This window comes from Eptesicus fuscus, chromosome 6 (assembly GCF_027574615.1).
Source record: "Eptesicus fuscus isolate TK198812 chromosome 6, DD_ASM_mEF_20220401, whole genome shotgun sequence".
Classification (NCBI taxonomy): domain Eukaryota; kingdom Metazoa; phylum Chordata; class Mammalia; order Chiroptera; family Vespertilionidae; genus Eptesicus; species Eptesicus fuscus.
Genome location: NC_072478.1, coordinates 12,475,604 through 12,546,296, shown reverse-complemented (window position 1 = coordinate 12,546,296; position 70,693 = coordinate 12,475,604). Strand labels below are relative to the sequence as shown.

The window sequence follows — 70,693 nt, the reverse complement described above, 5'->3', positions numbered from 1 at the left end:
TTACAGAAGCTTCTAGAGTTCATCATCTCCCCTGTGAGGTTTGTTCTCTCACAGGGAAAACCGCCTAAAGTGTTTTCTTGACAGCAAGGCCAACCAGCTCAAGCTGGAATCTGTTATCTCTGATGATGTGAATGTAACCTCAGGTGGAAGTACCAAGGAAGGAATGAGGTTCTTCCAATTGACTGCACAGGTTAGATGGAATTTGGATAATTATCTTACCTTCTGGGTTTCACTTTTCAAAGAAATGTTGGCTGTTTTGCTGCATTTCCAGAGGAGAAAGCTAGAGCATGTCCTAAAAGGACTGGTTTGAGGAATCAGGAATGACAAGCCTGAGAAAGATAAAGTTGAAGGGGGACCTGAGAGCCACCTTCAAGGCAGCAAGGGCCCATGTTTGCTCCAAAAGGCAGAATCAGGGGTGGGAGTGGGGGTGGGGGAAGTCCTGGGAGACAGATTTTGACTTTATAGCCACAAGTACCTTCTAATAATTAGGCTATTTAAACATGGAAAGAGCTCAGTGAGGTAATGAGTCAGGGCCTGGCCAGCAGCAGCCAAGCAGAGTCTGCAACGCCACTCCTGCAGGTGCTGCAGGCCATTCCTGCCATGGGCAGAGCTTGACTCTACACTCCCCGGAAGGCACGGCACACACATCCTACGTTAGATAAGGGATACACTGAACACTGTCAGTGTCTTCTTAAAAACATTTAGCCTTTTTAAAAAATATGTTTATTGATTTCAGAGAGGAGGGGAGTGAGAAAGAGAGAGAAACATAAATGATGAGAGAGAATCATTGATTGGCTGCCTCCTGCATGCCCCACATTGGGGATCGAGCCCACAACCTGGGCATGTGCCCTGACTGGGAATGGAACCATGACCTCCTGGTTCATTGGTTGACGTTCAACTACTGAGCCACACCAGCCAGGCTAGCCTTTTTGTTTACAGAAAATGAAAAATGAATGAAAGTGAGCAAATGAAAACCTTGGATATATTTTTTTTAAATTTGACTTTCAGTGCTTTGATTTCATGTATCTTTGTGTTCCTTCTGATTTCAGATTTTATTTTCTTTCTTTTACTTCTACCTATATGTCATTATATTCTCTCTCCCTATCTATCCATTTACACAGGTTTGCATTCATGCCTCCGATGGTATGGATTTGGTGGAGTTTAAGGTCTGGTTAGTTGTGATATGATTAGAGCAAAACATTGATGACTTGCCTTGTCTGGTGTTTCTTTTTTCTCTCTTCTCCAACCACACCTTCTGGTCAAGACCATATGTGGGTTTAAGAAAAATCATGAATGGAGAACCTTGACAGCTCTTGAGCTCTCTTAGGGCACCCTCTGTTAGTTTCCGTCTGTTCATCACTGATTGTGAGTTGCTTAATTTTTATTCACTTTTGTATCCCCTCTTACTTTTCAGCCAGATATGGTACAAGGGATGCTCTCGGTTATAGTGCAAATACATTAACGAATGAATAATAAAGGAATTAGAAAAACCATTCATGCTCACAATGCTGCAAGTAAAGAAACAAAGTAGAGTTGTGAGAATGATTCTGGAGGAACACAAGTACAACTAAAGTAATGTTGAAACAAAAAAAGAAAAGAAAGGAATAATGAGGACTTTCCATAATCCGAGAAATGACATATACCATAATTACAATAATTAACATAAAGCTGGCAAAAGAATACACATCAATTAAAACAGAAGAAAGTCTAGAAACAGACTCAATTCAATATATAATTAAAGTCCCATTTAAATTCAGTAAGAAAAAGATGACTTATTTATGAAATGACTAACTTTGGGGGGGAGGAGAAGAGTCCCATCTCAGCCTTCAGACTAGGAAAAAAACCAAAACAAAACAGAAATAAAACCAGGGAAATATTGGAGGAAAATACTAGTATAGGTGAACATTTATATAGATTTTGAGAAAGAACACCAAAGACAGAATCTGAAGTGATAAATATTAATATATTTAAATAAAAATATCTGTACATCAAAACCCAATAAATAAAATGTAAAGGCAAATGGCAAAACAAAAAAGAAAGTATTAACAATGGAAATGAAAATGAGTTAATCCTATATAATAAAAGCCTAATACGCAAATCGACCGAACGGTGGAATGACTGGTCACTATGACGCACACTGACCACCAGGGGGCAGATGCTCAATGCAGGAGCTGCCCCCAACCTGCAGGCCCCAGGCCAGCCAAGGCAGGTGCCAACAGGGGCCCCTGATCACCCCGCCGGTTGCCCCACAGATTGGCCCTGATCACTGGCCAGGCCTAAGGACCCTACCCATGCATGAATTTCGTGCACCAGGCCTCTAGTATCATAATAAAAAAGAAGCTCTTACTAAGCAATAAGAAAAAGAGGAATGCCTCAGTAGGAGACCAAGAAGAAACAGAAATGTCCAATGAATGTGTGGCAAGTGAGCTCTGTGACTGATGGCAAATCAAAACGATAAGACTCCATTTTTTTCTGTAGCCAACGAGCAACATATTTTTGTTTAATGTAAACTCTTAAAGTTGACTTCAGTTTTGGGAAGGAGACTCTCAAATACTAATGTGTGCATGAACTGATGCAACTTTTTTGGAGGTATATTTGCCAATATATCTCAAAAGCCTTGAAAATGTTCAGACTCTTTGACAAAGGAAATTTCCACTTAGAGGAATTTTTTTTTTTCCCTAAAGAAATAACTTGTATGCCAGGGCTTGGCTGGAGGAATTCTCGTTCCAGTATTGAGCAGAAACTGGAACCAGTCTAACTGTCTAACAATAGTGATTGGTTGACTGAATTTTGACATGTCCTCTGTAGCCATTATAAATGTTGTAGAAGAATACTTAATCACCTGGAAAGATGTGTATACTTCTGTTGAAATAACTCTCATTTATTTATTTTGTTCTAGTTGGTTTGTTTAAAAAAGCTTGGTCTTGTTTGCTCATCTGTTTTGTTTTTTTAGATGGTTGCTAGAGGGGTGAGGGGTTGGGGGACTGAGTGAAAAAAGGTGCAAGGATTAAGAAGTACAAATTGGCAGATACAGAATAGCCATGGGGATGTAAAGTACAGCACAGAGAATACAGTCAAAACTAGTTGTAATAACTATGTATGGTGCCAGGTAGGTACTAGACTTATTGGGGGATCACTTTGTAAATTATAGAAATGTCTAACCACTAAGCTACACACACAAAACAAACATGATATTGAATGTTAACTATAACTGAAAAAAAGTAAAATTAAGAACAATTGGTATAATCTTTGAGTAGAGGAAGCGAGATTTTAGTCTGGAAGCTCAACGAAGTGGAGCAGAATTGCGGCTCCACGGTGCCTCAGTGTCTCAAACCATCCTCCCGGACACAGCCCCAAAGCACCCAGCCTCTGGCCTGCAGACGTCTCCACCGTCTCCGTGTTGTGCAGGCTGTGTCAGTGCAAATGGCACACTGGGCCCGAAGAATGGGCAGTGGAGCAGCGGGCAGCACTCCTGGGAACCCATCGCTGTCATGTGGCTCCTGTTACATCTCCTCCACGCCTGGAGCTGTGCAAGGCACTGGAGTGTAACTCAGGACAAATCTAATCCCTGCCCCACCTTCAGGCACAAGTGCTTCAGAGCTGGTCACTGTGCCAGGGCAGGCAGAGGAGCCAGCAGTCTTTTGGGAGAGACTCTTGGTTTTCTCTTTTCTCCCTGTTCCTCCCCTGCCCTCCCCTCTCCTCTTCACCTTCCTCCCCTCTCTCCCTCTCCTCCTATCCCCTTCCCTCTGTGTTTGTCACCAGATCCTCTTTAGGGTGAAGCTGAGCCTGAGGGTTGGTTCCCATTCTAGGAGATTAGGAGCACCCCCAGCCTTGGGAGGGCATTGTGGGTGCGCCTAGCTTCTGGAATACTGGTCTGCAACGGGCCTGAAGGAGCAGTTCCCTCACTCTAGAGATACAGAAATGGAGGCCCAGAGAGGTGAGGGGCCTTCTCCAAAGTCACACAGCTACTCCCAGGACTAGGCCTTCAGTTGAGAAGCCCAGTGCCCTTTCCCCAGACTTTCTCAAAGAGGGGTCCTCTGCTAAGGCAGGCCCAAATCACCCGGCATGTGTTTGGGGTACAGGGAGATGGTGGCTATGGTGAGGAGAGCTGCTAAAAGGCAGAGTCCTAGGTCCTAGCCCAGACCTACGCAATCAGCCTCTCTGGGCGTGGTACCTGGGAGTCTGTATTTTAGCATCAAGCAAGTCTTATGCAGCCCTCCTTATGTCAACTGCACCTTCAAGTGTTGTTCTAAATGATCTATGTAGAGTAGCTACCATTTATAAACTGTCACCTAGCGAACATAAAAGAACATATGCTAGCCCTAACCGGTTTGGCTCAGTGGATAGAGCGTTGGCCTGCGGACTGAAAGGTCCCAGGTTGGATTCTGGTCAAGGGCATGTACCTTTGGTTGTGGGCACATCCCCAATAGGAGGTGTGCAGGAGGCAGCTGATCGATGTTTCTCTCTCATCGATGTTTCTAACTCTCTATCCCTCTCTCTTCTTCCTCTCTGTAAAAAAATCAATAAAATATATTTTAAAAAAAAGAATATTTTTAAAAAAAGAAAAGAACATATGCTGTTAGTTGCCACTGGATAATGCCATGCTTTCAGTTAGCTACAATGTATGACCATTAGCTCCTGTCCTGTAAGCCACAATCATGCAGTTAAATATTCTGAACAGTCAAAGCAGATGGGAAACAAACGACCTGTGTGGCCCCTTTAAGAGCCTTTATTTGCCTGGGTTCTGGGATGGGTGTGCTCGCTTTGGCTGGTCACTGCCGGCTTATCTCACCATACCTGCCACTTTGCTGAGACATCTTGCTTCATACATGTGCCTCTGGCCTGAGGGCAGATAGTTCCTGACGTAAGCCAAACCCACCCTTCCCCTAATCAGCCCAAAGGACCTGCAAGCCCATGGCAGATAAACACAGCTGGGATCTCCCTGCCCAGGAGTGTGTTGGGGGTTAAATACGATACGTGGACGAGTGATGGGCAGGCCAGCAGCTTCCACCTAATAACGCCTCCTGAGGGCCCTTTGCACACCTTCATCAGCTGTGCTGGACCGGCGCTTCCAAACAGGATTAAAGTGAAAGAGAAAACATCTGAACGCAGCTGGATCCCTGGGGACTCCATATGGCTGGAACCCTGGGGAGGGCTTGTCTCGTGGGTGCCCATGCATCTGATTGCTCCCCGCCTGCCTCCAGCAGGTCCTCACTGGCTTCAGGCCGCCTCGGCAGCTCTCTCCTGGGGGTCTTGTCCAGGTAGCACACAGCAAAGACAGGGCTCGGCTTCCCCAACGGCCCCACTAGGAAACCACTCCTTCAGAGACAACCTGCATGTCAGCAAGCCCCGGGGCAGGCAGGACAGGACTACAGGAATTTCCTTCAGCCTGCATTTATTTGATTTTTTTTTAAAGGTGGCTTTTTTTTTTTTTTTTTGGCCTGAGAAAAGATGGGAAGAGGCTATTATTTTAATTTCTCTGAAAATTGCCGTAGTAAACAAAGCCAGAGTCTCCAAAAAAGCAGGAGAATGGTGTCCCCCAAACCCAGCTCAGTGTCCCGTAGGAGCAAGGGGCCTCAGAAGGAAGTGTCAGTGGATAAGCCACTAGCTGGCGTGGCCATCGGGGGAAGGCCCCTTCCTGCTGGGGGCATTCATGAGACTCCCAGAGGAGAGACCCACTGGTGTTGGTGCCCCGAGGGCACACAAGATTAATACGTGGGGCTAGAATGCCAAGGTACCTGAGGGTGTGCAGTGACAACGTGCCGAGCCCCACATGTTCTCCCTCTGCAGGCAATCCTCGCGGGAACAGAAGGGTGGCCCAGACGGTGACCTGGTGACACAGCCAGATGCAGGGGAACTAGATGAACGAGATTCTTGACAGCAAGATACCCAAGGGGGCTTCATATAATCACCGGCAAAGGCAGCAGGATGCTGGCACGCCAGGGGCCCCGTGGCCCGTGTGACTTGGCATCGCAGAGGCTGCCAAAGGCTGGGCCTCGAGGTCTTGCCTCTTCCTTCATCTCAGCACCAGCAGGTGCCGCTGAGGTTTCTGTCTGTGACTCTCCTTTTCTTCCTAGACTTCGTAACCCTTTCTGATGAACTTTATAGCCGTCAGATACGAATGACATACGACACTGTATTGGTTCAAGTACACAGCATAATGTCTTGATTTGCATATACTGTGAAATGATTCCCACAATAAGCTTAGTTACTATCCACCACCTCCTATAGTTGCAAAAAACCTTTTCCTTATGATGAAAGCTTTTAGGATTCAGTCTCTTTAACACTTTCAAGTTATACCATCCAGCAGTGTTAACTAGTCACTGTGTCGTACATTACATCCCCAGGACTTACCTTTTTAAAAATATATATATATTTTATTGATTTTTTACAGAGAGGAAGGGAGAAGGATAGAGAGTTAGAAACATCGATGAGAGAGAAACATCAATTAGCTGCCTCCTACACACACCCCACTGGGGATGTGCCCGCAACCAAGATACATGCCCTTGACTGGAATCGAACCCGGGACCCTTCAGTCTGCAGGCCGATGCTCTATCCACTGAGCCATACCTGTTAGGACAGGACTTACTTATCTTGTGACCAGAAGTTTGTGCCTTTGAACCACCTTCATCCAATTTCCCTGCCTCTGGTAACCACAAATCTAATCTCTTTTTCTATAAGTTTGTTTTTTAGATTCCATATATAATAGCACAGTACCCCCAAGTACTAACTGACAGCAGTTACACACCAGGCTCTAGACAGATCAGTTGAGGGATTTTTGTTTGACTTCTCCCCCTCCCGCCACCGTCCAAGCTGTGGTGCATACGTAGTGCAAAGAGCTTAGGTGGATGCTGGTCAGAACCTCCAGGGCCAGCTCAGGGGGCCACGGTACTGAGGAAACCCCTCTCAGTGTGGCGCTGCACGGAGATGTGTAGTGGGCACAGCGTTGGCCCACCCTGTTGGTGACCTCTTTCTCTCCTCCCTGTTTCTGTCTCTAGCAAGGATGTTTTAACCTGGCTGAGGGGCCTCTGGCTTCCTTTGGGAATAGAAATTTTCAGCCTGTGACATGCAGCACAGGGCAACAGAGAAAGCACCACCCGGAAGTTGTGAGGAACGCAAAACAGAAGCAGAGGAAGTGACAATCAGCACCTAGAACAGTGGCCAGGGCTCACTACATATTCCATACCGACTGCGTGACTGACTGACTGGATGAATGAATATCTGAGTAGCCCAACTGCCTCTTTCACAAAGGAGGAAACCGAAGCCACAGGGGACGTTGATTTGTTCCAAGTCACACAGTTGAGCGAAGGCACCTGGGACAGACTTGTAGGGGACTTGAGTCTCAGCTCAAGGAGACCAGGAGAGGAGAGGAGGAAATAAGGGTGAAAATCAAGACTCACAAAAAGTGAAATGATTTTAAATAATTATAGAAGAACACAACCAGCATCAACCTCAAAGTTGGGTCCTTGATCCCACCACCCCTCACTCTCTCCTCTGTCTCCTCTTCTATCCAGTATCTCCCGGGATGAGGTGCCATTATTTATTATCCTCGCTTTCATCTTTGGTTTCTCCTCTCTTTATCCCCTGTAGTCTAGATATGTGATCATGCATCTCATCTACACTAATAAAAGAGGAAGATGCAAATTGACCATACCTTTGCGACGCCCACCAGCCAATCAGGAGCAAGTATGCAAATTAACCCAACAAAGATGGCAAGTTAATTTGCATACACAGGCACAGACCAGTGCGGGGAGAGACGCTGGGCCTCTGGGCAGCATGGGAAGGCGGAAAGGCAGCTCCAGGCCGGAGCAAAGGCCAAAAGGTGGCTCTGGGCCGGAGCAAAGGCGGTGCTGGCAGCCAGGGGAAGGAAGGCCCATTCTTGCACGAATCTTTGTGCATCCGGCCACTAGTATTAAATAAAACTCTCACAAGATCCAGCTCCCCTCAAAACACGGCCTTATTCCTCTGTGACTCTTCGCACCAAACTCTTTGAAAAAGGGGCCTGGGCCTGTGCTGCTCTCTGTGCTAGTCCCTAGCTCCCTGGGGCTGCTAAGCACTTGAAGGTTGGCTAGTCTGAACTGAGATGTGCTGGGAGTATAAAATATACACCGATTTCAAAGACACGAAAAAGGAGCGTAAAATATCTCATTAATAATTATTTTGGATACATTGAGATAAAGAAACCATATTGCTAAACATTAATGTTATCTGTTTCCTTTTACATTGTTAATGTGGCTACCAGAAAATTGAAACTCACGCATGTGGTATGCATTGTATTTCTGTTGGGCGGTGCTGGTCTAGACTCTGCCTCAAAGCCTTTAAAGACCATATCATATATTAAGAAAGCACAATGCTCATAAAATTCAAATGGGCTTTGAGTCTATGAAGAGCTTGTGTTCTCCAACCATCATTTACAACCACCTTTAAAGTCAGGGAACACAGAGGCTGTGATGTGGGAAATCGTGATGGAAATAACAAGGTCACTTGCTTATTAACCAGTAAAATTGGCCCTGAGAATACACTAATGGTACAGCCAATGCTGGTGCAGGCTAATATCACTCACCAGACAGCCTAGCCATCATCACAACCTCAGAGGCGGTGTGAGGGTGTGCTTCCTGAGGCCAGCTTAGGGCCCCCTTAAGGGGCTGCCCATGTGGGGGGCAGGGGGAAGGCAGCACAGAGTTTCTGGAGGAGCCCCAGGCAGCTCTGAAGACCTGACCCTGGCAGTCACAAACCCGGCAGGTCCCCTCCTGCGTGCAGGCTGTGCTCTGCAGCAGTGAGGTCTCTGGACCATTCTTCTTCCTTAGGCCGACTGAGCACCTGGGGCCTGGAGTAGGTTATGTGAGATCGCTAAGCTTCGGTTTCCTTGTTTGTAAGATGGGGCTATGATAGTGTTGTCTTATGGAGTGGTGGAGAGTCAATGAGATAATGAGATAACCCAGGCATAAACGTCAAAACAAACAAAAACGTAAGAACTGAAAGAGCGCTAGCCGGTTTGGCTCAGTGGACAGAGCGTTGGCCTGTGGACTCAAGGGTCCTGGATTCGATTCTTCTCAAGGGCACATGCCTGGGTTGGGGGCTCGATCCCCAGTAGGGGGTGTGCAGGAGGCAGCCAATCAATGGTTCTCTCTCATCATTGATGTTTCTATCTCTCTCTCCCTCTCCCTTCCTCTCTGAAATCAATAAAAACATATTAAAAAAAAAAAAATAACTGAAAGGAACCCTAAGGGCCATCCATTCCAACTCTCACCCAAACTCAGAAATGCCTGTACATTTCCCCTATACCCAGCCCCACGTGTTTACTGCCTGCCAGTGGTGGGTGGGAAGTTTATCATCTCACAGGGCAGACCCTTGAGTGTCTTCAATTGTATTTATTTTTATTGTGGTAAAATATACATAACATAACAGTTACTGTTTTAACCATTTTAAGTTTACTATTCAGTGGCATTAAGTACGTCCCACCATCCGTCTCCAGAACTGTTGCATCATCCAAATGAAAACCATGCTCATTAAACACAGACTCCCTGTTCCCCTGTCTCCCCAGGCCCTGGTAACGATGCTCTTCCTGTCTCTATGGGTTTGACAACTCCAGGTGTCTTGAGTAATTGGAACCCTATAGTATTTGTCCTTTTGTGAATGGATCATTTCACTTAAAATCATGTCTTCAAGATTCATCCACATTGTAGCATGTGTCAGAATGTCCTCCCTTTTTAAGGCAGAGTAATATTCCATTGTATGTGTTGACCACGTTTTGTTTACCTGTTCATCCGTTGATGGACCCTCAGTTTTTGCATGTTTCTAACTGATAGTTCCTCCACACAGTGAGCTGAAACCTGCCTTCCTGTGACCTACACCAGATTGCCCAGCTCTGCCCTTGGGACCCACAGTATCTGACTGGCCCCCTTCCCACAGGAATCCCCGGATTCAAAGAGAGATCCTGAGTCCATAATTTCCAGACTCTTTGCCATTACGGTGTAGGTTTTTAGACCTACTTTAATTTACTGATCTCCTTTTAAATATGAATTATTCTAACCTGAACTGACCTCAAGTCCACTCTGGGACTACACCCTGTCTTATCTCAACCCTTCACTAACACAGCCTAAGAACACGTTGCCTGCTTTTTGGCAACCATACTTCATTGATTCATTTATTGAACACGTTTTATTGGGTTCAGTGTAAAGGTGAGGCAATTCAGTGTAGTAGCTTAGAGCTTGACCTCTGGAGCCAGACCTCCTAGGTCAGATTCCAACCTCCATCCCTCAGTAGGTGCCATTGGGCACGTACCCTAACTCCTCAGAGCCTCAGTTTCCTCATCTATAAAACAGAAATAATGCTAGAGCCCGCCTCCTTGGGTTGTGGGAGGATGAAATGAGTGAGTGCATGAGGAAGCATTAGCAGAGCGCCTGGCACTCCACCAGCATGCTACTCTCTGTGCAGGACGCCGTGCCAGGCGGACCAGCTACGGGGCTTTGTGGTTTACAGTCTAGTGAAAGGGCTGTAAGTAAACCATTACATGACAACCAGAATGTATTCATGAGCAGACATATAATTAAAGCATAGCTCTTTAAGCAGAAATAAATCCCAATTACACTACAGTGTATTAAGTCTTATGATGAGAGATTTACAGCGTGATAGGGGAACTCGAAAGGGGGGCCTCTAACTCACCCTCATTTATTCACTCATTCATTCATGAAAAATGAAGACTTATTAGGTTCCTACCATGTGTTAGTTGCTGTTATAGATTCTGGGAAGTAGCAGTGGAAAAAGCAAAGATCTCTCTTCAAAAGCTGACATTCTTTTGAAGGGAGATAAAGGCATAAATAAAACTATGCATAATAAAATTAATAAATAAAATTAAAATTAATAAATAATAAATGCAACTATATTTATCATCCTCCTGGGTGGTAGAGGTGACATTGTGTGTTTTTTTAAAATTATTAATCCTCACTCGAGGATATTTTTCCATTGAATTTTAGGGAGAGTGGGAGAGAGAGGGAAAGACAGAGAGAAATATCTGTCTGGGGACACAGCTATGAGAGAAACACACCGATTGGTTGCCTCCTGCACGAGCTCTGACAGGGCCTGGGCTGGAGAGGAGTCGTGCCCTTGCCCGGGACCCTTTGGTCCTCAGGCCAATGCTCTGTCCACTGAGCCAAACCGGTTGGGGCGAGGTGACATGATTTTTGAGATAGTCCATGTTCTATGTGAATGACAATGAGGATGTCGGGATGACTCCAGGGCTTGTGGCTTGAACAACAGAAAGCAAACATGTGAGTCAGGATGGCTGCCCAGAGCGGGTGCACCTAAATGGGGCCTGGAAGGACAATAGCCGCTCCCCAGGGAAGAAGGCCTGGGGCTGGAGCTTATGCTAAGCTTAGGGGCAACGCCAGTGTCCTGTGAGGTCTTCCCAGCTCAGGAGGGCTCTCCCCTGTTTAGCACATCCAGCATGTAAGGGTAAGATTTTGTCTTTAGAGATTTAAAAAAACACACAACAACAACAACAAACCTTGACTTTTAGCATTCCAAGGAGCTGCTTCTCCTAGTATTTTGTCTTCTAAGAGGTTGATAAATCTGCATTCCATGGTTTTTCCCAGTAGCTGATAAAAAACATATAGTTGACGTGAACCTGGTCAAGGACAGAGTCCTGTGTCACACCTCCTTTCCTGCTGATATTGGCCCCATTAATCAACCTTGGGGCACAGCTACCAATCAGGCCAACTGTACGATAATATCACACAGCCGGCGTTGCTCCATCTTACTCACGAATAACAGCCCTAAGGATCGGGCGAGATAAGATTGTGACGGTGCTTGAACCTTCTCCAGAGTTACACAACTGTCATTCACTATGACTTGGCCACCAACTTTGGGAACGGAGCGACACAGGGACTAAGCAGGCACGCTGTGGCCAGGGAACAGAGGAGCTATACCATCTTTCTACCCGAATAAATGGGCTAAATAGTAGTAGCCTGCATGCGTGCCAAACTCATCCATTTTGAGGATTGCTATCGCTCTCGAAGTTGCTTTTGTGGGTGTGAAACTAATGGTGAGAATTTGAATAGGTCCTTTTTACTATAACATTGAAATTAAATCGAGCAAGTTGTGTTTGTGCCCTGATTTTATATACATACTTGCATTTTTTTTCTGGGGGTGGGAGGTGGATAAACAGAACACTTGAAAAAGCAGAATTAACTGCTCCTTAAGAGGCAGAAATCTTTGGTGAATATAAACATGCTATGAAATATGTCCATGGCTATAGTAAGAGGTGACAAACGTTTGTCAAACACTAAGGGGAACGGATATTTAAAACACATACACGCGCGCACACACACACACACACACACACACACACACACACACACAGCTTTTACAACTTCTCTTTTAATCCTGTGAAGAATTCCTGTGGCCATTTTATAACTGAGAAACTCAACTCAGAGGTTCTAAGTAATTTTTAGCCAGGTAGGAAGTAGTAAGTCAGGACTTCTGACTTCAAAGTTCATCTTTTCTCCTATGCTCTGCTTCCTCCTCAATCGATTGAGCACAGGTTTATTGCTCTCCTGCCAAGTGCAGGAACCTGTGCTAGGTTCCGGGGATAGCAAGGAGTAAAATCCAGGGACACTGTTATCTAGGGATTTAAGACCTAGAAAGGGGACCAGAGCATGTACTGAAACTAACCACAGCACATGGTAGTACATGACAACTGTCATGTGGGTGATGCAGCACACACAACCTAGAGAAGTTCAGTGGAGAGAGATGTGTGTGCACTGTTGGGATCAGGGAAGGCTTCCTGGAAGAAGTGACAGTTTATTTATTCTTTTGTATCTCTTTTGTGACTGCCAACTCTGTACCAGGCATGGTCCTAGGCACTGGGGACACAGCTATGAAGATATGATACCCAATGCCTATTCTCTAGACGTTTACAGTGTGGTTGTGCTTGTGTGTGTGTGTGTGTGTGTGAGAGAGAGAGAGAGAGAGAGAGAGAGAGAGAGAGAAAGCGAGAGAGAGAGAGAGAGAATAAAACAAACAAAAAGATAATTTAAGAAAGCACTGGATGCTAAAAAACCTTTTTTAATGACGGGGTACTGGTTTAGTTTGTTTTCTCCGACAAAGTGGCACGGAGCTGATATTTGAAAGACAAGAAGCCACTATGGGAAGAGCTGGCACTGTGTGTCCCAGGAAGGGAAACAGCAAGTACAGAGCCCCGAGGAGGGAGCCAGACAGAACATGGGCTGGCACCTGGTGTGCCAGAGACTTGGAGAGTGAGGAAGGTGAGTTGGAGAAGATAGGTGGGGGTCAGACTATGCAGGGCTTAGGGGAGCCTGGCTTTGGAGCGTGCGGCTTTGATTCCAAGGGCAATGGGAACTCCCTTGAGACTGCATGCTCCTTGAAGAACGAGTAGCTTGGGATAGCCAGGAGGAGGATAGATGTGTGCTGGGGACTTGAGGGTTCCTCTGTTCCTAACTAGGGGAAATGATGGAGGGATAGGAGTGGTGTTCACTAGATTCAATTCTAAAGTGTTGGGAGGGTGGGCCCTGGCCAGCGTGGCTCAATTGGTTGAGCATCATCCTATGTATCAAAGAATTGTTGGTTTGGCCCTAACTGGTTTGGTTCAGTGGATAGAGTGTCGGCCTGCGGACTGAAAGGTCCCAGGTTTGATTCCAGTCACGGGCATGTACCTTGGTTGCGGGCACATCCCCAGTAGGAGGTGTGCAGGGAGGCAGCTGATTGATGTTTCTCTGTCATCAATGTTTCTAACTCTCTGTCCCTCTCCCTTCCTCTCTGTAAAAAAATCAATAAAGTATATATTAAAAAAAAAAAAAAGAGTTGCTGGTTCGATTCCTGATCAAGGCAAATACCCAGGTTTTGGGCTCCATCCCCAATAGGGGGCATAAGGAGGCAGCCGATTGATGTTTCATTCTCACATTGATGTTTCTCTCCCTTTCCCTTCCTCTCTCTCTAAAAATCAATAAAAATATTAAAAATAAATAAATGAAATATAAAGTGTTGGGGAAGGAAGAGTTCTTCAATGAATCTTCCATAGGCCTGGCTCCCAGACACCTTACCCTTATCTTCCTGAGGAGGGAGGAAAGAGGATGGGAGGGGTATTTTAGTTCTGGATCTGTCATCTATAAGTCTCATCAATACATGAGGAGATGTCATATTTTCCCTCCAAAATATATAAATATTTCTACATTTATAATTAAGTATTGATATGCATGTGGAAAAGAGTAGAAATCTTATGAATGTCCACAAAGTGAACATACCTGTGTAACCAGTACCCAGGTGAAAAAACAGAACATACCAGAACCCAGAGGTCCCTCATGTTTCCTGCTGCCACAGTGTAATCACTGTGCCAATTTCTAACACTAACACATAGTTTTATCTGTTTGTGAACTTTATGTAAAAAAGAGTTATATTTTCCCCTTGCCAGTGTGGCTTAACTGGTTGGAGCATCATACTGTGCACCAGAGGGTCACGGGTTTGATTCCTGGTCAGGGCATATACTTAGGTTGCAGATTTGATCCCTGCTTGGGGCATATACAAGATCAATCTATCCACATATCTCTCCCACATCAATGTTTCTCTTTCTCTAAAAAAATAAATAAATAAAAAGAATTATATTTTGCCTATATTTTGTGTCTGGCTTCTTTTGACCAATATTATGCGTGCGGGGTTCATCCATGTTGTTGCCTAGAGTTGCCTTGGATATCATTCATTCTCATTGCCACCTAACATCCCATTGTGTACTATATTTATCCATGCTGTTACTGATGGACGTTTTGGGTGGTTTGCATTTTGGGCATGTTGTGCTGCCATGCGCATTTTTGTACATGTCTTTTGGCACACAGAGTATGCATTCCTGCTGGGTAGATATTAGGAGTAGAATTGCTGGGTCAAAGGTTATGTGCATGTTCAGCTTTAGTCAATACTGTCAGACTGTTTTCCAAATTGACTGTGTCAGTGTTGGTTAGTTTTAAAAAACCAGACTAAAAATACTTCTGATTATGTTGACCAAATACCCTGGTTTTTGATAACCTGTCCAAGGTAGGCATATTTCGTGGCATAAACTGCTACATGGACAGACTTTGCGAATTACCACATTTGGGCTAAATGGAGAAGGATGTATTTATTCCATCAAGTGGGAAGAGTCTTAACAACACATAGTTAAAAACTTCACAGTTTGTGTGTGTCAGGATTTTCCCATAGCCTGGTCCTTTAATTTAGGGAAGAGGTACGTCCAGCCTATCCTAGCATAACCATGCCGAGAGCCTTGGGTATTGGTGCCCATCTCCTAACACGGTAGCTGAGGGAAGGGAGGAGATCTGGCCGCTCCCTGCTGCCATTCATTCTGAAGGAAATGAGGAGTTGGGTAAACCCTTCTCCCTCACCTGAGAGGCTCCTACTGCTAACTCAGCCTTTGGTTTGCTAGGTCATGACCCTGGTCACCTCCAAGGCACCTGAAGCTCAGGTGCACACTTGAGCGACATCCCATGCATAACAGGATGCCATGGACAGGGAAAGCAGATAGGAAGCCTACATGGAACATCGAAACAGTTGGTGCTCCCAGTCACAGAGGAGCTGCTTCTGACGAGGCAAATCCTGAAAGTTATCGAATCCTGGCCTAAAGAGCGTCTTTCCTATGCTGAGTGGAGCATTGGAAATACGGCCACTATGCCATTTGAAGGCTCATGATCAACAGACTCTTATTAATGATGCTCAGAGCTAGGTGTAAAACTCACCTGTGCGAACAAGCTGTTAGGCAAACCTGGCCAAGGTGGATAATTGATGACTATTGATTTTTACAGAGCAGGCATCTGAGATATAATTAATGACAGCAATAAAGGAGTGTTATCGCCCTTGAGTTTATTTCAAAGGTAAGTGAAGGAAAGAGTACTGAATAAAATCTGTTGTGTTCGTTTAATCCCACCTCTGCCACCCACCACTTTTGTGTCCTTTGACAAGTTACTTTACCTCTTGAACCTCTTGTGCTCACCTGTGAGATGGGATTTACAGACTGTATCATATTCTAGGTCTTTTCCAGTTCCTGGGCTTTGCAACTCTATATCCCTAAGAAAAGTTGCACCCTAATTTAGCATTTGCGACATGCTCTTTGGAAGGAAAGAAAATGTCACTTATTTCTCTCTTCTCCACGCACTGTGTCCCGAGCTTCAGGATCTAAAACACAACGTGGTTTAACTTCCCAGAGATTATGCATGTCTGTCATAATATATTATATTATTATAATAAAATGATGCTATTGGAATATGGAGCTCTTTTGAAGGAAGCTCTTACTCCTTTTTCAAAAATGTATATTTTTTATTTTTAAATTACAGTTGATGTACATAAGTTTCAGGTGTACAAACCAGTGATTAGACGTTTATATAGCTTACAAAGTGATCACCCTGACAAATCTAGCACCCACCTGACACCATACAGTTATTATAATATAATTGACTATATTCCCAAGCTGTATTTCAAAACCCCATGACTAGTCTGTAACTACCAATTTGTCCTTCTTAATCCCTTCACCTTTTTTTCACTCATCCTCCCAACCCCCCTCCCATCTGGCAACCATCAAAATGTACTCTGTATCTATGAGTCTGTTTCTATTCTGCTCATTATTTATTTTGTTTTTTTAGATTCCATAAATAAGTGAAATAATCTGACATTTGCCTTTCTCTGTCTGACTTATTTCACTCAGCACTATATCCTCTAGGTCCATCAATGTTGTTGCAGATGGCAAGATTTCATTCTTTTTTATGGCTGAATCATATTCTATTGTATATGTGCACCACTTCTTCTTTCTCCATTCATCTATTGATGGACACTTAAGTTGCTTCTGAATCTTGGCTATTGTAAATAATGCTGCAAAAGACATATGGATGCATATGTCTTTTTGATTTAGTGTTTTAAGTTTCCTCGGATAAATAACCAGAGGTTGAATTGCTGGGTCCTTCTTTATCTCCTGCTATAGCTTTTGTTTTAAAGTCTATTTTGTCTGGTATAAGTATTGTTACCTCAGCTTTTTTGTTTGTTTGTTTCCTCTTTCATAAAATAACATTTTCCATCCCTTTGCTTTCAGTCTGTGTGTATCTTTTGATCTGAAATGAGTCTCTTGTAGACAGCATATATATACCTCTTGTTTTCTTATCCATTCAGCCACACTGTATCTTTTGTTTGTAGGATTTAACCCATTTGCATTTAAAGTAATTGTTGATAGGTATATATTTATTGCCATTTTATTATTAATATTTTTATATATTTTCTTCTTATTATGATAAAGAAGACCTTTTGACATTTCTTGTAATACTGGTTTGGTGGTATGAACTCCTTTAGCTTTTTCTTGTCTGGGAAGCTCTTTATCTGTCCTTCAGGTATAAACGAGAGCTTTGCTGGGTAGAGTAATCTTGGTTGTAGGTCCTTGCTATTCATCACTTCGAATATTTTGTACCAATCCCTTCTGGCCTGCAAAGTTTCTATTGAGAAATTAGCTAACAGTCATATGGGAACTCCGCTGTAGGTAACTAACTGCTTTGCTCTTGCTGCTTTTAGGATTCTCTCTTCTGCATTTAAATTATGATGTGTCTTGGTGTGGGCCTCTTTGGGTCCATCTTGTTTGGGACTCTCTGCTTCCTGGACTTGTATGTCTTTTTCCTTCACCAGGTTAGGGAAGTTTCAGTCATTATTTCTTCAAATAGGTTCTCAGTCTCTTGCTCTCTCTCTCTTACTTCTTTAATAAATATTATTTACACAACTTAAATCTTCAGGGAACTTAGAGTGTAATGGGATGGGAAAGACATGGTTACTAGAACTGTAGTATGGGGTGGAAGATTGTGAGGGCTGTGAAGGACACACGAAAGAGTGACAGGGTTCAGCTTACATCTTGTGTAAGGGAAGGCTTCATGGAAGGGGAACCATCTGAGCTGAGAAATGAGTACCATCTTGACATATGGAGACATGGAGAGCCCTCCCCTAGAAGAGGATATAAGGAGGGGACAGGTAAAGGTTTAGGGACATGGTTTGGGGATGGGAAGTAAGGGCTGGCTATAAGTAGTATGACCATTTGTCCTAGTTTTCCCAAGACAGTTTCAGTTTATACCTCTGTCCTGGTGTAATTACTAACAATGCCCCTTTTCACTCTCAAAAGCACCCCAGTTTGGATAAAGGATATAGTCACCATAGCTATAAATGATACTCTCTCCGAGGCCGGATTTATACATGGCTAATAGGATCTGAGAAGCAGGAATGACTTTAAGCTTTCCAGCTGGTTGCCTGATAAAACAGAGGTAAATACAGAAAAAAAAAATGGCGTTAGAAGGAATTGCCAATTACGAGGAAAGATGGTGAATTCAGTTTTAGATTAGAAAGACGGAGCTGGAGGGGGCCCTGCACACCATTGCTTCCAACCCCTCCTTTCGCAGCGATATTCGACAGTCCTGGGACTCGGGCTTCCTGCACTCTCGTTGGAAGTTCTTGAGAGCTTGTTTGGAGGTTCTAGCCGGGGAGCGCAGCTACTCGTATACCCTTGACCGAAGACCGGTCCTCTCCTCTGGGGGGAAGGTCGTCCTCTTCGACCGAGCACGCAGCTTTGGGAGGGACGCACATGGATCGGTGAGGGAGGAGGGGGACACCCGCCTAGCCAGCCAGATCAGCCGAATCAACCCTGGCGATCAATGGGGTGACAGATGTCGCAGCCAGATCGCCCTCACATCCTCGTTGGAAGTTCTTGCTTCTTTACCTCACTGTAGTGCGTTAGAGCGTCCCTCCAAATTCATGTCTGCGCGAAACCTGTGCATGTGACCTTATTTGGAAATAGGGTCTTTGCAGATATAATGAAGTTAAGATAAGGTCTTACTGGCATAGCGTGGGCCCGTAATCTAGTATGACAAGTGTTCTTATAAGAAGAGGGAAATATGGACACAGACACAGAGACACACAGGAAGAAGGCCATATGACAACAGAGGTCAAGATGGGAGCGGTGCATCTACAAGCTAAGGAATGCCAAGGATTGACAGGAGCCACCAGGAGGTAGGAAGAGGCAAGGGAAGATCCTCCCCTGAGAGTCTTTGGAGGGAGTGTGGCCCTATCGACACCTTGGTCTTGGATGTCAAGCCTCAAAAAACCACAAGAGAGTATGTCTGTTGGTTTCGGCCACCCATTTTGTGGTCTTTTGTGATGGCAGCCCTAAGACACTGATACACTTTCTAAGCCTTAGGTTCAGGTGGAGTGTCCAGGTAGAGCTGTCTAGGAGGCACGTGAACATGTGGGGCTGGGATGCAGAGAACAGTTAGGATTTGAAACAGAACCAGGGTTGGTGACGGGAATGTGGGAATGGAAGAGAGATCCAAAGAGTAGCCAAGACAGGAACTCTGAGGACAGGCTGTAGAGAGGAAGGAGAGGTAGTCAAGGGGGCAGAGGGCCATGTGGGAAGGGCAGGAAGAGAGCAAAAGTGAGAGAGGAATTCCTGAGGAGGCAGAGGTCAAGAGGTCACACTGGGAGAGGGGGCTGATTCAGCATTCATGTCATGGGTGACCTTTTCAAGAGCTCCTTTGAAAAAGTGCAGGGGTTAGAAACTACCAGATCAAGCCTTCAGGAATGAGTGCATTGTGAGTAAGCATTGTGAGGAAGGAGAGACTGGCAAGGGGAGATTATTCTTTCAGGGACTTCAGGACCAGGAGAGAAATAGCACTATAGCTTAAGGTGTGCAGCAGGGAAAAGGGATTTTATTATGCTGTAGAAAATTGAATATATTTGTGGGAAAAGGTGAGGAGAGCAGAAAATGATAGATGTAAGCTCTTGGGGTGGGTGGCTAAGGCCAACCCCTGCAAACACGCAGATATGTCACACCCTACCCAGAATTTAGCCAATCCTTTGCCTCCACTGGGGCCTCAGCTCTCCTCTGCCACCCGTTCTGTCCTCTGGCTTTGAGCCATCCAGTAGGGGACGGACTCTTGAATAAGAGTGGAAATGAGAACAGCACAGAGAGTGTGGCCCCTGGGGTGATGAGGGGCAGCTGGAACTGTGGAACTGTTTATATAATAGAATTAATATAATATAATATAATATAATATAATATAATATAATATATAATATATGTATACATATATATATATATATATATATATATATATATACACACATATATATATATAAAATCAATGATGAGAGAGAATCATAGATAGGCTGCCTCCTGAACGCCCCGCCCCCTATTGGGGATCAAGCCCACAACCCAGTCAGGGCATATGACCGTGACCTTCTGGTTCATAGGTGGGTGCTCAACCACTGAGCCACACCGGCTGGGCACTGTGGGGTCTCTTCAGTAAAAGTACAGGGGGCAGCTGCCAAGGAGGATGGCACAGGAGCCAGAGGATGGTCTCACAGCAGTGGGATCTGGTCCGCATCACATGGACGATTGGATTCAGCAATGGTGTCTGCGGAAGCACGAGCCTGCCAGGCTTTTAGGAGGCAGGGCAGGTCAACACTTCTCTCACCCCCGCCCCCCCAACCCCAGCTCTGAACCTGGCCAGTCAGTTTGAACGCCTTTTAAAGTGAGAGGGCGCTGGGTTCTGGGCATCTGATGGCTCTCTCCCACCCTCTCCTTATTTGCTCTGGGGCTCCTGAGTGTGGCTAGATTTTTATCTCCATTTCTTCTTTCTCAATGGGAGACTCATGCCTAAGTATAAGCTTTTAGGAAACACAGTGCCATCCTTGGGAAATCAAGGAATTCTGGGATTATATGAGGGAGGGACCCGCATGTCCCTAGGCGCTGGCAGCTCTCTCAACATAAAAAGTTGGCTTAAAATTAATGGGGATGTGGATGTCGTACATTGACAAGAACAAAGACAGAAAGCACACGCTCCACCCTGGGGCCACACCACATGGTGCTCCAGGAGACAGCACCCGCAGCAGCGGCTCCAAGGAACAGGCCTCCTCTCTGGTAGAGCATGGGTGGGGCCCCAGCGGGAGACACAGCACTGGCTAAATTCTGGGGAGGGTGTTCAGGTAGCTGTGTGGGCAGGCCGATGTCAGGTCTAGAGTAATTACTGTGAAAAAAAGCAGGATTTTGGAGAAAGCCTGGGCCTCTTCCCTCTGTACCCATAACTCCTTCCTATCCTCTTTTCTTCCAATACCCCCAAATTCTATATAATTCATCGTGAGATTTTAGTCTACTTTTTTCTATATTTCATTCACCATGTGTTAAGTATCAGTGCCCATGGTCAACAGAGGAGGGAGCATGCCAACCACATTGGCCAGAGAAGCAGGGCTTGAAGGGCCCATGACTCCAAGTCAAGTGCTCTTCACCAGACACCCTCCTCCCTGCCCTCCTCCCCCCCCCCCCCCCCCCCCCACTGCCCCATAGCTTCCTCTTTCTATGTGGAGCTTGGTTCCCGGTAGGCTAGGGCAATATCATGACATCTTCAGAATTTCAACGTTTGGGAACTTTACGTAAGACTTTGGTTCTGAGTCTATGGCCCATCCCACAGGAGAGGATCACTGCTATGCTCTGGGGTCCCCACACTGCTCCTTCCTTGTTGGCAGTGTGGCCAAAGCACTTGCTTATACTGTCTGGGATGTCACCTATTTCTAAGCAGGCTTTGTCTACTATACACAATATTGTTAGAATGGGCGAGGAGCCGACCCTTTGCCGGGCCTTCAGGGATAACTCCCAGATCCAAACTGGCCTTTAGAGGGAACCTCTGCCACCTAGGTGAGAAAGGCCATCTACTGAAGCTATGGTGCAGGGATCAGGAGGAGGCTACCATCACTCCTGCCATCCCCCTGCTATACTGCCTTGCAACACCTATGCACCTGGAGACCAGACACTGCAAAGCTGTTGCAATAGGGAAGCTATTGCCTACCCCAGTGGTCGGCAAACTGCGGCTCGTGAGCCACATGTGGCTCTTTGGCCCCTTGAGTGTGGCTCTTCCACAAAATACCACATGCGGGTGCGTAGGTACAGTGTGATTGAAACTTTGTGGCCCATGCGCAGAAGTTGGTTTTCGGCTCTCAGAAGAAATTTCAATCGTTGTACTGTTGATATTTGGCTCTGTTGACTAATGAGGTTGCCGACCACTGGCCTACTCCAACTGCTCCTAATCCACATGTCTATGACCATGCTAGGCAATAGAATATCAAAGTAGCAGGAAGGTGGCCTCTATCTCCCTTCCACCTCCCAGAGCTCTCCAGTTCACCTAATTGGCAGAATATATGTAATTCACTCTAGACTCCTAGCTGCAAAGGAGTCAGAGAATTGTAGTTTCAAATTTTCTAGCAACTGCAGTACAAGGAGGAGTTTAAATGGATGCTGAGTGCCAGACCTCTGTACCTACTTTATATAGTGAGATAAAAATACTGCTTTTAATAAATATTTCAAATATTTTTAAATGGTTCTGGGTTAACATTTATTTAATAAAAAAGATTAAAAATCTATATCTCTGAAGATTAATGGGCATGTTCATATATGGTGAGAGTCCTCTTAACCATCCCAAGGATGACTTCTCTCCACCAATATCACCATGGCAAAGTTCAGAAGGTTTCTCATGCATTGGAAGATTATATCCTAAAAATAATGATTCACTTTCATTTTTTTAAAATTATGAAAATAATACAAGTATTATTTAAGTATGAAAAATATAATAAAAATAGTTACCTGTAATCCAACATCACTATCACTATAACCACTTCACTCTTTTGATATGCATATTTACATTTTTGTCGATGTAACATTTATAAAATCGTTTTGTCTTTTTCACCTAATATGCATCATCACCATTTCCCATGCTGCATAATGTAACCACGATTTTTAATGGGCCCATAATATTTCATTACTACATGTACCATAATTGACGTAGCCATTCCTCTCTAGTTGAACCTTTAGGTCATTTCCAATTATTTATGGCTACAAATAATGCTATGAAGAAGAGCTTCATGCATTTTCAGACTTTTGTGTCTGGTTAAGGGGTATCCATTTGTAAATGAATATCAACAGCTTTTGATCAATGTTTCTCAAAAATCACCTTTGGCAAAAGCAGGGAAATTCTTCTCTCTAAACACCGAACACAGAGCTTGCTTCCATCACATCCTTAGCACTCACTTTGGGAGCCACTATTGGCAGCTACCGAAAATGGGGCAATGGGGGCCCTTGGCCTTGAAGCCTCTACTGACAATGCTCACACCACTGTACCTCAGTTCCCTGAGCGCTGCCAGGGTTGCTGTAACTTGAACCTTGGGGCCAGGGTGAGGGCAAAGTGTGGGCACAGCATCTTCAGGGTTTCCTCCCTTTCCTATCTCAGAGCCCAGCTTTCCTGACCAGAAGCTGCCTCTGGATAAGGTGTCTGGTGAGGTAGAAGTTGATCAGCGAGAGCCAAATCTTTAGCCCGGAACACATACATTTAGACTTGCAAATGTCATGCTTTCATGGAGACTCCCATAAACAGGCCACTCCTCTACTTTCTGATTCCTTTCCCTTCCCACAGATGGAGCAAGACAGTACTATTTAGGTTAAAATAAAGAATGAACTTAAGAACTAGGAGACCAGAGTCTTAGGAGACAGGCAGATAGATGCACGGCTGCAAGATGTTGCTCTCAGGCACTTTGCAGCCCTACCATGGGATCAAGCCTCTAAGGACCTTCTAGTCATATCAACTCCAAGGAAAATGGGCTGGAGGTGCCTGCCCAGAAGGGATCCATCTTGGTTAGTCCAGGGCAGGGTGGATTTAGCCTCTGTGTGAGAATAAGAGGAGGAATAAATTTAGCTCTATTATGATGTGTTTGCAGTGAGAGAAAAAAATCTATACTAATAAAATGGTAATATGCTAATGAGACTGGGTCGACCAGCCATCTTCTGGATGTCCAACTTCCTTCCGGACAAAGCCACGGCGGTGGGGGCCGAGGCAGAGGCAGTTAGGGGCAATCAGGCCAGTAGGGGAGAGTAGTTGGGGCGATTAGGCAGGCAGGCAGAGGCATTTAGGGGCAATCAGGCAGGCAGGCAGAGAGGTTAGGGACGATCAGGCAGGCAGGCAGGCGAGCAGTTAGGAGCCAGCGGTCCCAGATTGCGAGAGGGATGTCTGACTGCCGGTTTAGGCCCAATTCCACAGGGATCAGGCCAAAACTGGCAGTTGGACATCCCCCAAGGGGTCCCCAATTGGAGAGGGTGCAGGCTGGGCTGAGGGAACCCTCCCAGGCACGAATTTCGTGCACTGGGCCTCTAGTTTCAAATAAATGGGTATTCTCCCCTACCAAGCAGCCTATCACAGGGCCTTGAGTTTCAACTCTGTCCCACATGGTATATGCCCTCGTGTTGCACAAAAGTAGGGTGCATCACTGCTATGGCTCAGTGTGTCCTCAGTTCTCCAACTCCACTCCCTTCCCCATCCAGCCACCATAATTGCTCCATAAGTGACATTTGCAGTCACCTCAAGGCCTGAGGAATGCCAAAGCTTGCTGAGCAGCACTGTTTGCAAAACCCTGGGCTCTGGGGGCCCATTTCCCCTGAGCCTCGGTTCCTGCTCCCCCTGCAACCCTATGCATAGCGCCTCTGTGGCCAGGCTGACGCTCTCCAGGGACCGCCCCCCACCGCCTGCCCCAAGGGAGGCAGCACCACCCTTGAGGTGGTACAACTTCCCGGGACGCCCCAACGTCTCTTCTCGCCCCCCTCCGGTTGCTTGGAAATTTGCACTGGACAGTGACGTCACACAGGGAGGCGGGTCCTCACTGGCCCGCACACCAATGGCGCGGCGGCCGCCAGCCTCTTCTTTTCCAGTGATTGGTGTCTCGGGCCCCTCCGCTCCACCCCAGCCCGCCATGGCGTCAGGCGCCGTAGCCCCGGGGAGGTGGTTCCCACTTTAAGAAGTGAAGTTTTTCACCCCCTCCCCCTCCCTGCCCACCTCCTGCAGCCTCCCGCGGCCGTGGAGCTGGCGGATGGAGCTGCGCTGCGGCGGCATGGGGAGCCAGACTGTGGGGCGCAGGATGGATGGGGACTGCCGAGATGGCGGCGGCGGCAGCAGCAAGGACGCCGGGTCGGAGGACTATGAGAACCTGCCGACCAGCGCCTCCTTATCCACCCACATGACAGCCGGAGCGATGGCTGGGATCATGGAGCACATGGTCATGTACCCGGTAGACTCAGTGAAGGTGAGGCGCCAGGAGACTTGAGGGACGAGCGAGCAGAGGAGAGAGCGCGCGTGCGTGCGGGGTCCCCGGGGGAGGCGGTCGGGGCAGCTCTGCCCAGTCTCCACGCCTGCCCACGCCATCCGAGGGTGTGAGAGTCCTGGCTCATCGCGGCTCCCGCCGGCGCGCCCGGTGTCCGAGGCGCAGCGGGAGGAGAGCGCCGCCCGCGCGAGGTGCCCCGGGCTGCCCACACGTGCGCCGTTTCCGAGGGAGCCGGCCGCCGGGGAGCGCTCCCCGCGCTCGCGCCTAGGAACGTGTCTCCCGACGGGCCGCGTGCCTTCCCGTCCCTGGCGTGTGGTTTCTGCTTCCCGGGTGTTCTGGGGGATCTTGGGAGTGGCGGGGAGAAGTTCTCTTGGGTCTTGGCGGCTCTCTTGGGGGTGCCGGTTTCGGCGGTGCCCTGTTGATCCCCTTTCCTTAGTGTTTCTGCTCCTCGTCCCCTGGAGTTTGGGCAGCGGAGCAGCGGGGAGGCAATGAGACCTGCGGTGACATTTGCCTTCTCGTTTTGTATCGGGGAGGCCGGCAGGTGGGGAGAGAGTGTGCTACGCAGCCCTTAACTGTGGGTTGTGTAATAGGCACCCCAGGTAGTTTTTAATGCGTGTCTGTAGGGAGGCAGCTCGAGCCAGGCAGACCCAGAGCTGCTGTCAGTTTGTTCAGGACACTGCATGCCTAGGGGATAGACGAGCGCAGGGAAGTAATGCTACTAACTGACACATTGCATTTGTGCAGGCATAACTCATCCAGTTCATACAGCAACCCTGGCGATGAACGGATGAAGAAACTGAGGCACAGAGGGGTGAACTGATTAACTTGCCCACTTTTATCCTCTGACTCCAGCCCCACTGTGTTTTGGAAGATTGGAGGCCTCTCTCGGTGGCAGTTACCTTGAATGGCAGGCCCACAGAGGTTCCCTGCCTCCCCTTCCCGGTAGCTGTATCTTATTGCTGATGCTGGCCCCACGTGAGCCGTGTGAAGGCCAGAATGTCTAACTCAGAGGGTTTCCCTGCCCTGGGCAGCTCTCAGACCTGGCAGTCGGTGGCTGGAGAGGCACAGGTCCAGTGAGAGATGGCATGGGTATTCATGGTAAGGTGAGAGTCTGTGCCATTGGGTCTGAGCCATCGCCCGTTCTGTCCCTTCAGCGTCCCCGCGGGGAATTACAGGAATGGTCCTTGCCTGCCAGGGTTACGGAGGGGGGTGGGGAGGTGGGTCTTATCTCTGAGGTTTACAGAGCTCCTCCAGGAAACACCCTGGACAGATACCAGGTGGCATTTGTAGAGGAAAGAATCCCTCCCATGTAATAAAATTCCCCATATTTGAAGCTGTCGTCTCAAGTGCCTTGGACAGAGGGTAGGGAACGTTAGGAGCAGGGAGATGTCATCTGAGCAGGCACCAGACCCGCTGGGTTGGGGAGATGAATGTGGCAGCGAGGAGCCATGCCACTTCGCAGGCCCTGGCCTCTGGGCTCAGAGTTCGGTTCAGAGCATCGTTTTAGCTCACCTTTAGGATTAGTGAAAATCAGTCATGCCTTTGGAGCTTCCTTGGACCCTGGAAAGAGGCATCCGTGTTTAGTTTCCTCCCTACTCCTCCTCCTGCCCCTTACAGGCCGGTATTTTGTGTAACTTTCTGTGGCGGTTTTCGCCAGTGGACGGGTTAATGCAGCGTGTGAAGAAGGAGCTGATTTGGCTGTCACCTTACGGGGCTTGACTGTAAAATGAAGGCCTGGGTCCGCTAATGAGTAAGGACTTCTGGGTTCTGGGATTCTAGCGCTGACCCTGAATAAAGGACCCATAGGGGTGCTTCTGTTTGGTTTTAAAGCACCTCTCATTTTTTTGCTACATTTTTGGAAGGGGTAGCCCAGGCTTATTCTTTTCTGAGAAGAGGCACAGAGAGAGTTAAGCGTGTGAGGCCCCTTTGCAGGACCCCAGCGAGGCTGCGCAGAGCGCCAAGGTCGGCCGAGATCAGCCCCGTTGTCTGTGCCGACCACGAGTGGTCAGGGCCTCCCCACGCTTCAGTCATGGCAGAGCTTCACTTGGAGGGACCTTGACCGTGCTTTTAAATGTTTTGGATCATGGCGACTATGAGTAATTGAGTCAAGGAGCCCTGGGTTGGATTTCAAGCCCTGCCCCGCACTTGCTTCGTGCCTTAGGCGCTGTCCTGGCTCTTAGTTCTGTCACTCGTGAATAAAGTGGGGGCTGTGGACCATTTCAGGATTTCTCCCCACGGTTAACCTTATCCTCCTCTCTATAAGCACAGAACACCCACTGCCCTCTTCGATGTCACTTGAAATTTCAGATAACTATGTCAGCTGAAGCCACATCAACGGAAATTGCATCTTGGAAGAAAAATTTTCTTTGTTTGTTTCTAAGGCGTTTTCTTTGACTTTTCACTTCGGCGATGTGAAGTTCAATGAGTGGTGGGTGGGCCTGCTTTGTTTCAATGTTCCTGTCCTGGGCAGTGTGGACTGGAGAGCGCAAGCACACTGCTTGGTTTTACGGTTAGAGGTGCAGAAAGCTAGCCTCGCTGATGCTTAAAATTATGATATTCAGTCCTGTTTCCCATCCCACCCCTGTGTTTTTGTAAACTTTGGGCGGTGACCCGTTAGCAGGATCAACATTTTAAAAATGACAGATGGGTGAGAGTACAGGGTATAGGCGTGCATGGCATGCCGTAAGGAAGTGTTGCTCCGTGAAACTCTGGTGTGTGTGTGTGTGTGTGTGTGTGTGTGTGCGTGCGTGCGCGTGCGCCTGAGTGGCTGTGTAAAGTGCTCTTTTGGCTGGGGGTTACGGCCAAAATTGAGAGACCCTCAATCCGATGATCGCTAATCCCTCGAGGTCCGGCTGGCATCAGCCTGTGATGACTAAATGGGTATCGGACGACCTTCAACAACTTTTCTGCCCCTTCCGTGTCCGTCTCCTAGTTTCAGGGCGGTGGGATGTGAGTGTTCACTCATCTGCGAAGGGCCAGGCTCCTGGGACTCGCGGCTGCCTGTTTTCTCCTGTCAGCTCTGAGTCCCCGCAGGGGCACGCGGGTGGGCGCGTGGCCACTCCACTCCCCTAGGGCTTCTGGCTTCTCCACATGGTTATTAGCAAGTACTTGCTCCTCTCAGGTCTTCCACGACCTTCTTCCTGGTGCTCCAAAGGGGCAAGTGCCCGAGTGGCAAGCAGCGAGGGCGCCTAGCCCAGCACTTGGGGTGGATGTGAGATCCCCTGGTCGGGAGTGCTCATGACTGTGGGGAGAATGCCAGGTGGGTGGAGGAGGAAATTCCAACCAGATTAGGCACACCACTTGTAGACCACGCTGCGTCCCCGTGGTGGGGAGAGCAGGGGTGAGAGGAAACAGGAAAGATTTGAAGCGAGGGAACTTCCGCTGACCCCTTCACAGCCCTTCTCTTGCTTTGCTTGTCAGGGAAACCGCTGCCCTGAACTCTGCTAGGAAGAGCCTTCCTTCCCAGCCAGGGCGCAGATGGGTGGGGGACGGTGTTCTTTCCAGGGGCTGTGGGTGCTGAACCATTTGGAAGCCTTGGGTTGGTCTGGGTGGGGAGGAGAGGGCTAGTAGCCGGCCCTGCCCAGCTCTGAGCAGCACTGAGCCAGGCAGGTGCCAGGACGGCCCAGCATCCCTCAGCTTCCCAGTCTGCGCCTCGTGGTCCGAGCAGTGAGGTTGGCTGGTAGGAAGGGTGCTCAGGATGGTGAAGGCAGCTGCCAGAGTCCCCTCCCACCCGCTGCATTGCTTTCCAAACAAAGTACAGTGTGGTGGATGCCCTTGAACTTCAAAAAAGGGTGTGAGATCCCAGACTGCTGTAGTTCCTGCAATAAAATTATAGTGATTTTTCTGTCTCTTCCCCAGCCTTGTCTTCTTCAGATTCCTCCCCTCCTTTTCTTTCCTTCAGTGGGAGGTGCTTTTCTAAAAGATGGATGTAGGAGGGGCATGGAGTCAGAAAAGGAGCGTTCTGGAACTTTTGTCTTAGTCTTTGTGTCATAAACTCGAAAACTGCAGGCTGGTACCCAGTGTGGCACCTAAGCCCTACAGGCCTGCTGCTGAAGTAGTGGGGGTGGGGATCTTACCCGGTCCCAGCGTCAGCACTTGGCCCCATAGGGTCACTTTCCTGCCTGCTGCTGGCTCCCTCTGCCTGGAAATGGGGGAGGGGAAGGCTGGGGCAGAGGGCTTGGAGGGAGGCCCCTAGCATTTCAGTGGGCAGCGAACGTGGTCTCTGGTGACTTCAGCTCATCCACGGGGAGAGGCACTTGGGCTGAAAGGGGGGATTTAAGTGACTGCGACCACGCCGGGGTGTGCACATGGATGTTGGGGGTTGTGACGAGGAAGGGAGAGTGGTGCTCTGTGCGTGTACTTCCCATCCCTTTCCTGGTTTCCACTTGGGCACAGTTTAGCCACCTGTGGCCCTCTCATTCACTCATTGCTCTTTGGAGCAGCGAGGGATCTCAGGACTTCAGTCCCACTTCCCCTTGGGGACAGGCTTGGGCTCTGGGCCCCTTTCCAACTTTAGGTGGGCTGCCTTTCCCTGACCCACTGGGTGAAGGGGCTGGCTTGTGTTGAATGAAGATGTGAATTGAACCCTAGCATGGCCTGGGTCTTTTCCTAGTACCCCCAGCCTTTCCCTCTCAGAGACTTTCCTGCGTGTGTGTTCTGCATCTTCCGCCCGTTGCCTGGTCCCGTGGGTGCTGACCACAGACGTGCTTGCTGGAGCCCTCCAGGCGCTGGGGAGCCCTGCTCCTCCCACAGCCTGCCTGCCCGCCCCTCCCCACCTCCACCTTGAATGCTCACAGGGGACCTGTTTCCTAGGAGGGGTGTGGCTAAGCACGTTCTCCTTCTTTAACTGTAATCCTTCCCTCTAGCACCTTCTGAGCTGAGATTTCTCACCCTCAGAGAACTATCTTGGGACCCAGTCTTTGACTTCCCGGTTGGGCGGGACTTTGAGCTTTCCTGAGATCTGATTCCCTCCCCTGTAAAATGCAGGGGCTCGTTTTCTTCCTGCTTTCTCTCCCCGGATCCAAGGCGCCCTTGCTTCCTTCTTCCTTCGTTTTCCACTGTACCTGTGGGAGTTCCTGTGACCAGCTCCCTTCCCTCTACGCTGAGTGGTCCTTCCGTCTCCCTGTCCTGATAGAAATCCAAGTAAAGGTGGTTCCCGTCAACTCAAACCCAGGTACCTTCGGGTCTCGGACGGGGGTGGGGGGTGGGGGTGGGGACACTTCCTTCTCTCCTGTGCACCTCTCCCTCCCCTGGGAGGCTCCTGCCATCCTCTTTCACCAGCATCAGCCACTCTTCTCTCTCTGGTCATCTACTCCCCGGAGACGGCAGCCGGCTTCCTCATGCTGAGTGGCAGGATAGTAGAATGATTAGAGCATGGCCCCTGAGTCAGACTGCTTGGACCGGGACCCCAGTTCCCACGTAGGTTTCTTCACCTCTCTGTGCCCAGTTTTCCCATCTGTGGAAAGGGGAAAAGCTGGCACTGCTGTCCCAGGGTGGCTGTGAGGGTCACGTCCTTACAGCCCTTAGAACAGTGCCTGCTGAGTGGTGATGGCTCTCCAGGCGTCATCGTCATCTTCATCACCTGCGTTGTCACCTTCGTGACAATGCGCAGTCACTCTTCCTCATTCTCTGCGGACGTTGGTGTTGGCTCACAGACCGCTTCTCCCCAAATCCCGTCCTCGCCCTGAGAACATGTCCTCTTGTTCACCACCTGACTGCCGTTCAAACCCCTCTGTTCTTGACACCCCTCAGGTTGATGGTCTTTACCTCCTGGGGCCTGGCCCTCATTCAGAACCTTCCGCCCCTGGAATCCTAAGTTGGGACATCTCATAGGCTGGCCATAACGCTCTCACGGTCATGCTAGGTCTTCCCCCCTCATCCTGTCCTGTCCTCCGCATCGGGCCTGGGCCCTGGCCCATCACTGCTGCCACTGGGCCTTCAGTTTCTTTGTCTGTGGTTCCTCTAACACTGGCCTGCCCTGACTGGCCGGTCCTGGACAGACTGTCCGGCTACTGGGCGGTGAGCCCCTCAGGAGAAAGCCATGGCCACAGTGACTCTCCGTGTGTCCATGCCGTTGGGCCCGCAGCCTGTCCTTCCAAGTGTGTGGTCAGCCTACTTCCGTCCTCCCCGGCAGCTGCTGCAGACCAGGCTCTGCTCAGTAAGCGGCCCCCACCCCTCCACTTTTTCAGCTTCTGCGTAGCAACTTGCTTCCTAGTTCCTAGAGGAACCAGGACCGCCGTCAAAGTCACCTTCCTGTCACTGCCTTCCAACTCGCCCTCTGTCCCCTGCCCCTCCCCCGTAAGGCAGAGAGGGTCCTTTCTTCCTCTTGGGTGACTCAGAGGGGGCAGGGCAGGGCGCTGTGTGGGAACCACCCTCACACCTGGAATTGAATCCTGGCTACACACCTGGGGCACCCTGCGTGACCTCTCTAAGCTCAGCTTTCTTGTGTGCCGAGCGGGACATGAACACCAACACCTGCCTTCCAGGGCTGGCCGAAGGGTTGCATGCGGCAGCCTGCAGAGCTCTGGCTGCAGTGCTGGAGCCTGCGTTCTCGGTGGAGAGCCACAGCCTAATTACTTCGGTCATCTCTCTCTTGGGTAACCCAGTTCCAGTATCTTCATCTTCCCCCGCATTGGTTCCTTCTTGAAATCATTTACCCAGGTCCAAGCCCATCCCATGATAAATTCACAAACAAACCATAGACACCTTACCTTAACCCCACGGGCCCCAAGTACCACCCTCTTCCTTCCTGGAAACAGGCAAACTCTTGTTGCTTTTTTTTTTTTCTTTCTCTCTCTCTCTCTCCTTAAAATAATAGATGTTATAAAGGGTCATTGACACGTGGTCTCTACTCCCTTACTTTGTCACCCCCTCCCAGGTCACTGGCTTTTGTGCCCCCCACTCCACTGAAACCTCAGGAGGCCGCTAGCGATCCCCAGGATTGCTGCCAGCGCCTGCTGCAGCCATCTCTCTGTGAGGGGCGCCTCGTGACCCTGTGACCCCTGAGCTCTTGGTATCCCCTTTGGGTCTGGCTACCGCTGGCCCCTGTACCGCCGCTGGCCTTCTGCAGAATGCTGCCCTCCGCTCTCTTTTCTCCCCCCAGGACACGTCTCAGTTTGCGCCCGGGTCCTGATAACTCGCAGATCCGTGTCTGTGGTCCAGTGTCGCCAGGAGCTGGGTATCCAGTTGCCTCGCAGACATGTCCACTTGGCTGCCTCATGGCCCCTCGGCCTCGGCGTGTCCAGTGTGGACACCCTGACCTCCTCTCGGCCCAGGCCCGTCTCAGGAACTTGGTGTTCCTCTTCATTTTCTCTCTGCCCCTGCCCCCTTCCTTCTCCCCACCACAGGCTTCCTAGACCTGGCCATTCCTGCATCCTGTCACACCTCTTCAGTTTGTTGTCGTCTCCCTGTCCCCACTGCTGTGACCTCGGTTCAGGGGACACTGTGGTCTCCTTTTCATTGACAACGTCCCATTGAGTCCACCTGCCTCTCACCCACACTTCCCTAGGGTCTGGCCCTGCTTTTATCTTCTCCACAGCATTTATTACCTTCTAAAATATGGTACCATTTACATATATATATATATATATATTTTTTTTTTTAAATATATTTTATTGATTTTTTACAGAGAGGAAGGGAGAGGGATAGAGAATTAGAAACATCGATGAGAGAGAAACATCGATCAGCTGCCTCCTGCACACTCCCTACTGGGGATGTGCCCGCAACCAAGGTACATGCCCTTGACCGGAATCGAACCTGGGACCCTTGAGTCCGCAGGCTGACGCTCTATCCACTGAGCCAAACCGGTTAGGGCACCATCTACTTATACTTATTATTGATCTTGCTTATGTATTTGATTGATGTATATGTTATTTACATGTTTTATTTATATCTGTCATATTATTTATATTGTTTATGGTCTGTCTCCCCTCATTCACATGTAAGCTCTCCGTGGGCAGGAATTTTGTGCTCTCTTGTTCTCATTGCCAGAAACAGGAGCGGGCACATAGTAAGTCGCGCAGTGAAGTGTTTGTATACTGAGTTACCACAGATCCTCCGTAGCCAGCCCTGCTCACACCCACCTCGCAGCCCTCCAGCTTCCCGAGGCCTGCAGTTTTCTCTTCTTAAATAGGGTAGAGCAGTGATTTTCAACTGGTGTGCGCAGGAATTTTTAAAACATGCACTACCTGACTATTTAGCCAGGGGCACTGACCTCTTTTCCCTTAGATTGTCAGATAAAAAAAAAAATGACAACAGCCAACACAACAATAGCTGTCAAGTATGAATGAATCAAAATTATACCTATTTTTTTTTTTTGTCAGATTGGCAAAAACTATATTTTTTGATGTGCTGCAGAATTTTAGTAATTAGTTTGTATGTGCCAGAGATGAGAAAGGTTGAACATTTCTGGGGTAGATTAACAATGCCCATCCTGCCCACTTACTGCATCTAGGGAAAAATGAACAAACCTTTCTTCTGTTTAAAAAGTATAAGGACCTGGCCCATGTTGCTCAGTGGGTAGCGTCGACCTATGAACCAGGAGGTTACAGTTTGATTCCTCATCAGGGCACATGCCCGGGTTGCAGGCTCCGTCCCCAGTACAGGGTTTGCAGGAGGTGGCCGATCATTGATTATTTCACATCATTGATGTTTCCATCTCTCTCTCCCTCTCCCTTCCTTGCTGAAGTCAATAAAAATATATGAAATAAAAGTATAAGGCTCTGTGTAGGTGCCAGTTCACGGTGTTTATTACCATACTGGGATCCTGTTCAAGGAAAATCCAGGCCCTTTCTCAGGGTGTAGCAGAGCCTGGGACGGGGGGCCATGGAGCAACTCCATGTCTGCAGTTCACAGCGGGTGGGGTCCCCCCTAATATCCCTCTAGCTGTCCCTGTTGCCTTCGTAATAAAACCTGAACTACCTCACGTGGTGCTCACAGAGACCCAGATACACCCCTGCACACACATACACAGCTTGTCCACCAGAGCGAGACACAGGTATCTGTGGGTGGTGGGTGAATGAGTGAAGACGCTGTTGTTTTCAAGGGATGTGAAGAAGAGAGCCGTTAAAACTGCTATTAAACAGATGCTCCCTTTTATTTTGTTTGTGTTGTTTTTGTTGATTTCATAAGGTGTCTTGGCCACAGAAAGACTTTCTCTGCTCTTTCGTTTGTCCTGCAAGTCACAGTTACACCCCAGTGAGATTGTGGGTTCACCTGGCCACCCACTTCATTCATCCACACGTGCTGGGGCCCCTCCCTGCAGGCTCTGTGCTAGACACCAGGCAGCCAAGATAAGTCCCTGCTCCCAGAGCGTGCTGCTCCCTATAATTAGATCCTTTAAAGCAGTGGTTCTCAACCTTTCTAATGCCGCGGCCCTTTAATACAGCTCCTCATGTTGTGGTGACCCCCAACCATAAAATTATTTTCGTTGCGACTTCATAACTGTAATTTTGCTACTGTTATGAATCGTAATGTAAATATCCGTGTTTTCCGATGGTCTTAGGCTCTACAGCAGCCATTCTCAACCTGTGGGTCGCGATATACAAAACTAAGCTCCCTTTTCTCTTTTTATCTTTTACTGGAGGCCCAGTGCACAAATTCATGCACAGGTGGGGTCCCTCAGCCTGGCCGGCAGGTTGAGAACCGCTAGCAGGGTCGCCTAAGACCATCGGAAAACACAGATACTTACATTACGATTCGTTAACAGTAGCAAAATGACAGTTATGAAGTAGCAACGAAAATAATTTTATGGTTGGGGGTCACCACAACATGAGGAACTGTATTAAAGGGCCGCGGCATTAGAAAGGTTGAGAACCACTGCTTTAAAGAGAAGATTGGCCCAACTTGGTCTTTATACTTTCAAATGGGCACAAGGTCTGGGGTGCCTGGACTCGGGGGTGCTCAGGCTGCCTTCTTGAAGGTCTGGAGCCTGTCGGGAGCATCCCTCCGGCTTCTCTGCCGGCCACTCTGGAGCTGGCTCCTTGCCCTGTAAGGAACAGTGGCCCTCAGTTGTGCACCCTCCCTGCCCCCACCGTTCCTCACTCCTGAGGTTGTTAGTCATTCTGGAAGCCACAATTGGCTCATAGAAGACAGCTTTGAAAACATTCCCTTTCCTACCCGTGATCCCAGACAAGTGGGAAGGGCCGTTGTCTGGTTACTGCCAGGTGTTATGGTCTCACATTCATGCTTCCTCTCCGAAGAGAAAACAGAACATGTTGAAATTGAGAGAAATCCCAGCAGATTGTTGCATAACAGGTTTAGGGAACGTCTGGCCATCATGGGTCCAGTTAGGGGCTGCGGCTTCTTGTCACTGAGAGGACTCCTCAGGGGCCGCCGGCCTCTGGATCCATTGGACACATCCAGGGGGTGACTCAGAAGCTGTGGTACCCTGCAGTCTGGCTGGCTAAAGCCCCTGACCTGATCACTCATTGTAGTCACAGCTTTTGCACCCTGGCATGGCCGCAAGGCTACATTGGAGATGCTCCTGTGGGCAGGGGCAGGGGAAGGGTGTGTGAGTGTCAGGCTGGTGCTGGTGTGGAGGCCTGTGGAAAGGGCTCCAAAATGGGGGGATGGGGAGAAAACCCATGAATTTAAGTACAAGTTCCACCATTAACCAGTTTTGAATCCTTGGCCGAGTTAGTTCTCTGGGCTGCTGTCTCCTAGAATAACATCATTTGTTTACCTACTTGTTGAGAAGCTCAGGTGGGATCACATAGGTGGGTGGCTTTTGTAAACCTTAACATGCCCAGCTAATGACCAATCGTATCAGAGGCATTATGCTTATCTATCTATCTATATATATATATAAAAGCCTAAGCGACCGCTCGACCAGTAGCTATGACGCGCACTGACCACCCGGCATAGAAACATGGAACAGGCTGATGAATCTCAGAGGGAAGCGGGAGGAGGCAGGGTGGGAAGAGATTAACCAAAGATCTTCTATGCATACTAGAGGCCCGGTGCCCTGCGGGGATCGGGCCGAAACGGGCAGTCCGACATCCCCTGAGGGGTCCCGATTGCAAGAGGGCACAGGCCAGGTGGAGGGACCCCACTGGTGCCCAAATCCATGCATCGGGCCTCTAATCAATTAAGAAAAGGACAGTTCAGGTTAGCGGCCTCAGGTGCTGGGGCCAGACTGCCTGGAGTGGCACCTGGTCAAGTTACTGAAACCTCTCTGTGCCTTATTTTTCTCATCTGTGAAATAGGGCTAATAATAGTACCCACCTGTTGCTATGGGAATTAATTATGACACGCCTAGGATGTTAAGAATAGTGGCAGATACATGGTAAGCACTCAAATAATATTAGCTTCTATCATTTCTAAAAGTCATATTACTTGAATGCCTGGGTTTGCTTCTATGTTGCTGTTGCAATTGTATATTGCAATACTTTTGTATTTTTTCAACCTGTGCTGTCATTCGATCCTCTTAGTTCTCCTTTGCAGGTGGGAAAGGGCATGTCTTGTGCCTCATTTCATAGATGAGAAAACTGAGCTTCAGCATAATAACGTGCATTGGAATCCAGGCCTCTTTCTGCTACACCAGTGCTGAAGGGGGAGAATCGAGGGAGGGAATTGCTGGGGTGCCAAGTTAGATATTAATGATGGCAGAGCCCTTGATCTCGGTTCTGAGAGAGAAGATAATGGGGCCCCCAGCTGCATTCTTGAGAGGGAGGATCTGGAGTGGAGGGAGTGCCAGCAGGAAATCAGAGTAGGGCATGGAACTTAGGGCTCTAACATATAGGTAGGAGTTTCTTGGTCAGATACTCCACTGTTGAGGGCAAAGGGGTGATGACAAACAGTTATTGCCACAGGCTGTTTTGGGCCTTGTCTGGCTTCTTTGCAATTTGCACCTTCTCAATTTGTCAGGGGTCAGAATTGGACTCAATACAGTGATGTGAGTTTGGACTGGCCTGAGGATTCCTTTCCAGATCACAGCGTAGAAATGACCTTTTTCGAAGAGCACTACTAAATCGAGTTCCTGTTAGGGCTGCAATTTTCTCTTCTTAAATAGGGGAGAGTAACGGTGCCTGTTTTGCCCACCTTTCAGGGCCACTTACTGAATCCAGGAAGAAATTGCAACCAGGTTTGCGGTGAACACAGTTTAAAAATGGTAAAGCTCCCTGTAGGTGCCAGGTCATGGTATTTATTATCCAAGTGGATCCTGTTAAGGGGTGAGGTTAGCTCGTTGGAATGGAAAATACAGGCTCCCGTCCCAGGGAGACTTGTAGGATTCACTGCAGCTGCGTGGCCTGGGGCGCTACACCTCTCTCCTTACACGGCGTCTCCCATCTGTTGGGTAAAGACCAGGGTGGCCGCCTGCTGCCGCCTCTTCAGCTGGGGGACGAGCAAGAGCCAATTATACTGGGAGCGTGCTCAGAAATGCATTTAAAATTGATCCTGTTGGCCCGGCGGTGGGAGGAGCTGCCTGCAGCCACTGTGATGAAGGCTAGTGAAGGACCAGGCTACCCTCACGGAGGACAGCAGGTGCCCAGCGCAGTTAGGCCCAGTCATCTCTGTAGGGTTGTTATTTCAAATGTGCACTTTTACCGTATAAATGAGTCTGCCCTTTTGAGTGCCAGGCAGATGAGGCTGGAGACATGCCCGCCGTGGTCCCTCCCGTCTCGTCTCTGTTTTCCTTGTTTGCTCATGATGCTGACACAGTGAAGTAAGAGGGGAAGGAGGTAGGACACAGATGCCTTTGTCTTGGGGTCCCCTGGCCCTCCTTTCCTTATGCTGCCCACATGGAGGGTTTTTTTGTTGTGTGTTTTTTTTTTTTTGCTGGCCTCTGGCCTTGGCCCAGGCCTGGCAGCGGGCAAGGAAGGTGCAGGGAGGGTGTGGCAGCCTGCGGGGCCAGCCAGACTCACGGGGGCCGGGCACACCCTGGCACTGCCTGTGACTCTCGGTGCTCCCTCCCCTGCAAGAGATGATGTCCCACGGGTGACCCGGGGCTGGCGGGAGCCGGATTAAAGGAGCCGTGGCTGGCTGATGATCAGATCCGAGAAAGTCGGGCTGGAAGGAAGGGGAGGCCTCTGCAGGACGGAAGGTGCCCATGTTTGTGCAAGTGTGTGAGCGGGGAGGGCGGGCCCAGGGTGCGTGCACGGAAGAACCACGACGGCCTTTCCTTAGCCACCGTCTCCACGGCTGGTTTGCTAGATCTTTGCTTGTCTTAGCCTGGTTCACAGACATGTCTCCAGTGAGGCCGAGAGGAAAGGTATTTGCAAAAATTGCAACCTGAGCCCTGGTCTTCATTGAATGACTCCGTTAATCAGGGAGTGGGGTTCAGTGGGGGATGTGACCACATGCACTGGGCAGGAGGGAGCCAGGAGGGCGACGCCTCTGAGGCCTCTCCTGTCCTCAGCGAACTGAACCGCGTAGGACGGAGTCCAGGAAGGGCCCACTTCACTGTCCAGATCCAGACTGAAGGAGACGTCGATGTTCGTCCAAAGCCGTGTGACTCTCTCTCTTCTCCTGAGTGTCACGGCCTGTCCCCAAGGTGCCTGGCTGTCGGTAGGGTAACTGCACTGCCCCTGACAGTCTGATTTTTTGGGGTTCTGCCCTGGGCCTCCTGGCCGCAGAATCAGCTGAGAAAGATTTTGTGGTTTGGGGTCACCACACCGGGGCCTCCAGGTGGGACCTGCCCTCCTTTTCTGAAATTTCTTCTTCCAGCCGTCCTGAAATTTTCATTTCCTGTCTGGCCGCCAAACAACTATCTGGTGGCATCGAGGGAAGCCCACCCCCTCCCTGGGTGGGAACTTTCACTGGTAGCCCAAGGCCAGAGGAGGGTGGGAGGAGAGCTGTGATGTCAGAGGCCTTTCTGCTCCTAAATCATTCTTAATGAATGGGTGACATCAGTGGCTCATGCCAGCGGAGCAGCTGCCAGCTAAGTGGCTAAAAAAATTAAATGCAGCCATGTGATCTGTGGGGGTTTAGGCATTGCCTGGTGACCTTTACCAGCCCACGTCACAGGTTACGGGTTGAGGAGAGAGACTTGACGGGAAGTGTAGGTGACAGAGCTGGCTCTGGAGTGCACAGCACTGTTCTGGACACTCGGGTTTGTGTGTCATTCCTTGTCACTTTTTAAAAATATATATATTTTATTGATTTTTTACAGAGAGGAAGGGGAGAGGGATAGAGAGTTAGAAACATTGATGAGAGGGAAACATCCATCAGCTGCCTCCTGCACACTCCCTACTTGGTGCCCGCAACCAAGGTACATGCCCTTGACTGGAATTGAACCTGGGACCTTTCAGTCCGCAGGCCGACACTCTATCCACCGAGCCAAACCGGGTAGGGCCCTTGTCACTTTTCAAAGGAATGTGCAGCTGAGCGTTTTCCCCGCCCTCTCTTTCCTTTCCCCCTCTCTCTCTGGTGGCGCCTCCTGTAAAATGCAGAGCTTCGGCTCCCCGGGCTTGTCCATCAGTCTCCGCTGATTCTGATCGAGGGCCTGAAACTGGGCCCTAAGATTTTCCTCCCGGTGTCTGTGTCCGTCCAGGGATTGGACAGATGCGCCTGGATCTGGCAGCTTCTGGAAGCTGAGTCCTGTTTCTCCAAACAGCCAGCCTGGTGACCTGGGCGAGAGCCCGTGACCCCAAGGCCAGCCCTCCGTTTCTGTGCCGGTGGATTCCCTTGGCACAGGCGGTCTTTGTTACTGAGTCTGTTTGCTGGGTGTCCCGGGAGGACATGTGTGGGCCTTTTTCAGTGACATTAGACAATGCTGAGCTGTTACCCAGACAAAACAGAGTACAAACAAAGATTTGGTCGGGTTTAAGTTACGCCACGGAACACGCCCTGCAAGGGGGAGGAGCTGTCCGTGAAAGGGTGGAAAACCTAACGTGTATGTGAGACGGGAGAGCTCTCTTTTTATAAAAAAATATATATTTTATTGATTTTTTTTTTTTACAGAGAGGAAGGGAGAGGGATAGAGAGTTAGAAACATCCATCAGCTGCCTCCTGCACACCTCCTACTGGGGATGTGCCCGCAACCAAGGTACATGTCCTTGATCAGAATCGAACCTGGGACCCTTCAGTCCGCAGGCCGACGCTCTATCCACTGAGCCAAACCGGTTAGGGCAGGGAGAGCTCTCTTGTAGTGTAATTGGGTTTGAATTTTTTATCCCCTGTGTTTTGGCTTGTTAATCACTGAATTAATGTACATTATTTATTACACAGGCCAGGAAGGGTGACGCGTGAAACGAGCTTACTTTGAAAATGACTGAAGATTTCTAGTTAGCCTTTAGCGTTTCGAGAATATCAGCTTCAGAAATGACTTTTTATTGTAAAACCAATATAATAACAACTGGGAATATAGCGACAAGCTGAAATGACTCTTAGCTCCTTCTTTGCTTCAAAAAAAAACCACTCACCAACTTTCAAGTTTTGAAAGAAGGCAGAGAAGACGTTGAAACCGCAGTTTGTCGTGATGGGAGGCCAGGTGGTTCAGTTTTCAGGGGCCGCCGGGCCCATTGATCCTTGGAATCAGGGTCCTTCCCGCCACAGGCTTCTGAGAGCGGGATGGCCGGAGCCTTTCCCTGAGCCTGGGAAAGAGTTGTTTTAATCAGCTTCCCTAGCGTCTCATCTGAGGGCCTTTTGCATTTTCTGGTCATCCAGTTGTAAGAAAGCTTCTGAAATTCCCCTTCAGGACCCAAAACCTCAAAGTTGCCACAGACCTGGGCCTTTATTGCCGGATCTGTGCCCTCTGGGCAGCCGGAGTTTCACGACAGGGAGAAAGAAGCTGTGTCAGCCCCGAAATGGCCACGCCGCGTGTTCCCGGGTGAGGAGGGCAGGGAGCGCAACTGGCAGGAGCAAGGTCAGAGCGGGTTCTTTCCGTGTGTACCCACACATAACATTTGTATTGGCATTTAAGGGCGCATTATAATTAGGCTGAGGCAACCAGAGGCCTGCCAGCTGACGCGTCGTTTGTCTGAGTCTCAGTTTCTTCATCTGTAGAATGGCAAGAGTGAGTGGTCTCCCGGGAAGTTCCCAGTTCCAAAATTTCCACTCCTTATTTTCCCCCGGGGCAGTGTAACTTTGGTTCAGGAGATGTAATGGAGCCCTTCCAGACATAATTATGACGACGACTCTGAATGTATAGTATAGACTTACAAGCACTTTTTTTTTTTTTTTTTGAGGAGGAAGCTAGGAAGATCCCTAGAATTCTACCCAGAGCAGGGAGAGGACCCAGCTGCCGATACACCACCTGGGGACCCTACACCCTAAGTGCCTGCCTAGAAGTGACAGTGTGTTTAGTTTTTTGAAACCTCCATTCATTCAGGCAATTCCAGAAATGCTGACTGGCCACAGCCCCACCCTGGGATCGAGGGGAGCGTGGAGCAGATGCTTCTGGAAGGCCGTTTATAGCTCCCTGGCTCGGTCCTGACGGGACCTTTTATAAGTTCACTACCAGGAAGCTGAGTCATCGAGCGGGTCAGCGCATGGCTGAGGTCGCAGTGTTGCCAGCAGCACAGATGAGGTTAGCCCACAGGCCTGGGCATTGTGGGTAGTGTTGGGGGGAGTTGGGGGGGGGCGGGGAGGCTTGCAGCAGCCTCTTCCCCATGGTGACAGGCATGCTACTGCTCCCCACGGTTTAGATTTCGCAGTGGGAACCCTCCTGTTTCATCCACCTCATTTCTTCCCCCCTTCCTTCTCCTCCATTCATGAATCCATGGCAGGCGGGCAGGACTAGGCAGATGGCACACAGCTCGAAGGACCAGAGTGACCCTGCTGTGCCATGGTGTTCAGGGTACTCGGCAGGTACTCGGCAGGCTGCCAGTGACGCCAGCCTTCTCGGGGCCTCTGTCCGTCCCACCTGCCACTGCCTGTGCCCTAGGGAGCCCCTTTTTCCCGTGCTTCACCTGCTGGCTCCCCCAGCCCGCAGCTCTCCATTCCAGAGTCACCTCCCGGACCCCTCCCCAAATCGAACCTGTCTGGGTCCCCTGCCTTTGCTCTCATAGCACCTTCACCTTCCACTTCGCTGCAGGACGCAAGTGTTTCTGTATTTGTATGATTTTTGGCGCACTCTTCCCGCCCCTACTGGTCTAGTCACTCCTTGAAGGCAAGGACCCCATGCCTGCTCTGCTCATCTGACATTTATGGAGCAGGGAGAACGTTCTGGTAGCACGACCCTGTTGTACCAACTTGAGGCCGCTGCAGCCCGGCCATTCACGCGCATCCCTGGCACTAGTCTCCTCTTCCTTCTGGAAACCCTGCCTCAGACGGCTGCGCATGACATCGCACATCCGAGCTCTTGTTTCCAGGGCGAGGGTTTGAGTCAGCACGAAATCTCACCCAGGATTGAGGGTTCCCGCCGTTCCCTTTGGCATCCAGTAAAACTTAAAAATGACTCCCCACAAAGCTCATGAAATTATACCTGCAAATATTTGTGCGGGCAAGTGGATTCCAGAGGCTGAAAGGTAAGTCTCCAAGATGCTTCCTTTTGAGTCTACCCCGCCCCCCCACACCCCTCCCCCAGACCCTGAGAACATCAGGCCTGGTGTTTCTGGTATTTTATCATCTTTCCTGTTATTGTCTGGTATGAAAGGTGTGTGAGGAGAGTGGGAGAATGTCCCTCCAGCTGTGACCTGGCCCCGCCTACATGTAAATTGTCCAGCGTTATGGAGCGAAGCGAGGAGTGATGCTTGTGGGAAGTCTGGCTTCGGTAATGTCTGGGAAATTTACCCTGGACACCCACTTAGACCTCTCGTGTTCCCCGAACTCTGGGGCTGGCTCTGAGAGGGCTCATGCCCTTGGGTGGTAGACCCAGAAAATGGGGAGGTGCATCCAGCTTTGGAACACGGATCTGCATCGGGTCGGTAGCTGTTTGGAGAAGGGACTTGAAGAGCCCGCTTTGTGTGTACGCCTGTGGGTGAACGTCAGTGCAGGTCTGAGTCCTTGACAATTGGAGGGGGGCCTGTTTTCGTCCGAGCGCAGTGCTGGGGGCTCTGAGACCCACGAATGGAGGCGGCTGGCCTTCCTTTGCGTCTCTCAGACTTTAAGGGGAGACAGGCCTGCAGACACGTCACCGGGTATAATTATAAGTAGAGGAATGAGCAATAGAAGCCTGGCGACAGGGCTGCTTTGAAAAGCCTTTCTTCCCTGTGGCTAATAGGCTAATAGGGGCCATGCTTTAGAAGGTGCGGCTTCGGCGAAGGGCGTGGAAGCCGGTCTGGCAGAAGCTGCAGGACCACGCTTGACTTGAGAAGCAGCGGCTCATAAGGCTTCTGAGGTGCCCAGCTCCCCGGGCCTGTCCAGGGCGGATTCCAGGGGTGCTGTCGTCCCTAGCTTCCAGCTCCCTGGCTCGGGCAGTAAAGTGGTACCTTGGAGCCACCGCGTCAGCCCCAAGCCTCTCCCGTGTGGCTGGTTTTCGGCAGCTGCCTCCACGCCTGAGTAAATGGAGCACTGGTTCTGGGAAAATGCCTTTTGGGGTGGTACAGGCCAGTGTGTATCAGTGGGGCCAGGGGCCAGTGTGTGGGAAAGGGCAAGGATTCAAAGCGCCTCTTCAGCGCTTCTGCTTTCCGTTGAAGCTTTGCCTTCCGACCAAGAGCCCCTGGGCTGACCTTCCAGGTGCTTCCTTCCGAGAAAGGCTCTGGAGCCAGGAATACTGCTGCGTCCGGGGATCACACTGCACATTTGGGGCGCCTGGCTGCCTCCACCAAAGCAGACAAACAAAAGCCGAGGAGATAAAGGAAACCCGAGGGGGTTATTTGATTGTGGCGGGATTTCAGACTATGAAATGCATGTGGAATAAGCTGTTGATTGGATTTAGGATTAAAAAATCATGATGAAATACACTGAACATAACATTTACTGTCTCAGCCTTTTCTAAGCATACAGACCAGTCGTGTTAGGTACATTTATGTTGTCCTGCAACCGATCTCCAGAACTTTTTTTTATTTTCTCAGACTGAAACTCTGTGCCCCTTAAACAATAATTCCCTATTGCCCCCCGCCCCCCTAGTCCCTGGCAACCATCATTCTAACTTGCTATGAATTGGACTGTCCTATGTACCTTATGTAAGTGGAATCATACAATTCTTGGCTTTGGGGATAGCGTCTGCCTTATTGCACAATGTTCTCAAGGCTTATCCGTGTTGTAGCATGTGTCAGAATTTCCCTCCTGTTTGAGGCTGAATAATAGTCCATTCTACATATATACCACGTTTTATCCACTCGCCCATGGAGGAACACTTGGGTTGCTTTCACCTTTTGACTTTTGTGAATAATACTGCTATGATCATGGGTGTACAAGTATCTCTTGGAGTCCCTACTTTCAATCTTTTGGCTATATACCTAGCAGTGGGATTGCTGGGTCCTATGGGAATTCTGTATTTAATTGTTTTAGGAACCTCCATACTCTTTTCTATAGGGTTGCACCATTTTACATTTCCACCGTACAAGGGTTCCAATTTCTGCTGGAATTTTTTTTTTTTAACACAGGTGTTTTAAAATGGATGTGTAGTCATGTAGGCCTACCTCCCCCCCCAAATAAAACACACCCACAAACTGTTTTCAAAGGATTCTTTTCCGGTTTCAAAGGCTGAGAATGCTAGAGGTCAAAAAGGACCTTCTGCCGAAACCGGTTTGGCTCAGTGGCTAGAGCGTCGGCCTGCGGACTCAAGGGTCCCAGGTTCGATTCCGGTCAAGGGCATGTACCTTGGTTGCGGGCACATCCCCAGCAGGGGTTGTGCAAGAGGCAGCTGATCGATGTTTCTCTCTCATCGATGTTTCTAGCTCTCTATCCCTCTCTCTTCCTCTCTGTAAAAAAATTAATAAAATATATTTAAAAAAAAAAGGACCTTCTTGGAGACAGTCTGTTAACTCCATTTATTTATTCAACAAATGTTTACCATTGTCGGAGTTGGGTAAACAAAACAGAAGAAGCCCCCTGCCCTCTTGGGTGTACCTGCTGGTGGGAATCGTATTGATGCCCGGCCAGGTGATAGGCTTACTCCAGGTTCCATAGGGATTTGGAGGCAGAGCTGACGGGAGTTTGGGTCTTCTGACTCTCCGTCTGTCATGCTCACATACATGTAGGTGCATGTTTGGGGGGGGGGATCGTCTTGTTGGGAAAGGGATTCACACTTGGTGGGAACATCTGTGGTTTACAGTGCCTCAGGGGCCTGCCGGGGTGACAGGGGCGAGGGGAGGGAGCAGAGTCCACAGAGGGCTCCCCGTGCCTGGTCCTGGAACTCAGCTCGGCCCCATCTGGCTGTTTTCTGTAGTTTAAGGCCAGTGAGTCCTTGAACAGCGGGGAGGGCCTTCTGCACAGCGGTGACCTCGTGGGAATGGGTGCCAGTCGGCAGTGTCAGGGAACCTTGGTATTTAAGGTCCCGGCCGCAGCCTCAGACTTAGCACCAGTTCAAGGTCCACAGAGCTGCCCTTGGCGCTGAGCAGTCAGACCAGGCGAGCCAGCTTCTGTGGCCCTGTCATCTTGGACGCTTTGTGCCTGGGTAAACTTGACACTGGTGATTCCCCTACCTCTCTAGCTCTCTAAGTTACCTTGTTGCATAACCAGGATTAGTGTAAGCACCGGTCCTTTCATATGGAAATGGCGAGGGAAGAAAGGTGCCCCTGGGAGTCTGGGAGTGGGACTGAGTCCCTTCGCAAGTCCCCTCTCTTTTCTGGGCCTCGGTTTCTCTTCTGTCAAAAGGGGCAGCGAACGAAGGGGCTGCGCAGGCAGTCCCCACAGTGACTCAGGTCGTCAGTCTGCGTGCAATGATTGCTGGTGGGTTTGCTCCCAACCAGGGCCGATCCTCAGGGAGGGAGAGTTTTATGAAGGAATTAGAGGAAATGTGACATCGTCCTAGGAATTCACTGTTTATTTAAAAAAAAAAAAAAAGCTTAAAGAAAAACAACAGCAGCTGAATGCCAGCCCTCAGGCAAAGGGCCTTTCATTCATTATGGCCTTTAATCCTCACTGAGGCTTGAGGAGATGGGTGCAGTTATGAATTAACCGAGAAGGAAACGGGAGATTGAATAACCTGGTAAGGTGACAGGTAGGAGGAGGAAGCAGCAGAGCTGGGATGAAGCTGAAGGTGGGGCCCCAGGGCCGGTTCTCTGTCACTGTGAGGACTGGCGGCCTCCTGGCCTCTGAGGCCCAGCCTCGTTGTGGTCAGAGGGAACGGGGGTTCGGTCTCATTCCTGCCCCTTCCTTGTGAGGTGGTAGGAACTTCGGCCTGAGGTCCCAAACAGCAGTGCCCTGGGGCTGTAGCTTCCTTCTGGAACCCTGGGGTCTGTTGTGTGGGTTGTGGCCTGCCCTCTTCTGTGTTCTAATGATTCAGATCGAACCTGCCAGGAGATCCTTTGTGTCGAATGGCCATGTGTCAGCAGGCAGGGGAAAGCACCCACACTTTCTAGGCCCGTGGTTGGCAAACTGCGGCTCGCGAGCCACATCCGGCTCTTTGGCCCCTTGAGTGTGGCTCTTCCACAAAATACCACGGCCTGGGCGAGTCTATTTTGAAGAAGTGGCGTTAGAAGAAGTTTAAGTTTTAAAAAGTTGGCTCTCAAAAGAAATTTCAATCGTTGTACTGTTGATATTTGGCTCTGTTGACTAATGAGTTTGCCGACCACTGCCCTAGGCAATATCAAGCTAGTGTTCGTGGTGGTTCTGAAGATTTCAAAGCCATTCGAATTACATAGGTGGTGGTTTAGGGGCCATACTCAGTCCTTCTAGAAAGAATCACAATGATGACGAGCATGTATTGAGCACCTTACTGTACTGTATGTACTAGGTGATTGATGTGCTTAAGTTTTCTCATTCATCCATCGCAGTTGGCGTGTGAGAGAGGAGTGTTTACAGGTGAGGGAGCGAAAGTTCAGAGTTCAGTTACTTCCCCAAGTGCATCCAGTTAAAAAATATCATAGGATTTTTATTGGGAGGCGGTTGAGGACAGGGGCCAGGTCCTAAACCGGCCTCTGGCATGGATGAGAAACTCAATATGTAATTGCTGAGTGACTGGGTGGGCTGCAAAGCCCAGGGACTGTGTCAACATTGGGTGGATGGGTGGTTGAATGCGGTTTCTTCGAGATTCCGTGGTGGGGATTTTCAGCAAAATATGGTTGATGGTCAGGTGGGCCGGGACTGGGAGATGGCGTGCTCTAGGATCCTGGCTCTGTGGCCAGCTCTGGAGCTTGGACAAGTTAATCAAGGTTTCCTCACCAGCAGAGCAAAGCTGGAGGGTGGCAGAACTCTGAAATCAAACCGAAGCCCATAGGGAGCCCTACCATGCAAGACAGATGGTGGCAGAGCTGCTGGGCTGAAGTAGGGAGCAGGGGCCGGAGCTGCTGTGTAGAGGCTTGGAATATTCCTGGATTCTGTTTTGCATGCGGTAGGCCTGGTGCTCGGGGCTGCGTATGCTTCTAGCGCACTTCTGGGTGGCTTCTTGTGTTAAAAGTTTGTTTTTCTCTGTGGCGTTACGATGCTTTAGCGAGTTTACCTACGTACCAGGCAAATAAACTGTTTTTGAGAATGAGTTGTTTCTCCAGTTCTGCCTCTGACATCTTGTGCTTACTTGTAGGTGAGGTGTTCATGAGCCAATGATATGGATAAGGTGGCCCAGGCGGGGGGGGCGGGGGGGGGGGGCGGGTCCTGGGGAGGCCAGGTGGCTAGCAGTGAGTTAAAGCAGCCTGGCTGTTGAAATATTCCGTCTTGGCCTTTGAATACCGACGGAGGGCCAGGCTTTCATCGATGGGCAGAAGGTCTCAGTCTGGGTGGGCCAATGGTTCAAGCACCTTTGAAGGAGAGAGAATGGGTTTGTGTTGAACCAGCCAGTTCCATTTGGGACCAAGGGCCAGGCCCACGACCAGGATTGGGAACCAGGGAAGCGGAGCGTCCTCCACGGGACTGCGCTTGTGACTGCCTGTGAGTACATCTGCTTGCAGGGTGGACATAGACCCCATTAGGAGCTGCATACACTGCACCAGTGAGGATGGGTGACTGACAGAGTCAGGCCTACTCCCTCTTCTATCAGGGGGTGGGGTATCCGTGCCTTGGCGTCTTAGAGGAAGTTGGAGTTCACCTGTGAGCCCTTCCAGTCCACCCTGTGGTGAGAGGTTGTTGCCTTGTGGTGAAGGGCATGGCCCTGGAGCCAGCCGCCTGGCTTCCAGTTCTGTCTGCCTCTGTGACCTGGGGGGCAAGTCGCTCAGTGCCTCTGTGCTTCAGTTTCCTAGTTTGTCAATGGGGATCGTTGGCTGCTAACACGACTGTTTTAATTATAACTGTTTTGTGAATAGAGGCATTGGGGCTCCGAGAAGCAAAGTGGTTTGCCTAGGACCACACCGCTTTGAGTTGCCAGATGTGGGGCTCGAACCTGGGACCCCTGCCCCTGCTCGTCTTGCCAGAGCCAGGCAACGTGGGTAGGAGTGCTGGCCGCCGGTTCCAGCCTCCCCTCCAGCCCAGTCCTCCGCGTGTCCTCTGGGCTCCCAGTGAGGTCACCAATCCCCCCCATGAAACACGAGCCCGTTGCCTGGGATCTTGGGCATTTGGCCACCTGTAGAGCAGAAATAATTTAATCCGTTGGGCGGGCCGCAGACTGAGTGTGTCCTGGGTACACTGGGCCTGAGCCAGGCACAGATTCTTTTATCCCTCCCTCCTCTTGCTGTAGAATTTTCTAGAGAAGCGGAGGAGGAACCAGGTTTGGCTCCTAGGATAAAGGAATGTGGAAATGGTTTGCCCATAGGCAGGGTGGTGAGCTGCTGGTGTCCCTGTGGGGGATGCAGCCTGTAGTGGCCTGTGCCGATCCCGTGGCCGGGCCGGCAGCCACGGCTGTGAAGAGAGTGGGCGGCCTGAAAGGAGACCCGTGGGGAGGGCTTCTGCTGCAGAGGCGGCTCCCCGCTCCCAGGTGCAGGGAGCCCTTCAGTCTTGCTTCCGTGCAGCTCTCCATGGCTCCCGGTGTCCTTTGCAATACATAACCGTGGAAAACACTTGACTATAAAGTAAATTCCAAACGCCCTAGCATGTTTATGCAGGGCCTCCCATAGTCCAGCCACAACCTGTCTTTCTCCCAGCAAATATGTATTGATCATCTAATGCTCAGCCACCCTCCTGCGTCCGGGGCTCCCTGTCCATCCGTACCTCACCTCTGCATCCCCTGCACATCCCTCCCTCAACCCTTTCCCGTTTCCCAGGCCCCCCCAGCACCTTCACATCCCCCCTCAGCCAGAGTTGTTCTCTTCCTCTCCCTGCTCTCTTGGCCTTTTCTGGGTGCTAAAGTAACACATACACATAGTCCAAAAATCCAACAGTAGTTGATGACAGCTCCGTTCCACATCTGTTGACGTGTCTTCCCTCAGTCTAGGTGCAGCTCAAATGGCCCCTCTGCTGCCCCGTCCCGGGCTGGCTGGGATGGGGTCTGACTCCTCCCACTGTGGCCTGGTCCCAGGAGGAGTGGTGGTTGGTGCTGGGCTGGGCTTCTTCCCTGGGGGATTTTAAGGAACTTGGTTTTGGTTGTCTTGATGGAATTTGTGTTTTTTGTTTGTTTGTTTGTTTACTTTTAAAAAAATATATTTTATTGATTTTTTTACAGAGAGGAAGGGAGAGGGATAGAGAGTTAGAAACATCCATCAGCTGCCTCCTGCACACCCCCTACTGGGGATGTGCCTGCAACCAAGGCACATGCCCTTGACCGGAATCGAACCTGGGACCCCTCAGTTCGCAGGCTGACGCTCTATCCACTGAACCAAACCGGTTAGGGCGAATTTGTGTTTTTTACCAAATTTGTGATAAAGGCTCTTCACGTTGCCATTTTGCTCCTAGAGGCAGCACTGCCCCTGATGCCTGCCCCTCAGGAGCCCTGACGGTTTCAGGATTGTGCGTGGAGAGTGTTCATGACAGGTGTAACCCCTTGCAGTCCAGGCCCGCACCTCGGGGGCGGCAGGTGACAACGTTGGAGTGACTGGTCTGCTCAGAGGGCGAATGTGACTTCTGACGTTGGGCCCCGTGGGACACACGTGAAAAGGCTGCACAGCCTCGATGGTTTGTTCTCACGTGTTGTGCCACTTCCTCCCACCATCCCGACATCAGTGTGACGTGGAAACTGAGGAATTCCTAGAGGAGACAGGAAAATTGGTGCTGATATGATTCAGCTGCCCCCTGTCATCCTTTCTCTGTTCCGGTCTCCTGCCCAATTTTCTCAGGAGCTGGCCCGTTGCTTGCTCTAAAATCATGGTTCTCAACAGGGGCTTTTGGAAGGGCTAGGCCTGGAACTCCCGTGCACACCTGCCACCTGCTTCCGAAATGTAATCACTCCCCCACCACCCCCTTTTATTGTGGGGGGAGAAGGCAAGGGCTGCTTTCGACGAGTCATTTTCTCTCTCGCTGATTCCTGAACTTCAAGAGGATCAAGTTTTCCCATAATCCAGGGAAAGAGAGAGACAAAGTGTGTGTTCTTTGTGCACATTTTTGCCGGTTTGGGAGATGTAGAGAGATGTGATTGGAAATTTGAACTAGTGAATACCCTTTGATGAGCCTCAGCGCGCTGTGAGGGCCTGGCTCCCTCAGAGGGCTCCTGCACGGCTCTGTGGCTGGAGCGTGTGTGTGTGTGTGTGTGTGTGTGTGTGTGTGTGTGTGGGCGGGGATGATGCTGATGGTGCGCCGATGCCTCGTTTTGGATGACTTCTGCATGTGTTTCCAAAGAGCTGGGCGTGAAATCTCGCTGGCAGGTTTGAGCTCGGAGTGCTGAAAGTTTTACTGTGCCTGGTTCTCCCCGGTGTGGTTTGTGTGCCTCCAAGGATTCTGGGACGCGAGACAAGGCTTTCCGAGCCCTCACTGAGGCCTGTGGCTTTATTCTGGAAGGCGGTCCTCTTCCCACAAATCACTGTGCCCCAAATGCCTCTTCCTCCCCGCTTAGCTGTGATCCACGGGTGGCATCTCAGCCAGCGAGGCCTGCGTGGGAATGGGCTCTCAGGCCCTGCACGCTCTGTCCTTGGTGGTGGTGGGTGGGAGCTGGGGTGTCATCCGTCGACCACAGAGCAGCGGGCACACCGTGCCGTGGTGAATGGGCCACGGGAGAGCTGCCAGCCGCGGAGTTATGGGTGAGGCCTGCGACCGTGGGAAGGAGGCTGGGGTTGGGCCTGCCGTTGGCTTAGACGTTTTACTGTGGTTCACCTTAGTGATAGTGCTCCTTGGCGACAGCTGGGAGATGGGATAGACTTCAGCTTAGCAACTGGATTTCTCATCCCGAAGCAGACACTGGGTGGCAGATGCTACCATTAGTTGGCGTTTCTCTAGCACTTTCTAGCTTCCTGAACCTGCCTTCCTCTCTCTGGGAGAAAGTCTGGAACAGAAATTCCTGGCTGGCCTCTGGAGTGCAGCCCTGGTCCCTGGGTGGGAGCTGTGCCCCTCGCTGAGCTGTGATGTTTGTTGACTCGCTCGCACCAGGAACCACGAGCCCCCACCCCTGCCCGTCTTCCCATTTCACCCCCCCCCCCCCAGAGAGGGATCTCAGCAGGTGCTTTGGGATGGATCTGTGGGCAGGTACTGTATTGTCTTCTCCTGGCCCTTTAAGGGCCTCATGTACTTCCGGCATGGGAAGTTTCTTATATTATCACTTCTTTCTTATTTTGAGAGGTTGAGGAAGGAGGGGTGGGAATCCCCAGCTGTGTCCAGGTGAGGAGTGGACCGGCCGGGTGAGGCTGCAGGGGCTGGGGCGGGCGGGGCTGTTCTCGGCTGGGATGCTCAGGGAGGTGAGGTCTCCCTGCCAGGCTCAGCTCCCTTCCTTCGCTTTTGTTTGCTGGTCCTGGCCCAGGTCCCAGGTGATTCCAGATCCGTGGCTCTTTGTCCTTCCAGATCCGTGCCTCTTTGTCTGTATGATCTTGGGCAGGGGCTTTCCCGCTCAGGTCCCAGTGTCCCATCGGAACAGGCAGGTGCTGAGCTAGATGTGCCCAGGGCCCTCGCAGCTCCCGTCATCCGATCCTGCCAGCTCACCTGGGGCAGCAGTGTATTTTCCACTCTCCCTGTTCCCCCACTCGTGCCCCCCCCCCCCCCCGCCCCGTCAGTGAGAGAACAGGCCAGCAAGGCAGGCTGGTCCTGTTTTGTCTTCTTGGGGGAGTTATTGAGCAGTGCGGGTCCAGAGTTTGTATCATTGACGTGGCACCTCCTATAGCCTCGCCAGAGGGGCTTGCTCAGGCCACACAGTGAGTGGCAGAACCAGGCAAGAGTCCCGGGTTTCCGGGTTTCCGGGTTTCCGGGCCAAGGCATTTTTCTCCACCTGCCCCTTTAGGGCAGACAGCAGGCATGCAGTGTGTGGAGCAGCATGCCGACGCGCAGCAGAGGGCTCCTCCCGCTATGTCCACTGCTCTTCTCGGGCCCTGTCCCCCTGGGCTGCCCCGCTGCCCGCGCTGCAGGGGTGCCGGGTCCTCTGACACCTGCAGCTGGTGGTGCGCTTCCTGCTTCCAGGGCCCGTTGGCCACAGCCGTGTGTTGTCAAGTGCGCCCTGCAGGGCAGAACCGGTTCTTCAAAGAGCCAGGGCTTCCGTCGCCAAAGACCGACGTTGGAGGAGTGCCTTGTGGACCAAGTTCACCGGGCGGCTTTCCTGAAGGACTCCCAGGGCCTCGAATACACCGATGCACATCCTGCGTTTTTAGGAAGGGAGGATTAAAATGCAGAGTGGGAGTTTCTTCTGAGGAAACGGAGAGCCATGGAGCAAGGCCTTGAGCGGGAACTGAAACCCAGGACCGGAAAGGCGGATTGTGAAATGCTCTCTCTCCGTTGTTTTTGGTTTGTCATGGTGGTGGTGTTGTTTTTTTAAGCTCTGCCCTCCCTCCATGCATCCTACTTCATTCATTTTATTTTTCCTTTTTCTCACCTCCTCCCTGACTTTTTAAAAAATTGTGGCAAAATGCACGTAATAGCACAGGAACCATCTTAAACCATTTTGAAGTGTCCGGTTCAGTGGCCCTAAATACATTCACATGGTTGTGCTACCATCACCACGATCCATCTGTAGAACTCTGCAAGTTGCAAAACCCAAACTCTGTTTCCTTTCGATTTTACAAAAAGGTTATTGATTGATTTTTAGAAAGAGAGAGAGAGCAAGGAGCATCGATTTGTTGTTTCACTTATTTATACATTTATCGGTTGATTCTTGTATGTGCCCTGATCAGGGATCAAACTCACAACCTTGGTGTATTGGGATGATGCTCTAAACAACGGAGACACCAGACCAGGCAGCTGTGTCCCCTTTAAACACTAACTGCCCTCACCTCCTCTCTTTCGCCCCTGGTAACCACCATCCTACTCTTCGTCCAGATGGATTTGACTATAGGTCCCTCATAAGTGGAATCATACAGCATTTGCGTTTTGTGGCTGGCTTATTTTACTTAGCATCATGTCCTCCAAGCTCACCCATGCCGTAGCAGGTGTCAGACTGGCCTTCCTTTTCCAGGCTGAGGAATAGTCAGTGGGATGGATGGACCACATGTTGCTTATCCATTCGTCCGTCCATCGATGAGCACTTGGGTTGTCTCTAGCCACCGGGACTTTTTCTTCGTCGCTGGTCCACAGCTGTGTTCTTTACTGGTCTCTGGTCTCAGTTGTGTGTTTTACTGGCCGAGTCATTGAACGGGAAAAAGAGAAACTAAACGGATGATTTCCTTTCTGGCTCCGGCCTCTTATGCCTCTCATTTCTTCCCTGGCCACCCCCAGCTTCTCTCAGCCTCTCTGCTGAAAGGTACCACGGCTGTCATGGTGCAGCCTGGTCTCTCTGAGTTCCGTTTCGGCACCCTGAGCAGTCTGTGCCATTCTCCCCTTCTCACACACTTTCCTTGCTTCCCCATTGACTTTTCCTCTCTGTGTCCTGGTGCCCGACCCACGTGGGTGCTCCCTGCCGGCAGGGTGAAGAAATAAAGGTGCTGTAGGACTGAAGAGGCTCTGCCCCCAAACCTGGCCCCCATGGCTGTGATGGGCCCAGAGGGGCCTTGCCTGGGTCTCTCTCTGTTCTAGGCATGTGTCATTAAATGTGGCCTCCCCCTGAGGATGGAGAAGTCCACAGAGTATGCAGAGATGCCCAGTTTTTTGCCTCTTTCCCATAGGAGGCGTTTTGGTCCAATAATATTTACTCCTCCCACTGCCTCGCCCCTAATTTTACAAAGGGGAGGTGAGACATGAATCAGGAATTCACTCTTTCTGATGTGAGCAGCTTTGTAAGGGAGAGTTCTTCACATCCCTGAAGGGGGTGGGGGTAGGAGAGGTTTGGGCATTGTTGACTGCCCGTCCACAGCAGGTGTTTCCTAGGCTACTGCAATCTGCCAGTGGCTCTCTGGGGGATTACTTCGTGCCCCCAAGTTAAGGAACCAGCTCAGAGTCCCAGAGCTAGAATTCAGATAGATGGCGTTGGCTTGGCTGGCTCTGGAGTCTTGGCACCATGTGCCCCTCTGCTTTCTGCCTCCTCCCCCTCCACACTGCCCTCCCCATGCACCCCTCGCCACCTCCTCCTCACATACCCAGAGGTGACTCTCTTATTGCACAGGCCAGAGGGAGCTCCTTGCTAGAAAGCGCTAGGCCTGGGAGCGGTCTTTATTTAGTGGTTCTCTGAAAGAGGCTGGCAGGTCCAAAATCTGCAGGGCAGGTTGGATGGAGACCCAGGGAAGCGTTGCTGTTGCAGCTCAAGTCCAAGGACGGTCTGGCGGCAGAATTCTTTCTTCCTTGGTGGGGGTGAAGGGGGAGCATCAGTATTTTTCTCTTCAGGCCTTCGAGGGTTTAGATGAGGCCCGCCCACGCTATGGAGTTTTTCTCAAAGTCTCCTGACTGACATGTTAAGCTCATCTAAAAAGTACCTTCACAGCCACACCTAGCCTAGTGTTTGACCATATCTGGTACCAGTGGGGTAACATGGCCTCACCGGGTTGACGGATAAGATTAACCATCGCATCCACTCGGGTGCCTGGGAGGCATGACGGCACTAACGGAGCCGGGAGAGCCGGGTCTCCGCCTCAAGGAGTCCAGACTACGTATTAAAAATTTAGGAACAACACTGCTTATATTTAGGTGCCATCTTATAAGGATGAAATGTAAAAGGTATTGAGAGGAAATGAGGGGGGTTCTAGGTACTTTCGCCATAAGCATTTTCGCCGTAAGGCAATTTCACTGTGAAAGATAAACATGACTAGTTGATAGTTTGACTTACAACTTGGCAGACATCGTGTGTTTAACCTAGATGTGAGTTTGGTTTCATTTCTCCACTGACCAAGTTCTCACAGTTACTCCCCTTTGTGTATTACGTAATCTCAGCCCTCGTAATGGTCTGTACAGTGCCGAGTAGTCATGGTGGCCTTAAAATAGTGCATGATAACAAGTATGTAGAAAGCAGATTACAAAACTACCTGGGAAGCCAGATTTCATGCTGTTACAGAAAATGATCACGCATCAGTTTACAAATCCTTTGGGGACCACAGTCAGCCCTCACACCCATCAACACCAAAAGTTTATCAAGCTCTGCAAATACCAGAGAGGTGGCTCCTGATTCACAACAGTCTTTGAGGGCATTACCGGTTCTTTAGCTGGTAACAGACACCTCTTAACGAAGGAAGAAGTTGTGGTGGAAAGAGAAAAAGTGTGATGCCGGACGAGGAGACGAATCAACAAGCAAATGAACTTGGAAGACGATGTATTTTCATTTTGTGCAATAAAGTCCTTGTAATTTTTCATGTTTCATTGTGTCCCTTTTTATGCCCCTCTTTAATTTTTTATTATTTTTTACAGCAAAATTGCCTTGTGGCCAATTAGTCGTGCTGCAAAACTGATTGTGGCAAAGATGTTTACAGCAAAATGCTTATGGCAAAAATGCCAGGCGGGCTCTAGAATCCGGGGAGATCTCATGGTAGGGATTGGACAGGAGCTTTCAGAACATGGAGGTCTCAGAGAAGTGAGGACACAGAAGACTAGAACCGGAGTGGGAACAACAGAGTGATAATAATAATGGTACTTAGTTTCTTTAAAAACATGTTTTTATTGATTTTAGATAGAGGGAAAGAGAAGAAAAACATCGATTGGCTGCCTCCTATACGCCCCTACTGGGGATCGAGCCCACCACCCAGGCATGTGCTCTGACCAGGAATCGAACCAGTGACCTTTCAGTGCCTGGGAAAATGCCCAACCGAGCCACGCCTGCCAGGGCAATACCCAGTTCTTATGTTTCACTAGGTCTCTGAGTTTATTGAGGATTTTCACATGCATTGTTTCACGTGATGGTCATGAAAACCCTGTTTTGTTTTTAATTTATCATTGCAGTTGACATTCAATATGTTATTAGTTTCAGGTATACAGGGTAGTGATTAGGTACTTATATAATTTATGAATTGATCCCCCTGATAATTCTAGTACCCACCTGGCACCTTACATAATTATTACAATATTATTATTATTATTTAAAGTATATATTTTTGTTGATTTCAGAAAGAGGAGAGGAAAGAAAGAGAGGGATAGAAACATTAATGTTGAGAGAGAAACATTATTGACCAGTTGCTTCCTGCACAATCCCTACTGGGGATTGAGCCCACAACTGGGCATGTGCCTGACCAGGAATCGAACCGTGACCTCCTGGTTCATAGGTCGACACTCAACCACTGAGCCACTTCGGCTGGGCTGTTATTACAATATTATTGACTCTATTCCCTATGCTGTACTTTATATTTCCATGACTATTTAAAAAAATGATATTTTTAAATTTATTTTAGAGAGAGAGGAAGGGAGAGGCCGAGAGAGAAACAATGATGAGAGAGAAACATCAACCGGCTGCCTGCTACACACTCCCTATTGGGGATCCAGCTGGCAGCAACCCTAGCATGTGCCCTGACGGGGAATTGATCCAGCGACCTCTCGGTGCATGGGATGACAGGATGACGCTCAACCAACTGAGCCGCACCGGCCAGGGCTTTTTTTTTTTTTTTTTTTTTAAGTAAAGGATTCCCAAGGCCCAGAGAGGTTAAGGGTCGCATCAGAGGTCACACAGCTTGCCAGTGGCAGGGCAGGTCTTCCTACTCTAAATCCTGTCTCCCATCCTTACCCCCTTGGCTGGGTATAATGAAATCCCTGTGAATGTGTGTGTGTCTGGGAGGGAGGAGAGATGAGCAGCGAGCAATCCAGGAAGGCGAGAGCCCGTGTTTTCTTCACCAAGGAATTCTGTGAAACGGTGAAAATGGGCTGCTCTCTCTCCCTCCCTCCGGGTCCCGCTTTCCCGCCCTCATTAATGCCCCTCTTTTCTTGTTTTGTTGCCCTCCCCCAGACACGAATGCAGAGTTTGAATCCAGATCCCAAAGCCCAGTACACAAGCATCTACGGAGCCCTCAGGAAAATCATACGGACTGAAGGCTTCTGGAGGCCCTTGCGGGGGCTCAACGTGATGGTCATGGGCGCGGGGCCGGCCCACGCCATGTATTTTGCCTGCTATGAGAAAATGAAAAGGACTTTAAATGCCGTTTTCCACCACCACGGAAACAGCCACATAGCCAATGGTATTTGAAAGCGTTTGTCTGCAGTTAGAAAGTTCTGTCCTCAACAGACCCTTCCCCAGGGTTCTCCTCCCTGGGGCCCAGCAGCCTGACGCCTCGTCTCCGCCACGCTTGCTTATGAATAAAGAACTCTAGCGCCGCGTGTGTGCGCGCACACCCCCAGACACACGCACACGCACACACATGCTTTTTTTTTTCCGTTCCCCTTCTTCGCTTTCTGAAGGCTGGGGAGATTGGTGACAGAGGTGTTTCCGTTTTCATTGTTGTGTGGGTTTTTCACTTTTTTTTTTTTGTTTTTGTGTTGGTTGTTTTTTTTTTTTACACATTCAAAAGCCATTAATGATCAGATCTAGGAAAATCACCCTGAATAGACACAAAACTTTTGAATGCTGGATTCCAAAAAAAAAAAAAAGTTGTCTGGACAGCTTCTTTGAGACTATTTAAAAAACTGGTTCAGCAGGTCTCTACAACGTCAAGACGTAACTAAGCTTTAAAAGGTCAAGAAGTTTTATGGCTGACAAAGGATTTGCTCCAGCGCAGACGGCCTTTCCCACCTTAAGCTTCTGGGGGTTTGGGGATTTCACCCCCATCCTCTTCTGTTTGTTTGCGTTGCATCTCTCTGCGATCAAGGGCTGGAATAGTTCTCTTTCGTTGTTTGGGAGTTGGGTGGGGGCTCGAGTTTGGAGGGCAGCTCTTACCTAGACATGCCTTACTGGGCCCTCTGGGTGGTGGTTTTGCTTGTGCTGTGGGGTTTGGCCTTTTTGGTTTCTGTGTGGGTATGGAACGGGGCTGTGGATGGCAGTGGACGGTGCTCTCATTTTATCAAAATTAATCGTTCCACAATGGAGAGGTAGATGTGACCAGCGACAACTTTTTTTCCCCTTCTCTTTTCTGTGCAGAACCCAAAAGTGTCCTTCCCGTCAGCCAGCCTTGGTAGTAATAACTCTGTCTGGCTGGTGTGCAGACATCTGTTTTGCTTTTTAAAAATTGGGCATGAATGGCGCTTATTGAGATGGTCACTGAGAGCCTCCTCTGAGGCCGTCCCTGAGTTCGAGGCTCTCCTTTTGCTGAAACTGCCTTATGCAATTAATGGTTTAGCTCCTTGGTCACTGGACCCCTTGACTGCAGTTTGATGGTGCCCAGTTGATGCCAGGTTATGCCAAACGGTGCCCAGTTTATGCCAGGATCTGCCCAGCTGTGCCTGCTTCACTGTGGTGTGTGCTCTGGTTGATTGCACTTTGACCTTTCTGGGGGGAGTCATCAGTGTGTGTGGAGGGAGGGGGGGTGGATATATACTTCTGAAGCCTTATCCTGGGGTCCCTCATTCCTTTCACCTTCCAGCAGTCATCTTAGTTACCGGGCATGTGAGCCACAGAGGGAAGAAACCCCAATCCAAAAGCAAAACCCCGGGCCTGAACCAGGATTTTGAAACTCCTGGTCTTTGAATCCAGATGATTGGCCCTCCCCGAGACAAGTCATGTCTTTGCAAATTAACCCTGAACATCTACCAGGTGCAGGTCTTCCTGACCTCCTCTTCCCATGCCCTATTGTCTAGGTCTGTGGTCGGCAAACTGTGGCTCGCGAGCCACATGCGGCTCTTTGGCCCCTTGAGTGTGGCTCTTCCACAAAATACCACGGCCTGGGCGAGTCTATTTTGAAGAAGTGGCGTTAGAAGAAGTTTAAGTTTAAAAAATTTGGCTCTCAAAAGAGATTTCAGTCGTTGTACTGTTGATATTTGGCTCCGTTGACTATTGAGTTTGCCGACCACTGGCCTAGGTCTTATTAAGGCATTTTCTTAAAGATTTCTTTCCTGGTGTTTTCTCCCTCTCAGCCGTGTGCATGGTGTCGCTCCCTCTGATTGCCCCAGCGTAAGTGCAGAGCGAGTTCATGGGGTAGACCCAGGTGAGGGACAAGCTAGCATTAAGAGGTGTGTTTTCTGGGTGCCATCCAGCGTTAGCAGGTCTAACCTTTGCCCAGGATGGACCGCCAGAGAGAACATGAGGTTTCCCCAAGATGAAAACGTGGGTACCCGGGCCTCTCACGTCCCCATTGTTCTCTAGTATTTCCATGATTACTTCAGGGTTTTAAGAGTCGGCGCGCACCTGGTTGAGTTGGCAGTGGATTTTGCTGCTTAGGAAGCTGTGCCCAGGGCTCCGTCTGATTGTAGGTTCCAGGAACTTTCTCAGAGCGCCTGGTCCCAGAGGGTAATTTTCTGGAGTTTGTTTTGCAGGGATAGCTGGGAGTATGGCCACCCTGCTCCACGATGCAGTAATGAACCCGGCAGAAGGTAATGTTTCCTGGTCCCAGGGAGTGGCAGTGGGATGTCAGAGGGGCAGGAAAAAACGGTGGCGGGGGTGGGGGACAGAAGGTCGGGCAAGAGGACTCCTGGTCCCCAGGCAGAATAAGCAACAGACTTTTTTTTTTTTTTACCACATTTTATTAAAGGCCTCAAGAAGGGGCACTAGTATTTGAGCTTCTGGTATTCCTGGTCTCTTAAGCAGGGCTACTCAGGGGTGTGATCTGGGGACTGGTAGCCATCAGCATCTCCTGGGAGCATATTAGAAATGCACATTTTTAGATCCCACCTGGATCTACTCAATCAGAACCTGGGGGTAGGGGCAGGGAATGTGTTTTCACAAGTCCTCCTGGTGAGTCTTTTGCACTAGTCTGAAATCTTTGTACACACACACACACACACACACACACACACACACACCCCTCTGGCCCTTGTCAACCTTTCTCAGCCTTAGACACATTTAGGGGGGACGCCTGTCAAAGGCCCTTCATGGAGGCTTATGTTCAATTTGTTTTTTTAAAAAAAAATGTATTTTTTAAAATTGATTTCAGAGAGGAAGGGAGAGGAAGAGAGAGAGAAACATCAGTGATGAGAAGGAATCATTGGTTGGCTGCCTCCTGCACGCCCCCTACTGCAGACTGAGCCCACAACCCGGGCATGTGCCCTTGACGGGAATCGAACCCAGGACCCTTGAGTCCACAGGCCGAAGCTCTATACACTGAGCCAAACCAGCTAAGGCTCAATTTGCTTTTGTTTAAAAGGAAGTTGAAATCATCATGGAACATTTCACACATGAGTAGAGATGAGAATATTCTGAATCCCCATGTATGCATCACTCTAGTTCATAAATGAACATCTGGCCGTTTTGCTGTAGCTGTCTCCTCCCACGTTACCTTTTGAATTTTGGGAGCATTGAAGAACAGCTCTCAGCGGTGCAGACTCGAGTCAGCTTTTCCTGTGTCCCAGTGGCTCGCCGACTGGTCTGAGTCCGAGGAGCGTTGGGACCTGGTGCTGGGCCTGCTTTCCGCTGGGTTAGGCTCCGTGAGAGGAGAGCTCCCTCAACCTTTCTCCCCCATAAAACGACCCCTTTCCAGAAGGGAGACTTAGAGGCAAAAATGTCAACATTTTAAATCTTGGCTTACAAGTTTGTTTTTTAAGGTTAAAATTTCTGATTTGTAATCAGCTGCCTCCCAGGCCCTAGCAGACAGGGGACTTGTTCTGTCCTTCAGGGACGTGACGGGTCCGACTGGGAGGTGGGTTTCTCTGTGTGTGAGTTTAAGGCGATTCACACGGGGGCCTGGTCAGTGACCAGTTGGCGCATGCCCACCAGGTGAGAATTGTGTTTGCTTCTCAAAGGAGAAGAAAACCAGTGCCAGCCCCCACCTCTTCTCCCTGACATCATGTTGACTGACGGACTTCATTCCTTTAACAACAAAGAAAAGCACACTGCGTGTTCACTTGGGCAGTGGGTGGGGATGACTCCAACTCCAACGAGGGACCACAGTGGGCCCTCATTTGCCTCGTGGCCTTTGACCCACAGTGACTTTTGTATAAACAAAGCAGGGGTCTTCGCTGGAGGTTGTCAGTGAAGTGGGCTGGCATAATTCTAGAGTCTCCCCAGAGCACTGTGACCCAGAAGCTAATGACACTGTCAGACAGACAGGCACACCAGGAAAGGAAAGGAAAGAGGGGACACGTGTCCGGGAGGGGAGGACAGGGGGGCCGGGGCAGGATTCAGATTTGGGGTGGGAGCGCGGCCGCCTGGAGCTGGCCCTCTGTGGCCTCCGGCTGGGGCTGTGTGCGCGCGCGCTGACCGGTTGCCAGCGTGTCTAAACTTGCTTGTTTTTCTTTATGGCTTGGCTCCCCATTGCACTCTGACCCCGGGTGGGGCCACACCAACCCACTGCCCCCTGCCTGCGCGTCCGCCGTGCCCTGCGGCCCACCTGCAGTTGTGAAACAGCGCATGCAGATGTACAACTCGCCACACCGGTCGGCCCTCGGCTGCATCCGGACGGTTTGGAGGACCGAGGGCCTGCGGGCCTTCTACCGGAGCTATACCACGCAGCTGACCATGAACATCCCCTTCCAGTCCATCCACTTCATCACCTACGAGTTCCTGCAGGAGCAGGTCAACCCCCACCGGGGCTACAACCCACAGTCCCACATCCTCTCAGGCGGGCTGGCCGGGGCCCTGGCCGCGGCCGCCACCACCCCCCTGGACGTCTGTAAGACCCTTCTCAACACTCAGGAGAACATGGCCCTCAACCTGGCCAACATCAGCGGCCGGCTCACGGGCATGGCCAACGCCTTCCGGACAGTGTACCGGCTCAATGGCCTGCCCGGCTACTTCAAAGGCATGCAGGCCCGCATCGTCTACCAGATGCCCTCCACTGCCATCTCCTGGTCGGTCTACGAGTTCTTCAAGTACTTCCTCACCAAGCACAAGCTGGAGAGCCGAACTCCATACTAAAGGAACGGGCTGTGGGCAGTGACTCCAGAATCTTGTATTTTTAAAAGGTTTTTCCCTGCCTGCTTCCCTCCCCGCACCCTCACAGCGGGATTATTTTTGCAGGGTGTTCTCAGGAGGGGGGGGCCTTCCGTTCCCTGACGCCTTGGAGAGAGGAGAGGATGGGACAGCCGCCTACCAGAGGCCGTCCACAGGGACACCTGAGGCGGTAGGAGGGGGGGAAAGACTTTGGAAGGAGAGCAAGAGATGGCTTCCTATTTCCTCCCCTAAGAGGAATGTAGCTTTCTTGCCTCAGTGTGGCAGGCCCCGCACGCCCCTAGGGTCATAGGTCACGCAGTGGGGGAGAAAGTGTGCATGGCTGAAAACCACGAGAGCGAAAAGAGCACATTATGTATATAAAAGTTCTAGGACACAGTATAAAATGGACGGATAATGTTTATTCTTTATTTTTCTACGTAGAGGTTTTTGGATTTGTGTGTGTGTGTGTGTGTGTGTGTGTGTGTGTGTGCCTGTGTGTGTACGGATAAGTGTGACAGCTAGGAATACAAAGCTGGTTTTAAAAAAAATAGAGGGCTGAATTCTTCCATTGGGTTAGGGAAAAAGGCACCAAAAGTAATAAATTGCTAAAAGTGGCCTAAAGTTGCGTTGAGCCCCCAAATGGGAGTTTCACTTGAATGTAACATAATAAATATGTTTATATTTTTGAATTTCTCTTTTTATGGGGTTTGGGGGAAAGGTACATTGAAAAAAACAACAACAAACAATATGTATCTTTCAGCTACTTTTTTTTTTTTTTTCATTCATTCAGTTACCTTCATGTGCCTTTAGCCTTTGTCTTTCCTTAAAATTCTGGGACCAGTCACCTGGCCCTGGGACATTCTCTTTTGCTGTGGGCACACACACGCGTGCCGGGTCACCCGGAAGGACAGTGGCCCCAGCAGAATTAGAATGACGAGGCTTACGCCTGCGAGACCATCTCCTTCCCGGGGACGGATCGTGCGCCTCCCCGGGCCAGCGCTTGGCAGCCCGTGAAATGCCAGCGTCTGACTACCAGCTGGGATCAGTCCTACCATTTCCTAGGACTTCTTTCCACATCCACCTTTTCTCTCAGGCGCCTCTGGTGTTCCTGTTTGTGTGAGCTTTGACTAAACCTCCTGATCTGTTTCCCTGTGCAGTTTTAGGGATTTGAAAACACGTCGCAAGTACATGGTATTTGCCTCTCACCGCAGTGACCGGCGGCAGGCCCTCCAGCCGGGCCCGGCCGCTGAAGCAAGGCCCAGACCCCCATGCCCAAGTCAGGATGCCTCTGGAGCCTCCTTCAGCCTCCATAGGTCCTCATCAGTGGAGAACACGGGGCTTACAGACCTGGTTCTCTGCGATGGTGAGCCTGAGCCAGATTATCACAGAGAGAGGGCGGGCCTGTTCCTCTGGCCACGGCTTTCCATTGGCTGCCAGACTTTCAAGGGATGACCCAATGGCCTCCTTTCAGAGCCCGGCTTTTTTTTTTAAAGGAGCAGAGCACAAGTGTGCTTCATTCCTGCAGGCCTGGTCCAGCCTTCGCCCTTGGCCCTTGGCCTCAGGCAGTCAGTGCTGAGCCACTCACTGAGGCTCAGACCGGACCGCCTCCTCTAACTTCCAGGGAAGAAGCCAGGTGGCGCTGGGACAGTTTTCATCCTGGGACGCTGCTAGTGCGGGGAGTCTCAGATGAGGGACAGGAGAGGGCGCTGGCAGCTCCCACGTGTGCCTGTGAGCTGGGCCATCCTCCTGCGGGGGGGGGGGGGGAGGTCAGCTGCTGGCCTGTCCCAGCTCAGGGTTAACCCCCCGGGGACACCACTTGCAGCCAGCATCTGCCCCACTGGGGTGCAAAAGCCCGCGGAGACCATGTTGCTGTGGCAAGTGTTTACGACTCTCTAAACATGTCCCGTGTTCGTGTTGAATTCTGTGAACGGAAAAAACAGATCGAATTCTGAAATAATTACCCAACCACCCCTTTTGTCCACTTACCCTCGCCACATTGTTGCACCATGTTGCTTATTTCTTACAGGCTTTGGTGTTTGCTGCTATTCAGAGAAGAAGCTGCTGACTTCTCTGGGAAAACTTTCCCTTAGGGTGGGCGAGGCAAGAAGCAGGAGGAGGGAGTGGAGTTCAGAGCTCTGGGCCCAGGTGGGAGGTCTGAGCCCACGGTGCAGTGGATCGCATAGAAGTGGGGGGGGAAGCCACCTGTCCTGCCTTCCCCAGCGGGTCTCCCTGGGGCCGCGTGAGCACTAAACAAGTGATCGCTTATGTTGTGGGAATTCATTTCCTCCCCGCTTGTCCTGAGCTCCAAAGTTTGCGCTGTTGCCTTGTGCCGACGGCGGTCCGCTTGTTGGTCGTGACTTTGCGGTTGTGAAGTACCGACCAGGCGTGACATCCGCAGGCCGCCAGTGCCTCCTGAGTACAGCGCACAGCTCTGAGCGGTGTGCGCATGTGTGTGTCAGACCGTGATCGGAGAGTCACCCGCTTGTTCATCAGTTTTATTTTTGAATAAAACATTGATATTTTTTCCCCCCACAAATGGGATAACAATCCAGTCCATGATTATATTTGTAAAATTTTGGATTAAATCCAGCTCTTTACTGGCCCACATCCTTTTGTATGGTTTCTCTTTTTCCTTAGTTATGTATTTATTTTAATGCTGATGTCCTATTCCCAGCCCTATGCCCAACACTTGGTTATGCCAGTAACTTTATTTAAGGACGATGGTGCCTGTTAAAGGCGAAGGTACTGCTGCTTCCTGCCGGCCAGACACACAATGAATGCCATAAGGGCGGTGTTCCTTAACCGCCTGTGGTAAACACCGTAGTTTCTGCCTCCATTGTTGCCCGCTGTTTGAAGGGGAGAGATGTGTGTTCATGTGTGTGGGGTTCTGATGTGCTGCTGCAGTTGTAACGCTGGAGCTAGAGACGAATAAAGCCTTGGTCTTCGAAGGGCTGTGGGCTCGGTGTGGGAATCCCGGAGCGGGAGGAAAGCGGGTGGAGAGCAGAAACGCATCTGTGGGGCGTGCCCATGCCAGTCTCGCGCTCGAAGGACCGGGGTCTGTGGTGCTGACGGAAAGGTCCCTTTCCACCCTTCTGTCTAGATGGAAGCAGAGTGCCCTGGCGGCCAGCCGGAGGTCACCCCGCAGGGAGGGCGGCAGCTGGTCTAGTGTGGGAGCATGCGTGTGACAGGCCCTGGTGCACGGAATGCTCATGCCTGTTTCTCTCACATGCACACTGATGACCCCTCTGTGGAGGGTCCGAGTCCCTCTGTGTGGAAGGCCCAGGGGTGGCCTGATCCACACACACTTTTACTGCGTACACCAGAGAATCGACCCTTTTCTGGGGAGAGAGTGAGGGTGGGGGCGTCTCAGACCCCTCGGGGAAGCCAGGACAGCTCTCAATTCTTCACGTGGTTCTGGAGGCCAGAGCACCCACTTCACTGAGGACCTCGGCACCCATGGCAAGGTGCCAGGAGGTGGGACGGGGGCCGATCGGAGGGTGAGGAAGGCTGGAGCTACACTTCCCGCTTGGCAATTACCGAAGACCAACCGTGTGCGTCTCAAAGCTGACTTGGGGCTTGCAGGTGCTTCCACGTAGCGGGAGGGGGCAGGTGTGGGAGGGCCCGCCTGCTCCCAGCGAATGTGGGTGCATTCAGCAGGTGGTCCCCTGCCTGCCCCACGGAGTCAGTCTGCCCCCAAACCTGGTGCCTCCCGTGAGCCGAGCCCGGTGCCGGCGTTGTGGGGGAAGAGGCAAGTGTAAGGTGGGGTTCTCACCCTTCCAGGCCTGCGGCCGGACACAAGGCCATCCGGGAAGACCAGACTTCCTTGAGGCAATCAAATCTCGCCCACCAAGATGCCATGGATACCACGGAAGTGCCAGCTGAAAGTTAGTGTTGATTCGGTGTTTCCTCACCAAGAGGAAAAAGCAAGGGTTGCAACCCAGTGCAAGCAGACCTGGCAAGCCACGGGCACACCCTGGTTTACGTGCCACGATGGAGGCGTGTTTAGCCACAGGAAAAGGAAATTAAGGGAAGGGAAGTTAGAACCAGAGGCTCCACGTGGGCATAGAGCTCCTGGAGAGTTCTCGAAGCCCCAGCCCTTCCCATAGACCCTCCGGGCTGACTGTGTTTTCTTAAGCTCCAGTTGGTCTTTACCAGAAGTAGAACAGTGACGTGATCCCGTTGCCACGCTTGCCCATCCGTTCGTGGCTCTGTCCCCACCAGTGGCGGGCTGGAGCCGCGCCTGCACAGCCCCTGGAGCGGCCGGTCTGCATCCCTTCCCAGCTTCGCATCCGGTCACGTGCTGCTGGCTGGAAACCAGCAAACGTGGGCATCTATACCCAGAAATAGACAAGTGCCCGCATCAGGGCTCTTTCGAAGCCCAGTGTTGTCCAAGAGAGAGATGACCCCTGGGAGGCAGTAGAGCTGGGCTAGTCCTGCGCCCAGGGAAAGGAAGCCTTGTCTCCGTGATGGTGACAAGCTGTAGAGGAGAGCTTGGCTGCCCTCACCAGGAGGTTGACCTTTAATAGGCAATGGGGAGGGTCTTCACTGAGGGTCTTCCTGCAGAGGACACCGTGACCGGCGCTCAGCTTCCGGAAGAGTCGTCCGGCAGAAGCAGACAGGGCGGAGTGGAGAAGGGATGCAGAGGAGGCCAGGTGCTTGGTGTCACAGTGGGATTGTCCAGAAGAAGGATGACTAAGGGAAAGGCAAGGGACACTGGAACAGAATAAGTGCAACCGATGAGTGCAGAGGTGGAATCAGCATGGACTGGCGGGGGCCTGAGGGTAGGGCAGGATGGCAGCAGGCTGTCTGGGAGGCGTGGCAGGTGGTGCCTTGTCTGCAGACCCCTGGCTCCCCCCGCCCCCCACCCCGTAGTCCTCATTCTCCCTGGGCAGGTGCAGCCCGGGAGCTCCCTCTCTTGCTCCCTTTCTTGGCTTCCATTTCTCTGCCCTCCAGGTTGCCCGTGGGGACTCCCTTTGGCTCCCCCCCACCAGCTGCACTTCCTTCCTGGTCACTGCAGGGCGGCTGCTCGGGAAGGTCCCGCCCTGGCACCTGCTGTCACCCCGCCTCTTGGTGCTGATCTGTCCTCGCAGCTTCAGCTGGGAAGATGATTCCTAGATGTGGATCTAGCACCCCATCTTCTCGCCTGGGCTCCCGATCTAAATGTCCAGGCGCCTGCGGGAGATCGCCCAGATCTCCACTCCTTCCTGCCCCCCCCCCCCCCACGCCCCAACCCCGGACTCCTGCCCGTAAGCTTCCAGGGGCTTACCATGTTGCTCACTGGCTCAAAACCTTTAAGGGCTCCTCATTGTCCATCGAATTTAGGAATAGGCTCCCCTACCTAGGCCAGTGCCCAGTTGAGCTCCACGAGTGAAGGAATAAAAGGGCAACAGTATGAGACAGCATCATGGATGCATAAGACCCTTACATGCTGCCTATAAGAGACTCACTTCAGAAGTAAGGACATACACAGACTGAAAGTGGAGGGAGGAAAGGATCTTATGCAAATGCAAAGGAAAAGAAGGCTGGAGGAGTTATACTCATATCAGAAGAAAATAGCCTTTAAACAGACTGTGATAAAAGATGAAGAAAGGCAGTACATAATGGCAAAGGTTTCAATCATGCAAGATGACGTAATGTTTATAAATACATATGCACCACTTGCCCCTGGGTCTGGGTGAGGCCCTGTGCCCCTGAATCCGGGTGAGGCTGGGTCCCGGGTCTGGGTGAGGCCGCACGCACCTGGGTCCAGGTGAGGCCACGTGCCCCTGAATCCGGGTGAAGCCGTGCCCCTGGGTCCGGCCGAGACCAAACCAGAGGGAGTCGGACCTGCATTACCACCATTTGTCCACCATCCAGAGCTGAGGGGTCAGTGCCGACATGTACACATAAGGAACTGGTGGACATTGAAATTGGGTCTCAAAAGAACTGTTGGTCCAGAAAGAAACTCACTACAGACTGATTCATTTGCCTGTCAGCATAACTATTATTGCTCGTCTCACATTCAGTTCTTATAAGTATATCTCTAGTGACACATGATCTCACTCATCTAGGGGAAATGATGAACAACATAGACTGATGAACAAGAACAGAACCAGAAACAAGGAGGCATCGACCGGACTATCGGGCCTCAGAGGGAGGACAGGGGAGGGTAGGGGGAGGGGGGAGAGATCAACCAAAGGACTTGTGTGCATGCATATGAGCCTAACCAATGGTTAAGTTCAAAAGGGGGTTGGGGCATCCGTGGGGAGGGGTGTGGGATGGGAATGGGGGGATGAGGACAAATATGTGACACCTTAATCAATAAAGAAATAAAAAAAAATACATATGCACCTTACATAGGAACACCAAAGCAAATATTAACGAATCTGAAGGGAGAAATTGACAGCGACACAATGGTGCTGGAACAATTGGACATCCACATGCCAAATAATCTATACACTAACCCAGTGGTCGGCAAACTGCGGCTCGCGAGCCACGTGCGGCTCTTTGGCCCCTTGAGTGTGGCTCTTCCACAAAATACCACGTGCAGGCGCGCACGTACAGTGCGATTGAAACTTCGTGGCCCATGCGCAGAAGTCGGTTTTCGGCTCTCAAAAGAAATTTCAATCGTTGTACTGTTGATATTTGGCTCTGTTGACTAATGAGTTTGCCGACCACTGCACTAATCTTACCCCGTTCACCAAAATAAAGTCTAAATGGATCACAGGCCTAAATGTAAAATGCAAAACTATAAAACTAGAAGATAACAATGGATGAAATCTAGATGGCCAACCTTGGTTTTGGCGATGAATGACTTTGTAGATACAACATCAAAGGTATGATCTATGGAAGAAATAATTGATAAGCTGGACTTCATTAAAATAAATAATTTCTGCTCTACAAATGACACTGTCGTGAGAAGGAAAAGATAAGCCACAGACCAGGCTTATCATTTTTTATATATATATTTTTTTCCCAAAAAGCCCTATCAGATATAGGACTATTATTCAAAATATACAAAGAGCCGAAACCGGTTTGGCTCAGTGGATAGAGCGTCGGCCTGCGGACTGGAAGGTCCCAGGTTCGATTCCGGTCAAGGGCATGTACCTTGGTTGCGGGCACATCCCCAGTAGGGGGTGTGCAGGAGGCAGCTGGTCGATGTTTCTCTCTCATCGACATTTCTAGCTCTCTATCCCTCTCCCTTCCTTCCTGTAAAAATCAATTAAAAAAATATATACAAAGAACCATTAAAATTCAGCAAGAAGAAAATAATCTGATTTTGAGATAGGCCAAAGGCCTTACCAGATGCCTCTCCAAGAAGATACACAGATGGCAGATAAGCCCATGAAAAGATGCTCCACATCATGTCACCAGGATAACACAAATTTAAAAAATGAGATATCACTCCACACTTACTAGAAGGGCCCAAACCCAGAACATTAACACCACAAGCGCTGGCGAGGACGTGGAGCGGCAGGCGCTCGCTCTCATTGCCGGTGGGATAAAAATGGTGCAGCCGCTCTAGAAGACAATTTGATGGTTTCTTACAACACCAACCTGTTCTTATCCTATGACCCAGTGACCACATGCCTTTCAACCCAGAGGAGTTGGAAACTATGTTTATAGAAGCTTTACTCATAGTTGCCAAAATTGGAAGCAACCAAGATGTCCTTCATAGGCAAGTGGGTACATAAACTGTGGGACATCCAGACAGTGGAATATATTTCAGCATTAAGAGGAAATGAGCTAGCAAGCCATGAAAAGACACAGAGGAACTTTAAATGCATATTACTACGTGAAAGAAGCCAATCTAATAGGTTCCATACTGTATGATTCCGACTATGTGGCATTGCGGAAAAGTCAAAACTATGGAGAGAGCAAATCGGACCATGGTTGCCAGGAGTTAGAGGGAGGGATGAATAGATATAGACACATACGTGCAATAGATACAATCAGGGAAAGGGAGCACGGAGGGTTTGGGGGCCAATGAAACTGCCCTGCATAGTACTATGATGTTGGACACAGGTCACTACACATAATAAAATGCATTACACAAAGAGTGAACCCTGATGTAAACTATGGACGCTAGGTGATCACGATGTGTTCCTGTAGGTTCATCAGTTATAACAAGTGTACCACTCTGGTGGGGGATGTTGATAATGGGGGAGCCTATGCTTGTGGGGGGGGGGGGGCGCTCTCTGTACCTTCCTCTCAATGTTACTGTGAACCAAAAACTGTTCTAAAAAAATAAGGCATATATATATAGCTTAGGCATATAGACTCTCCTATTAAAAGTGCCACAGAAAAACCACACGTGTGCACCGTGAAAGCAAGGGCCTTGCTGCC

At 50.1% G+C, this 70,693-nt stretch overlaps 1 protein-coding gene across 3 annotated transcripts; it reads left to right on the top strand.

Moving 5' to 3' along the window:
• The first annotated feature begins 24,734 nt into the window (after window positions 1–24,734).
• SLC25A37 (solute carrier family 25 member 37) lies at window positions 24,735–63,057 on the top strand. 3 transcript variants are annotated; one of them, XM_008151471.3, is made up of 4 exons: window positions 24,735–25,131; window positions 57,362–57,590; window positions 59,818–59,874; window positions 61,833–63,057. In XM_008151471.3, the coding sequence occupies exons 1-4, from the start codon at window positions 24,919–24,921 to the stop codon at window positions 62,351–62,353; spliced, it is 1,020 nt and encodes a 339-aa protein (XP_008149693.2). In that variant the 5' UTR covers window positions 24,735–24,918; the 3' UTR covers window positions 62,354–63,057. The 3 variants fall into 3 exon arrangements, with proteins under 3 accessions (XP_008149693.2, XP_028016408.1, XP_028016407.1); XM_028160607.2 differs by lacking the exon at window positions 57,362–57,590 and having other exon boundaries at window positions 25,051–25,131; XM_028160606.2 differs by lacking the exons at window positions 24,735–25,131; window positions 57,362–57,590 and adding an exon at window positions 57,926–58,084.
• The last annotated feature ends 7,636 nt before the right edge of the window (window positions 63,058–70,693 follow it).

Coding starts and splice junctions, on each gene's coding strand:
- SLC25A37 (XM_008151471.3), top strand. CDS start 24,919: ATGGAGCTGCGCTGCGGCGGCATGGGGAGCCAGACTGTGGGGCGCAGG. Junction 25,132..57,361: donor ACCCGGTAGACTCAGTGAAG/GTGAGGCGCCAG, acceptor GCCCTCCCCCAG/ACACGAATGCAGAGTTTGAA. Junction 59,875..61,832: donor AGTAATGAACCCGGCAGAAG/GTAATGTTTCCT, acceptor GCCCACCTGCAG/TTGTGAAACAGCGCATGCAG.